At 45.6% G+C, this 60948-nt stretch overlaps 1 protein-coding gene across 1 annotated transcript; it reads left to right on the top strand.

The window, feature by feature from the left end:
* Nucleotides 1–21325: 21325 nt before the first annotated feature.
* On the top strand, nt 21326–47841 carry LIPG (lipase G, endothelial type). Its single transcript, XM_006075237.4, has 10 exons — nt 21326–21776; nt 26900–27081; nt 28727–28906; nt 30820–30931; nt 36299–36520; nt 38297–38539; nt 39414–39534; nt 40476–40694; nt 44325–44429; nt 46617–47841. The coding sequence occupies exons 1-10, from the start codon at nt 21341–21343 to the stop codon at nt 46636–46638; spliced, it is 1842 nt and encodes a 613-aa protein (XP_006075299.4). The 5' UTR covers nt 21326–21340; the 3' UTR covers nt 46639–47841.
* Nucleotides 47842–60948: the final 13107 nt, after the last annotated feature.

Here is a 60948-nt window from a genome sequence, read left to right as displayed (position 1 = left end):
CTCCAGTACTCTTGCCTGGAGAATTCCATGGACAGAGGAGCCTGGTGGGCTACAGTCCATGAGGTCGCAAAGAGTCAGACACGGCTGAGAGACTAACACTTTCATTTTGCTTTTTTCAGTGACCTAATTGGTTCTTAATACAAGAGAGAGGACATTCCATTTCTACTCTGTTGCTGAACTCCTGTGGGCACTCTGGATTTTTCATTCAGCACTCTGCAGCTGGTTGTTTTCTGTGTGTGTGTGTGTGTGTGTGTGTGTGTGTACCTACTTGTGCTTATGTACATCAGGTGGTTTGATGTGAGGTTTTTGTCGCCCAAATCATCCTATTGCAATTATTTCATCAAACTCAAATCTTCTGGCGCTGCCTCACGTGTCGGTAAATAAGTACATGCTTGAGTTGTAAATTGTTGTGTCCTGAGGATTTGGTTAGTCAAAACATGTGTCACAAAGGAACTGGACCTTTACATTATCAATTTTTTAATGAAATCATTTAAGAAGACAGCGATGCGCAGAAAGATAGAATTGACCTCCATATAGCCTGTTCACTTGATTGAACAAATGTGATAGTTTGCCTTATTTATTCAGAATTCTCTCCTTTATTCTTTTATCTTTGTGCTAGGTCTTTGCTGTTGCATGGGCTTTTCTCTAGTTGCAGAGAGTGGGGGCTACTTGCTAGCTGCGGTGCCCAGGCTTCTCACTGCGGGGCCTTCTCTTGTTGCAGAGCACGGGCTCCTGGGCACGCGGGCTTCGGTAGCTGCAGCACGTGGGCTCAGTAGTTGCGGCTCTCGGTCCTCGAGCTGCTTAGAATGTGGGATCTTCCTGATTCAGGGATCAAACCAGCATCTGTGTGTTGGCAGGCGGGTTCTTTACCACTGAGCAAGCAGGAAAGCCCAGAATTCTCTCCTTTTGTAAGAAATAAAATATTGAAGCTGAGACTCAGCCCTTCTTGCTTCCTTCCTTCAGGTTAATCACTCACCTGAAATTGCATGTTTTTATACTTTTATTAACAGTATATATATGAATGTGGCTATAAACAATGTTATAGTGTTTCATTTTAAGATTTACTAAGTCATACTGTAGATAAAATTTGCAGCCTTTGTTTTTTACATAAGCTTAATCTGTGAATTAATTCACATAAGCTTAATCAATGAAATTCTCACTGATTCATTTTCAATTTTATAGAGTATTTAATAGTATGATTTGGTACAACTTGTTTATCCATTTTCCTACTGGACATTGGAGTTGTCCTTTTTCCTGCCTTGCTTTCGCTCTTGTAAGTAAGGCTGCAGTGAAACTCCATGGACTTGCTTCCTTCCTTGTGGGAAGGTCCTGATCCTGGAGGTCAATCTCAGAAATAGGGTGTGGAACTTCATCTTGTAGGTGAGAATAAAGGGTATTTTAGTTGTTGGTTTTGTTAAAAAGTTATGCAAAGTAGACATGCATAAAATTTACAATTTTAACCATTTTTCAGTGTAGTTCAGTGGCATTATATACACTGCTGTGCAACCCTCACCTCCATCCATCTCCAGAACTTTCGCATCTTCCCAAAAGGAAACTCTGACCCCATCAAACAATAATTCCCCTCTCATCCCTCTGCCAGCCCCTTGTGCTTGTTCTAAGGATAGGAAGTCACCATTATCACTCTCTTGTTTGTTCTGTGAAAGTTTATTACATACCTTTCATGTTTAACACATATAAATAGGTGCATAAAATTTAGTTTCTGTCACAAGAAATCTTCAACCTAGTCAAAGACGGACATGGGAACGATAATTTGGAACAAGTGATAGAATCCAAGTGCTGAGAGAGTCCAGGCGCAGAGCAATGAAATCAAGGGCAAGTGTGAGATGACATGGGGGGAAGCAGGAGACAAGAAAGTCTTTAGAAAGGAAAGAATTTTCAAGCTGAACCTGGAGGTGTAAAATAAGATTTTCCCAGGCAAACAATAGTGGCGGTGTAATGAATTTATGAAAGTACCTTCAAAGCCCAAGCCAATGAAATATATCTGTATTGGTAGGGCTAACCGGCTTAAGACAAACTGCTGGTCCTGTGAAGCAGGAGGAATTTAATGCTCTTGTGTCTCCTGCATTGCCAGATAAGCTCTCTACCACTAGCACCACATGGGAAGTCCAAAACTAATATGGATACTGTTCTTCCTGAAAGTCTAACCTGCTAACAGCAGGGACTATCATAAGCCCCCAAAGGAGCAGTTTTCCCTGGCAGATCAGCCAGCCATGTGGTGGCCAATTGATTACACTGGGCCCCTTTCATAAAGAAGGGGAGAATGTCTTGTTCCCAATGGAATAAATAGTATTCTGAATGTGGATTTGCCTTCTCCATTCTCGACACGTGGCACCATCACCATCTATGAATTTATAGGATGCTTCATACACTTGATGTATCCCTAAAGGAGATCAGTCCTGGGTGTTTTTTGGAAGGACTGATGCTAAAGCTGAAACTCCAATACTTTGGCCACCTCATGTGAAGAGTTGACTCATTGGAAAGGACTCTGATGCTGGGAGGGATTGGGGGCAGAAGGAGAAGGGGATGACAGAGGATGAGATGGCTGGATGGCATCACCAACTCGATGGACAAGAGTTTGGGTGAACTCCGGGAATTGGTGATGGACAGGGAGGCCTGGCGTGCTGCAATTCATGGGGTCGCAAAGAGTCAGACATGACTGAGTGACTGAACTGAACTGAACTGAACTGAACTGATATAACCTTACTTCTGACCAAGGAACTGATTTCAAGAACTAACAATGGACTCAAGCCCATGGACATCACTGTTCTTACCACGTGGCCCCCTTTGGCCTGAATGATGGAATAGAAGACTTAGATACAGTGCTAATTGGGATTAACAACCTGAAATGCTGAGGTTTCAGCCTACAGGATGTAGACTATGCTTTGAATTGGTAACCAAGACAGGGTGCTGCTTTATCCCACAGGTGGAACATAGGGTCTAGAAATCAAGGGATAGACTGGGAGTGGCTCCACTAATGTTGACACTTAACCCATTCACAGAATTATTGCCTGCAGTTCTTGCATCTTTGGGATCTGTGGCTATGGAGGTCTTAGTTCCCAAGAGAGGAATGGTTCTTCCACTGGGAGACTCTGTAATGATTCCACTGAACTGGAAGACAAGAGTGCCACTTGCTTATGCATACTGCAGGCGTGACTGACCCCAATTCCTGAGGAAATTTGGTTACTGTCATTTCACTGGGACAAAGAGGACTATGTCTAGAACCATGGGTGTTCTTTGGTGGTGTCTCTTAGGACTTCCATGTCCAATGATAGAAGTTAATGTAAAAATACAGCCACTAAGAAAGACAGTAGATATAAGGGTCATCTGAGTTAAATTCACCCATTCCAGTCCATTTTAGTTTGCTGATTCCTAAAATGTCAACGTTCACTCTTGCCATTTCCTGTTTGACCACTTCCAATTTGCCTTGATTCATGGACCTAATATTCCAGGTTCCTATGCAATATTGCTCTTTACAGCATCAGAACTTGCTTCTATTACTAGTCTCATCCACAACTGGATGTTGTTTTTGCTTTGGCTCTGTCTTTTCATTCTTTCTGGAGTGATTTCTCCACTGATCTCCAGTAGCATATTGGGCACCTACCGACCTGGGGAGTTCATCTTTAAGTGTCCTATCTTTTTGCCTTTTCATACTATTCATGGGGTTCTCAAGGCAAGAATACTGAAGTGGTTTGCCATTCCCTTCACCAGTGGACCACATTTTGTCAGAACTCTCCACCAAGACCCATCCGTCTTGGGTGCTGTGGTTCACGGGGTCTCGAAGAGTCAGACATGACTGAGCGACTGAACTGAACTGAAGAAAAGCAGGCCCACTAAGGATTCAGACTTCTCAGGAATGAAGGTTTGGGTCTTGGTACCAAGTAAAGAATGCAAGCAGTTAAGATAGTGGCTGAGGACCGATGGAACGTGAAATGGGGAACAGGCCGAAGAAAGTCATAAATACTTATTATAGCCTTGTGACTAGTTGTAGAAACGAGGACGGTAATGGTTATATATTTTTTCCCTTATTTATTCACTCATTATTCACTGGTTTTCCCAGTAGTCATGTATGGATGTGAGAGTTGGACCATAAAGAAAGCTGAGTGCTGAAGAATTGATGTTTTTGAACTGTGGTGTTGGAGAAGACTCTTGAGAGTCCCTTGGACTGCAAGGAGATCCAACCAGTCAATCCTAAAGGAAATCAGTCCTGAATATTCATTGGAGGGACTGATGCTGAAGCTGAAGCTCCAATACTTTGGCCACCTGATGCGAAGAACTGACTCATTGGAAACGACCCTGATGCTGGGAAAGATTGAAGGCAGGAGGAGAAGGGAATGATACAGGATGAGGTGGTTGGATGGCATCATATGGACATGCGCTTGAGCAAGCTCCAGGAGTTAGTGATGGACAGGGAGGCCTGGCATGCTGCAGTCCATGGGGTCGCAAAGAGTTGGACATGACTGAGTGACCGAACAACAACAAAGGGGGTGACTACAGGAACATAGCAGAGCAACACTTAACTTAGCCTGAGAGAGATCTGTAAGGAAGGCTTCTCGGAGGAGGTGGCCTTTGAGCTGAATCTCCAAACAAGAGCAGGAATTGACTTTCCCATTGAGGTAAGGTTGTACTAGGCACGTTTGGAGCAGGAAACTAGATCTTCTGCTAGAGAGCTTATGCTATCTTTAGAGTGGGATTTGTTGTAAAGACATACACAGGCAGGAATCGTACACACAGAAGAATCCTGGGACAGCTGGGCCTCTGGGTCTAAGATCTATAACAGTGGTTGTAATGTGCACCAGAGTCATCTGAAGGGCTGGTGAAAACGCAGATCACTGGGCCCCACCTCGAGTTTTTGGTTCTGTTGGACTGGGGCTGGGCCAAGAACGTGCATTTCTAACGAGCTGTCAGAGGGTGCTGATGTTGCTGGTCTGAGGACCACACTTCCTCACCTCCTGTCTAAGGCAGGTCTGGCAACCTCAGGAGCAGCGTTCGTGGACCTTAGCTTCATCTTTCAAGGATTGTTCCCCACAATCTCCTGATGCTCCGTGCATCTTTTCTTTATCTCATGGCTGGCTTCGGCCCCTCTGCCATTCCGATTCAGTGAATCTCTTTGGCTTCCCTATTAGGCTCCTACTCAATTCTTTGGCAGTTCCCAGGTCAGATGCTTAAAGGAGAGGGGCTTACTTAATTGGTGAGGCTTGTTCCTGGATGGGCGTAGTTTGGGGTTCTAGGTTGCCAGCCCAGCAAGGGGCTTTGTTTGGCCCAGATTCCCCAGGGAAGCCCCGAGGAACCTCTCCTGCCTGCTCTCCCAGACATCTCAAAAGAGGAGCCTCTGTTTCTTCTCTCTTCCTCTTTTTCTGTTCTGCACTCACTGTGTCCCCTGAAGAGTTCTGTTTCCATGGCTCTACTGAAACCTCTTTCCTGAGGACTTTCCGTGGCTACTGCTCTCCAAGCCCAAGGCCTCTTTTCAGTCCTTAACATTTACTTTCTTTTGTTTTATTTTCATTTATTTAGCTTTGAATAAAGTATTTATACACTTTGAAATTCAAAAGGTTCAAAAAAGCTATGGGGTGAAAAACAAACAAACAAAACCCCCCTGAAGAAGTGATCTCCACTCTGTCCCATAGCCATTCAAATGTCCTTCCTAGAGGCAACTAATGTTTCTAGTTTTTTTCCTAAATCCTTCCAGAAATATTCTACAAATATATAAGCATGGGACTTCCCTGGTGGTCCACTGGTTAAAAATCTGCCTGCCAATGCAGGGGACATGGATTCGATCCCTGGTCTGGGAAGATTCTATATGCCGAGAAGCAGCTAAGCCTGACAGCCGGAGCTACCGAGTGATGCAGCCACTGAAGCCTCAGCACCCTAGAGCCTGTGCGCTGCAGCAAGAGAAGCCCGCACACCACAACGAGAGTAGTTAGTGCTTGCTTGTCACAACTAGAAAAAACACTCACACAACAACAAAGACGCGGAGCAGACAAAAAGTGCAAATAAAATAAACTTAAAAATATATAAACATGTACATGTATTTTTTTGCTTTTTAAACAAAATGATAGCATACTTTGCACAGTCTTCTTTGTTTTATTTATTTTTATTGAAGGATACTTGCTTTACAGAATTTTGCTATTTTCTGTCAAACCTCAATATGAATGCATACTCTTCTATATCTTGCTTTTTCACTTAAATTTATAAATTGAAGATTGCATCATATAATGACATTAAGTGCTTCCTTATTCTTTTATACAGCTGCATATCATTCGACCATAGCTGTGATTTATGGTTCTCTGTTGACGGATTTTACAATATGTTGCTGTTAGAAACATGTTGCAGTCAATTATGCTGTGGGTAATGACTTTGTACAGCAAAACGAAGGATCCGTTTCTTGAAGTGGGTAGGATAATTCCAAATATTGGCAGTTGTGATTGTCATAGGATGGATTCCCCAGAAAATGGACTCTGAAGCAGGATTTTGTGAGCAGGTGGCTTATTAGGGAAATGCTCCTGGGATCTTACCCGTGAGCGTCCAGGGCAGCAGGAGTGGGCAGAGGCGGGAGGTGAACTGTGATGCCATAGAGGTGCCACAATCTGTGCCGCAGAGCTGTGTTGAACCAGGGCAAAGGGAACCTGGCCTTTGTACTCCACAGTTGACCGGACATTATATATACAGGCTGCCCTGAAGGAAGGGAGAGTGACTTTGGGCAGGCAATTCCCTTAAGCCAAGAGTAACTCCCAGGGAGAGACTCAGTTGCCAATCCTCACTAGTTGACATTCGCATCGTCTCTAGGGGGATGCCTGCCTTGGACCTGAAGGGGGCATTTGAGTGATGAACCATGACATCCACTATGGTCTACCCTTGAGGGAGTTGGCTCCTTTTGGTTTACAATGTAAATTCACCTCATCAGGAAAAAATGTCTCTAGAATTCTAGTTGGTGTTTTCCTGGCAAGGAGAGCTTCATGGAGGAGGTGATTTCTGACTTAGACTTTTAAGGATAAATAAGAATTTACCGAGTGGACAAGACAAAGGGTTTGGAAAGAGACCTCAGACAACATTTCCTCAGTGGTTCTTGCTGAGGGTGTGGGTTAAAATCACTTAAGGACTTTTTGCAAGCTGGGATCTCAGGTTGCTTTTCCCAGCCCCAAACTGTGTTTTCCAAATTGTGCTCACCCTGGTGCATTTCAAGAAGGGATAAAACATTCTTATTTATTTATTCATTTATTTATTTGGCTGCTTAGGGCTTAGTTGCTGCATGCAGGATCTAGTTCCCTGACCAGGGCTTGAACCTGGGATCCCTGTTTTGGTAGATCCTAGACCACCAGGCAAGTCCCCAGAATAAATAAAACATTCTTAACTGAAAGGGAATAACTTTCTCTCAATTTGCAGGAAAAAAATTGATGTACACAGTATTATCAAATTCAAGTGCTTTCCCATAATTTAAAAAACTTTATTTTGGGTTAATTTTTACCTTACAGAAAAGCTGTAACAATAGTCCAGAGCCTTTCCTATCCCTTGCCCAGCTTCTCCTAATGTTGACATCCTACGTGAACACAGTACAGCTATCAAAACTAAGGGCTTGACACTGGTACAATACTCTTAACCAAACTACAGCCTTTAATTTCAATTTTACCATTTTAAAAAGTTTTATTTTGAGCTTATTTTAGGCTTACAGAAAAGGCATAATTTTCTTAAAAAAGTTTTTGTGCTTCCTACTACTTGAGTGCTTCCAACAGATGAAAGACCACAAATAAGCAACAAAGGAGTAGTAATGGAAAAACTCGGAACTGGCCAGTATTGCTTCTAAAGCTGGGTTTTCACCTTTATCTGTAATTGTTTTTTCACTTTGTTTTATAGTGCATAAACCTAATTAAACCAACATTTTAAAGCAACACACTTATTAAACAAGCAGTTTTATGTGAGATCATAGCTTATGTGATAGAATGAAATATTTTAAAATTTAATGCTCTTCAGCAAAAAGCATCATGACTTTGAGGTGCTTTCTCACCTGAGCAAGTCTGAACACTGTCGCACTCTATGCCTTCCATCTGTTTCGAGATGCAAGACAAAGTAGAGGTGCTTGTTGATTTAGGGGGAGAGAAATCCAAACTCTTGGCTTTCCAAACCGTGCTCTTTCAGCTAGTTACTGCTGGAACTCTGGTGGACTTAGACCTCCGTTACTATTAGGTATTGGGATGAATACTGTGTCTTTTATTGGAATCATTCTTCCATCTCTAATATTTAGTTCCTTTCTAGAGTAGTAATGTAGTTTATTTATATTATCATATTTTAATTATTCGTATTATATGCATGCTCATGGTGAAAAATTCAAACTGTATGGAAAAGCGTAAAATAAAGAGTTAAAGTCTTCCTTTATGCCTTCCAGTCAATCTACATGACAGTTCTCCAAGAGGAGGGCCATCTCCTGGGGGATTTTGGAAAACTCTGGCAGTGTTTAGGATTGTTCAGATGATTAGAAGGTATTACTGGAACTTGGTGGGGGAGGGGACCAAGAATGCTTGTATTCCTACAAAAAAAAAAGGTTATATCCAACACTAACTTAATCCTGGTGGATGTTCATATAAGTAAATAATACTATTTACAATGATCTAAGTCTAGACTACAGATATTCTTAATAGTTGTGTGGGTTGTATATTGTTTAACCTAACAGATACTATTCACATCATAGAAATCATAGATTTTAATATTTATTAAAAGCTTTTTTTGATGTGGACCATTTTTAAGGTTTTTATTGAATTTGTTACAATATTATTCTTGTTATATATTTTGGTTTTTTGGCCTCCAGCCATGTGGGATCTTAACTCCGGATCAGAGGATCAGAGATTGAACTGGCATCCCATGCATTGGAAGTCGAAGTCTTAATTACTGGACCACCAAGGAAGTTCCCGATTTTAATATTTATTATGCCATTTTTCTGGAAGACAGCGATGAACTGTCTTGTCCTAACAAAATTAGCATAGTTATAGTTCTTCACAAAAGTAAAGTATCTTGAGGAAGGAAATCCTTTTTCTAATTTGCACGAAGGTGACATATTAAATTTTTTTTGGATAAAATTTTATTAAAAATCTAGAAAGTGAGTTCTTGTATATGATGCTTTCTAACACAGATTAAATTATCTCTTTAAAAATTAATTAATTAATTAATTTGTGGTGGTACTAGGTCTTCATTACTGCACTCGAGCTTTCTCTAGTTGTGAAGATCAGGGACTACTATTCGTGGTGGTGCACAGGTTTCTCACTGTGGTGGCTTCTCTTGTTGCAGAGCAAGGGTTCTAGGTACGCGGGCTTCAGTAGTTGTGGCTTGCAGGTCCTACAGCAGGGCTCAGTAATTGTGCACAGGCTTTAGTTGCTCTTGGCATGCAGAATCTTTCCAGACCAGAGATCGAACTTGTGTCCCCTGCATTGGCAGACAGGTTCGTATCCACTGTTGCTGCTGCTAAGTCACTTCAGTCGTGTCTGACTCTGTGTGACCCCATAGACGGCAGCCCACCTGGCTCCCCTGTCCCTGGGATTCTCCAGGCAAGAACACTAGAGTGGGTTGCATTTCCTTCTCCAATGCATGAAAGTGAAAAGTGAAAGTGAAGTCGCTCAGTCGTGTCCAACTCCTAGGGACCCCATGGGCTGCAGCCTACCAGGCTCCAAGGGATTTTCCAGGCAAGAGTACCGGAGTGGGGTGCCATTGCCTTCTCTGTCATATCTACTGTACCACCAAGGAAATCCTTAAATTGTCTTTTGAGTTTGTCTGAAGTCTTTTTTTTTCCTCAAGCTGCAGACAGGTTTTTATTTTATTTTATTTATTTATTTTTGACATTAAAAAAAATTGAAGAATAGTTGATTTGTGCTAATTTCTGCTGTACAGCAAAGTGACTCAGTTTATACACATATATACATTTTTAAAATATTCTCTTTCATTATGGTTTGTCCCAGGAGATTGGATATAGTTCCCTGTGCTATACAGTAGGGCTTTGTTGTTTATCCATTCTAAATGTAATGGTCTGCATCTACTAACCCCAAGCTCCCATTCATCCCTTTCGCTCTCCCCGTCCCTCTTGGTAACCACAAGTCTGGTTCTTTACGTCTGAGTCTGTTTCTGTTATGTAGATAAGTTTGTTTTGAGTTTGAGTTTGTTTGAAGTCTTTTTTTTTTTAATTTTGTGTAGTCAAGATTATTTTGTTTTTCTTTTATCTATCATGCTTATATGCTACTTAAAGAACCCTTCCCATGGCATTGGAAGAGTAGAGATTTTTTGCACAGTAATTATGTAATCACCCTTGTTATTGGATTATCTTATTTTTAATTTCTTCAAACATCTGTTGAAGTAACTTTTTTTTTCCACCTTTGATGTATAAATGTGGTGAATTATAGATTTCCTTGCATTTATGTTCATGGATTTCCTTGAATTGAGCCATATTTACATTGAATGTACTTCAGTTGGTCATGATATATTTTCCTTTTAATGCACTGTTGAGTTTTATTTGGCAATATTTACTGAAAATATTTGAACTGAGATTGGTTTCTAGTTTTCTTTCTCTCTTTCGCATTTCAGTTTTTGTCAGATTTGGTATCAATGTTACTCTGACTTTGTAGAAAACATTTTGAAGCCTTAATTTTTCTCTCTGGCTCTGAAAAAGTTTAAAAGCCTTCAGAATTTGATAATGCATTTATTCAACAAGTATTTGTTAAGTCCTGGAACTGGGAATATAGAAATGGTTAAAATACACAAAAATCCCTTTCATCCTGGTGGGATGTAAACAAGTAAGTAGCCAAGATATATAACATGTCAGATGGTGGGAAGTGTTATGGAGAAAAACAGCAGGGGGAAAAAAACCAGGGGAAGGAGACGTGCTGGGAGGAGCTTTGAATTTTTAAGTGGGTGTCAGGGAAGCCCCAGTGACATGTGAACAAAAGTCTGAAGGAGGTGGGAGGGTGAGCTCTGACAATATCTGGGGATCAGAAGGGGTAAGAGCAAAAACAGAAGCTATGAGGTGGGAATATGCCGGGTATGTTGAAAGAACAGTCAGAATGCCAGGATGAGGAGGGGGTGAGCTGGGGGAGTAGTCTGCATTACTGTCCAAGAGGTCAAGAGAACTTGCAGAACCTCACACATTACTATATGAACTAATCTTATTTTTTTTTTTTTAAAGCCATGCCACAAGGCATACAGGATCTTAGTTCTCCTACCAGGAATTGAACCTGCCCTCTCTGCAGTGGAAGTATGGAGTTCCAATCACTGGGCCGCCAGGAAAGTCCCTGTAAGAACTAATCTTTACAGTAAATGATTTGAGGCTTCATAGGAGTATATTCGGAGAAGGCAATGGCACCCCACTCCAGTACTCCTCTGCCTGGAAAATCCCATGGACAGAGGAGCCTGGTAGGCTGCAGTCCATGGGGTCACTAAGAGTCAGACACAACTGAGCAACTTCACTTTCACTTTTCACTTTCGTGCATTGGAGAAGGAAATGGCAACCCACTCCAGTATTCTTGCTTAAAGACTCCCAGGGACAGGGGAGCCTGGTGGGCTGCCGTCTATGGGGTCGCACAGAGTCGGATACGACTGAAGCAACTTAGCAGCAGCAGCAGCAGGAGTGTATTACAGGTGGTTTATTTCTGGTGACAGATGATGGTGGTTTGGACCATGGTGGGAGCAATGGTGATGGTAGGTGGTCAGATTCAGGATGAATCTTTTTTATTTTTCCTCTATTTTTCATTTAAATAAATATATATTTTTAAAAATTTGCAATATTGTGTTGGTTTCTGCCACATAACAATGCAAATCAGCCATAATTACACATACATCTCCTCCCTCGCTAGCTTCCCTCCCTTCCCCCCATCCCATCCTTCCTGGTCATCTCAGAACGCCAGACTGCTCCCTGTGTTACACAGCAACTTCTCATTCTCACCAGCCACAGATGAATCTGGAAGGTGAAGTCACGGGAATTTGTTGGATATTGATTGTGGAATAAGGAAAAAGGGAGCAAAGCGGACTCTAGTTTTTGACCTGAGTGACTGGAAGGATTAGTTTGCCATTTATTGAGATTTGGAAGACAGAGGCAAGGGTATATGTGGGGGGAAGATCAGAGATTCAGTTCTCAACATGGTAGGTTTGAGGTGCCTTTTAGGCCTATAAGTTGATAAACAAGTTTGAAGTATGGAGAGGAGGTTCAGTCTAGAAGAATATACTGGAGAATCATGTATGGATGACTTTGAAGGTGTGAAAGCAGATGTGATTATCAAGGGAGTGATTTTTAGGTATGAAACAGAAGAGGTCCATAGATGAACCTGGGGTTTCTCCAAGTCAGTCAACAAAGGAGACTGAGGAAGAGGGACCAGTGAGTGAGGAGGAAAACCAGATGAGCTCAAGGAGGAGGGAATGACTGTGATGGAGTCAGAGGAGAACCGAGATCCACCTGGCTATGCAGGGTGACCTTGGTGAGAGGTGTTTTGGGGAAGAGGTGGAACTCAAGAGGGAATGGGAGGAGAGGGCTTGGAACCAGGGAGTCCAAAGAAATGTTACGTAAAGGGCAGTAGAGAAATAGGATGACTCTGGAGAGGGAAGTGGAGTCCCTGGAACGTTTTAAGATGGAGAAATTGTAACTTGTGTTTGTATGCTGATGGAAATGATCCATCAGAGAGGGAGGAATTGTTGAAGTGATGGCCATGTATAAGTGAGAAGGGATGGAATCTAGTGTGTGAATGTGTGTGTGTGGGAGCGTGTGTGTGTGCAGGGAGGGGGTTACTTAGAAGCACAGACAGCTCATCTTTGGTAACTGGAAGTGAGGTTGAGGACATGGGTACAGGTGCAAATAGGTGGGTTTCAGCAGTCGGGGCTTGTGGATATACTTTTGAGATTGATTTTATTTTTCTAGTAAAGTGGGAAGCCAGGTCATCAGCTAAGAGTAAGAACAGGAAAGATGTTGGGGGTTTGAGCGGAAAGCAGAAGATGTGAGAGCACCATTTAGGAGGAGGAGTAGGGAGAGTCTAGCACATATGGCCAATTGGTAGGCAGGATTTAAAGGCCACTTGAGCTTAGTCATTACTAATTTAATTTAGCAAGCTTGTGAGTATGTGTTAATAGGTGTAGGCACAGAAATAGGTGAAAAATGAGATGTAACCAAGGGTTTGATAGTTTAAGGAAATTTGCCTGGGGAATCACGTCCATCTGGCATCTTGGGAGTCTGTGCAGATAAGCTTGTTGGTCTCTTCCAATCTTTTCTTGCGGTTATTGGTCTATTTAGATATCCCAAGGTCAGTTCTTTGTAAACATATTTTGCTAGAAAATGGACCTTTTGGAGTCAGGTTTAAAAGTTTTTGTTCTTGTCCCCCCCACCCCCACCCTCCTCCCCCCAGAGCTTTGGACAGGTCCAGAGCATTTAAAAAGGAACTTAGTTTGGTGATCCAGTTCTCCAGTCTGGAAACACTTAAAAAGCTTCTCAGTTTGGCAATGAGCCCCTTTGCCTCGATTCTTCCTCTCTCTGGTCTGCTGTGTGGAAGTGATGGGCGAGGGAAAAGGTAGGGCAGGTGGGACAGCGGGGTCAGCTCAGCTGGCTTACTCTGCCCACTGCCGCCTGTGGTCCTCAGGTCCTTTCCCTGGACGGTGCTGGTCTCCAGGCTGCTCAGAATCCCCAAGCTCTTGGCCGATACCTTAGTGACCATTTAGCTTTTGTATGCAGGGCTAGTTGCAGAAGACATTTTTTTTTTAATTATTAAAAAAATATTTTGCAAAGGTTTGCATTTAATGTGTGGATTTATGTTTTTAAATTGACATATATACACTAGCAAGTGTAAAATAGATAGTTAGTGGGAAGCTGAATTGAGCACAGGAGGCTCAATTCTGTGCTCTGGGAAGACCTAGATGGGTGGGATGGGGTGGGGTGGGAGGAAGGCTCAACAGGCAGGGGATATAAGCACAATGGCACCCCATTCCAGTACTCTTGCCTGGAAAATCCAATGGACGCAGGAGCCTGGTAGGCTGCAGTCCATAGGGTTGCTAAGAGTCGGACATGACTGAGTGACTTCACTTTCTCTTTTCACCTTCATGCATTGGAGAAGGAAATGGCACCCCACTCCAGTGTTCTTGCCTGGAAAATCCCAGGGACAGGGGATCCTGGTGGCTGCCGCGTCTGTGGGGTCGCACAGAGTCGGACACGACTGAAGCGACTTAGCAGCAGCAGCAGCAGCATGGCTGATTCACATTGTTGTACAACAGAAACCAACACAACATTGTAAAACAATTGTATCCCAGAAGGCACGTTTTAATGCTGGGAGTTAAAATAACGTGTGAACTGAACCACCTGGGTTGTTGTTTTTAGGAGGTATGAGTATCCGACTTGACCATCTTTCCTTGGGCCTCAACCTTTGGGTCAATTGGTCACATAGCCCCTTATCATGCTCTCTTTTCCAAAAGAAATGCTTCAGGCCTGACATGGTTCTTAGGTAAATTCCTTTAAACTACCCAAATTCCTAATTAAACTCAATATTTCACCCGCTCTATGCTTGTATAGATGCAGGAGAGAAACATACGATCATGCATAAGCTGCGTATGAATTTGCATGAAAATTTCTTTATTAAGGAGAATTACTCTGCTTCCTTTCGATCAGTGATCCCTAACTTTTTTTGGCACCATGGACTGGTTTCACGGAAGAACGTTTTTTCCACAGACCGAGGATGGGGGTGGGAGAGGTTTCAGGATGATTCAAGCACACTACACTTATTAAGCACTTTATTTCTGCTATTATTGAATCAGGTCCACTTCAGACCATTAGGTACTAGATCCAGGAAGCTGAGGACCCCTGCTTTAGTTGTCTTCTAAGTGGAAGAATTCAAGGGCTTGAAGCTCGAGATTTGTAGAGAAAGGAAACATAAAACAAACCAGAGCTACCTTCAGAACATAGGAGAGCTGCGGCCCTATCGCAGATGAGATTTAAAGTGGGGCTCAATTAACTCTCTCTCTGTAGTGACAGCCCCCAATCCAGTGCTCCTCAACTGTATTCCTGGTGAATTCTGACCCTTCACTAAACTGTTTATGGGGTGAGGGTTCTGTGGTTAATTTAGCAAAAGTTGAATACTTTATCCTTTTCTTGGAGATTCACCTCACACTTCATTTATGTTGTCATTCAACAAATATTTAATGAGTCTTCTATGCACCAAGCTTAATGCTAGGCTCTGGGAGAAAGAATAACAACAGAAACAAATCCAGCTGCTGCTTTCATGGGACTTAATACACTACAGGGAGAGGGACATGAATCAAAGAGCCAAACAAATAATGTCTAATTAAAGACCTGGGTAAGTTTTATAAAAGAAAAGAGCATTATTACAGGAAATATACACCAGGGATCTGAAGAAGGGACCCAATCAGATATCTGAAGTCTGATAAGAGTTAGCATTAAATAGGCCAAAGGTCAAATGTTGATGCTTTAGAATGTTCTGCTGCTGCTGCTGCTAAATTGCTTCAGTCGTGTCCGACTCTGTGCGACCCCGTAGACGGCAGCCCACCAGGCTCCCCCATCCCTGGGATTCTCAAGGCAAGAACACTGGAGAGGGTTGCCATTTCCTTCTCCAATGCATGAAAATGAAAAGTGAAAGTGAAGTCGCTCAGTCGTGTCTGACTCTTAGCGACCCCATAGGCTGCAACCTACCAGGCTCCTCTGCCCATAGGATTTTCCAGGCAAGAGTGCTGGAGTGGGATGCCATCGCCTTCTCCTTTAGAATGGTCACTAGAAATAAAATGTGAGCCACATATGGAATGAAAAATTCTCCAGCACTCATTGAAAAAGTAAAAAGAAAAGGATGAAATTAATTTTATTATTATATTTTACCCAAATCAATGTATCTATAATATTGTCATTTCAGTATTTACTCAACATAAAAAATTATGGGGGGACTTTCCTGATGGTCCAGTGTTTAAGAATCTGCTTTGTCAATGCAGGGGACGTGGGTTCGGTCCCTGGTCTGGGAAGATCCCACAGGCCGTGGAGAAACTACTGAGCCAGAGAGCCAAGACTAGAGGGTCCTTGTGCTGCAACGAGGTCCCTACATGCTGCAACTAAGACCTGAGGCAGCCAAATAAAGCAAATTTTCAAACAAAAGAAAGCTTTAAAAAGAAAATTACAGGGACTTCCTTGGTGGTCCAGTAGTTAAGACTTCGAGTTTTCACTGCAGGGGGCTCTTGTTCAATCCCTGGCCAACTAGATCTAAATTCTAATCCCTAGAACTAAGATCCTACATGAGTTGCAGTGAGGTCAAAAATAAAAAAAGAACAAAATTAAAAATTTTTTTTTGTTGTTCAAGTCTTCACAATCTGGTATGCATTTGACACTTACATCTCAATTTAGCCTTGCCACATTTTGAGTGCTCAAGAGCCTGTGGGTATTGGATTGGACAGACCAGGCAGAGGAGCTAAGACAAGGCCAGGATCGCCAGGAGGCAGGGAGAGGAGAGGAGGGTGGTAAAAGACAGGGTAGTGCGCCTCCCTGGGCCAGTTCATGGAGGGTGTCGCAGGCCAATTGAAGGGTCTTAGTCTCAAACCTGAAGCTACTGAAGGGTTAAAGTGTAGCAAAAGTCCTAAGAAGTCCTGCAGTGAAGAAGCCTGTTTTAACCTGTTTAACTCGGTGTTGCCCTATTTATTCCATGGGACACCTGTTAACATCACAGGCCCACATAGGGAAATGCTCCTCTAGCTTATTCCTTTTGGAGGAAGTGTTGCTTCTGAGAAATACAAGCTTCAGGAGTTGGAGACCTCAGGTCTTTGAATTTACCAAGAGTCAGGCTACTTTAACTCCTGCTTGTTGCCCAGAGCTAAGAGCCAAGCAAGCAGAGGGTGTTACCTCCTTGATGGAGATTTGGCACTCTCTTTCCAAACTTTGTGGTCAACATCACTCAGGGGATCCAAGTACCAGTCAAGAGTTGGGGCTTAAAGCCTTTTTATTCTTTAGAGTTGTCATAAGTCCAAAGAATTGATGTTTTCAACTGTGGTGTTGGAGAAGACTCTTGAGAGTCCCTTGGACTGCAAGGAGATCCAACCAGTCCATCCTAAAGGAGATCAGTCCTGGGTGTTCACTGGAAGGACTGATGCTGAAACTCCAATACTTTGGCCACCTCATGTGAAGAGTTGACTCATTGGAAAAGACCCTGATGCTGGGAAAGATTGAGGGCAGGAGGAGGATGAGATGGTTGGATGGCATCACTGATGGACTGGGTTTGGGTGAACTCTGGGAGTTGGTGATGGACAGGGAGGTCTGGCGTGCTGCGGTTCACGGGATCTCAGAGTAGGACATGACTGAGCGACTGAATTGAACTGAACTGAACTAAGTCCCATCTCAGCCTAATAGTCTTTTCTATTTTTTATTTTATTCTCTGACCTTGGAAAGTAGAGTTTGAGTAAGCTGTGCATTTAACTATATTTTCCATTTCTTTTGTTAGTTTCAGATGTATAGCAAAGTGATATATACACACACATAGGATTCTCAGGTGGCTTAGTGGTAAAGAATCTGCCTGTCAGTGGAGGAGATGCAGGAGACATGGGTTTGACCCCTGGGTCAGGAAGATCCCCTGGAGGAGGAAATGGCATGCACTCCAATATTCTTGCCTGGAAAAGCCCATGGACAGAGGAGCCTGGTGGCCTACAGGTGCTGGTCTCTCATTTTTATTCTGTTACAAATACTTTCTAATTTTCCTTCATATGGCTTCTTAGATACAACCATCCTTTAAAAGTGGACATTTAATTTCCAAATACATGGAGTTTTAAAAATATCTTTGATATTGATTTCTCACTTAAATGCTTTCTTCTCTGCAATCACCCTCTGTGTTTTATTCAGTCTAACTTTACTGAGACCTTAAATGGCTAAGTCAAAGATTTTTCTTGGTAAATGTCACATTGCACTTGAAAATATGTGGGTTATTTTCAAATATCTTTTGATACTGGTTACTAACACAATTCCACAGTGATAAGAGAACAGACTCTGTATGATTTCAATACTTTTAGACCATGAAATTTTTCCACCTTATTTTGTTTCTATTCCTGAATATGTTCCAGTGTCTTTTGATTTATAGTCTATGGGAACTTGAATAAAATTTGTATCCTGCTGTTGTGTGAAAACTGTATAAATCTTACAGTTGAATTGGTTTATAATGCTTTTCAGGTCTACTATATCCCTCTACTTTTCTGTCTGTTCATTCTGTTAATTTCTGAGAGTTTGATATCGAAACTCCAACTAAAAATCTTAATCTATTAAAAATAATTGTAATATATAGTGGAACTATTAAAAAACATACTTTTTAATAGTAATCAGAATTACTGTAATCAAAATATCAGAATATCTGCAGGGCAAAAGAACCAGGCTTGGAAAGTATACTCAGGCAGACTGCATTGCCCAAGTCCCTCTGCAGGCTGGTCTGGGGATGCCTGGGGGTGCCACCATCCCACCCTCTTCCTCCCCCACCCAAAGCAGAGCTGGCTCCTGCTGCCCTGTTGGCAGAATGGAGTGGCTGTTTGCTTCTAGACTCACTGGCTTTCACCTTAGAGTTTGATTGGCTGAGTTTAAACCAGGAACTCTAGCTGCAAGGGAGGCTGGCAAGGTGTGTGTTTGCTTTTCAGCTTCTGAAGTGGAAAGTGGGCTCCTCTTATGAAAGGGAGGTTCATTCCTCTAACCTAGGAAGGTGTCTTCAGATGATAGACTGCCTAGAAAAATGCTCAGAACCTTTGCTAGAGTAACCTGAGACCTTGATACAAAGTTTCTGCTGAAACTCCTCAGGCAGGGTCTTTCTTCATACAGGAGGCTCCCAAGCCCTCCTTGAGGTTCTTCTAGAAAATATTTTGCATATTTTATACATATGTTATTCTTTGCATAAGAGAGTTGATGTTATACTTCACTCTAATGCTGTGATTATAGCTTCATTATGTGCTTTGAAAGTTCTCACATGATATTTTGATATAGAGACACAGGAGGGCACTCTAATAAAATCTAAATGGTTTCATAGCCTTGGCAGTTAAAAAGATGAGAATTGATCTTGTTGAATCTTTTTTTTTCCAGGTAGGATAACCAGCTTTGCAGGAGTACCTAGCTCTTCTAGGGAATCTCATTTGTGACAGAGGTCCCCAAGACACACCCTCCACACTGTCCACTTAAAGTTCTAGGGGCTATGATTTGAGTAACTCAGAATAGAGACGGGGATTTTTGACTCACAGGCTGCCTACTGACTCAACCAGGCAAGAGATGGAGATTTGGCTCCCAAACGTTCCTATTTAGAGGCCAACTGGCTAAATCAAACTAAGAGCAGAAGAGAGAGAACTGGTTATCAGAGACTTGCTTCAGAGCTACAGCCTGTTCCTCTGACTCAATTTTCCCATCTGTAGAATGGAGATGATACCTGACTTATGTCTGTATAGTTTGTCAGTGAAGAAGGGGAGTGTTAAGAAGAGGGGGAAAAGATATCTGGGAGCTCCATTTACTCATGACCAGTGAGGTTTACACTGAAAAATAGAGCCGGCCTGCTTCTTGTTAATGAATTCTAGCACAGGACTGACGAAGTGCGCTTCGGAGCTGGCAACTGGAGTGACTGACGGAACGAGGATAAGTCGGAACAGGACCGGCTGCTCCAGACTGGTTTCCCCACACAGATCTCCCAGGCGGGGGCGCAGACACCGGCGAGGAAGGGGCGCCGGGCTGCTCGGGCGGTTTTCCTCTCTGCGGGCGGGAGCTGGACTGGTTCCAGGCCTCCGCGGGGTTGCTGCTGCTGCTAAGTCGCTTCAGTCGTGTCCGACTCTGTGCGACCCCATAGACGGCAGCCCACGAGGCTCCGCGGTCCCTGGGATTCTCCAGTCAAGAGTACTGGAGTGGGGTGCCATTGCCTTCTCCGCTCCGCGGGGTTACTTGCGGTCAAAGGTGCAGTCTGGCTGGAAGCAGGCGGATGGCGGTGCGCAGCCGGCCGCAGCGCTTTCTCTCTCCTGCCTCCTCCGCGTTCCCGAGGGCTGTGGAGGCGCAGCCGCTCCGGAGTCGTCCTGGCCGCCGGCGGCCGAAGGCCCCGGGCTCAGCCCCCGACCCCTGCCCCAGATGCAGGCTCAGGGGCGCGGTCGCCGCCCTCGGTCCCGGGATTCCGGGAGCGGAGCTGGAGCCGGCACCCGCGGGAGGAGCAGGGACGCGCGCAATGAAGGGAAGAAGAGGAGGGCAAAATGATGACGGAGGGGAAGAAGCTGCTTCATTCCCCTCGATAGCGGGTGGCGCGCCTCCGCCCGACACTTGGCACTGGTTGCGAGTCTGAGATCCCCAAGCCTGGCTCATTGTTTCCTTAAGGGAGTGTCGCCTGGCGTCCCTCTAGCCCTCCAGCCCCAGGTATGAGAGCGCCTACCACGCGGCACCGCACCCAGCGCTGTTTGTGTTATCCTGTGTGTGTGTGTTAGTCGCTCAGTCGTGTCCAACTCCTTGCGACCCCGTGGACTGTAGCCCACCAGGCTCCTCCGTCCATGGGATTCTTCAGGCAAGAATACTGGAGAGGGTTGCCATGCCCTTTTCCAGGGGATCTTTCCAGACCCAGGGATCGAAACCTGGACTCCCACATTGAGGGCAGATTCTTTACCAGCTGAGCCACCAGGGAAGCTCAAATGGTATTATCCTGGATCTTTTAATTTCTGCAACGTCCCTAACCGACAGGAACTGTTACCACCGGTGTACGGGGGAGGAAGGAACGGCTTTGGGGAAGTTGCGTGGCTTGCTCTGAGTTCTGTAGCTAGTGGCGAAGCGAGCACTCAAGAAGGGTCAGAGCGATTCTGACACCCAGGCTAGAGCCCGCAGCCTTTTAACTCGGCAGGGTTATTGTTGGATCACGCCGTCTACACCTGTCACGGGCCTCGCTCGCAGCAGGAAAGGGAGTAAAGAAGGACCACAGGGTGACCAGGTGTCTTTTCTCCATTCGGACCGTTGGTCCGGGGCGAGGAGAGAGCATTGCGCGCGCGCGTGCGCGCGGATGGCTTTGCGCCTTGGAGAGGAGAACCTTCCTTCTCCAGGGATCGCGATCGCGGAGGAGCAGGGCTATCGGGCAACGACTCCCCTGGAGCTGCAGGGGGTGGTAGAGAATCTAGGGTCCGGGAATGGACACTGGGAAAAAGTAGGGTGGTGACAGCGCGGCTGCCCCCGGAGCCGCCTGGGGAGGAAACAAGCCTGCGCTTGCGAAGTGTCCACGCGGTGGGTGTGCGGCGCTTTCATTCAAACTTTGGGGCATTCAAACTTTGGGGAGTCTTTGGTTCTGGCGTCAGCGAAGGTGTGACCAATCAGAGTCCGGGAACGGGAATAAATTATGCAAATCACCATCTGGCGATGGGTCAGATGACTCCCAATACTTTTAAAAAGTACCTCGCCGGGAGCTCACTGGATGACAGTGGCGAGCCCTGGCTTCCTGGGCAGGCGGCACGAGAGAGGGCAGATCTGGTTCTGGTTCAAGACCCTTCACATTCCCCCCACCACCCCGCGGCTGAGTTTAGCCGAGTTTTCATTTTCCACCTTCTCCACCTTCAGCTAAGGCCACCGCTCTCTCTGGTGGAGAGAGGGCTTCCCACTGGGGGTCTTACAGGCTTGGACCGCTGGAAACTTCGAGAGGTGTTTTTTGTCTTTTTAAAAGTCCCATTTTGGAGAAGGGGGTGCGGGGAGGTGGTAAGGATGAGAAACACCATTCTTCAGCTCTGCCTGTGGAGCGCCTATTGTTGCTTTGCCATGAGAGACCCCACACCCCTTGGTCCAGAGGGACGGCTGCAAGGTAACGTGGACTTATTTTATTACCACCCCCGCAACTTCTTTTCTGGGCCAGGTGCCCTCTCTCTTGCCCACCCTTCTTCCTGCAGCATCCTCCTTGCTTTCCGCCTGCGCTGTCCACTCGCTCCTCCTAATTAGTCTTGCAGTTCACTTGTTCCTCGGCGCTTCTGACCAGGGCATCCCAGAGCCGGCCGGCTGCCGGGTGCGCTCGCCCGCGCTCGGTCCGGCTCCACCCCTTTGCCGTTAATATGCACTCTTATCGATGCTGTCCAGTCAGCAGAGTTGGCTGCCAGCAGCTCTTTAACCTTGCCCTCCTCTTTGAACCTGCGGGTTTTCGAGGCAAGAAGGTTGTTAGAAAGAGCTCTGTCATCTGGCGCTCTTCTTTTTAATCTCGGCTAAATGCTTTGAAATTTAAGGTGCCAGGGTAGCTGGCTCTGGTTTGAGGAGCGCTTTCGGGGAGGATTTGGTGGGTAATTTGTGCAGAGAACCCCAGGCTGCCAGCCTCCTCTTCTTCCTCCCCAACAGTCTTTCCAGCCTTTGCTCTTCCTCTGGCTACCTGTCTTCCTTCCAGCTGCCAGCTTTTCTTTTTCAGTCTCTTCTATTGGAGGAAGCATGCCCTGGAGGAGCAAGGGTAGGGTCACCCCACAGGAGTACCAGGTCAATCGGTTAAGCAGAGGAGAGTGGGGAACCCCTGAACCATATCCTATTAGCTCATCTTCTACTATCCTGTTGTTCAGTTCAGTTCAGTTCAGTCGCTCAGTTGTGTCCGACTCTTTGCAACTCAATGAACTGAAGATTGGGTCAAATAATGTTGGTCCAAGTTGCTTATGTATGAGCTGGAGGGTTAATCTGAATGAATGGAAAAATGACTTAACACGTTCCCAACTCTAGTATAGTTGAACCAGAGTAGGTTTCATCTCTAGTTCCTCTCCTGTGAAATGCTAACATTCCTTTCAACTTCTATGTTCTGTGATTCTAAGTATTTGGGGGTTATTTCCTCCATTCAAAGAAGTCTTTATTTGCCAGGAACCCTTCTAGGAGTGGGGCTTCCCAGGTGGCACAGTGGTAAAGAATCTCCCTGCCAATGCAGGAGCCACAGGCGACATGGGTACCATCCCAGATCAGGAAGATCCCCTGGAGGAGGAAATGATAATCCACTCCAATATTCTTGCCTGGAAAACCCCACGGACAGAGGAACCTGGTGGGCTACAGTCCATGGGATCCCAAAGAGTCAGACATAACTGAGCACACAGGCTTTTAGGAGGATACAGCAGTGAACAAAACAGGTGTAAACCCGTACCCCCAGGGATCTTGCATTTCAGTGATGAGAAGACAGCCAGTCAACTACTTAAAACATAGAAATAGTGCTCAGTGTCATGGAGCAAATAAAGGAGAGGAGGAAGGTACAGAAGGCTGGAGGGAGAAGGTGGTGTAGCATTAGTCTGTGACCAGACTTCCCTCACTGAGGAGCTGACTTCTGAGCAAGGAACTGGAGGAGAGGAGAGGATGAGCTTGGGGACATCGGATGAAGAACAATTATGAAGTCCCAGAGGCAGAAGTGACGTGGGCTGGAAGTAGTAGAAATGAGCTAGAGAACTGTGGGGTTAGAGAGAGCCAGGTGCTAAAGTGAACCTTTTATGTTCACCTTATGTGGGTTTATCCACAAGTCAGTGCTGGGAAGCCAGCAGACCCTCTTTGCCTTTTCCCTAGACTTCCCATCTGGTCTTTATGAGTGGCTATCTGGGTGGAAACTGGGAGATTTTGAACGAATTATGTCCATGGTTCAAATTTCTGCCAGTTGGGGCTTTTGTTCATTAATGACAGAGTTCTGCTCATGCGTATTTAGTTGCATTTTCTGGAACTTTATCCTTTTTACATCTGGTACATTGTCCTCCCCCTTGGCCTCTTCACCACCAACCCCTCTACCACTCTAGTCTCTCTTTCCATGACTCCATTTGTTTGTGTTTTTTTTCTTCCTTTTTAACTCTGGGATAATTAAGCTCCTGGTATGGTCATTTGGTCCATTTTCTCTTGATTTCTGGGTGACTGGACAGTTTGTCTAATTTCCTAGCCTGTTATCAGGGGTGGTATCCTAGATGATTAGAACAGGGCTGCTGCTGCTGCTGCTGCTGCTAAATCGCTTCAGTCGTATCCGACTCTGTGCGACCCCATAGATGGCAGCCCACCAGGCTCCTCTGTCCCTGGGATTCTCCAGGCAAGAACATTGGAGTGGGTTTCTCCTCCAAGGGATCTTCTTGACCCTGGGATCGAACCCTTATCTTCTACATTGACTGGTGAGCTCTTTACAATTAGTGCCACCTGGGAAGCCCTAATGATGACAATCAGATCAGATCAGATCAGATCAGTCGCTCAGTCATGTCCGACTCTTTGCTACCCCATGAATTGCAGCACGCCAGGCCTCCCTGTCCATCACCAACTCCCGGAGTTCACTCAGACTCACGTCCATCGAGTCAGTGATGCTATCCAGCCATCTCATCCTCTGTCCTCCCTTCTCCTCCTGCCCCCAATCCCTCCCAGCATCAGAGACTTTTCCAATGAGTCAACTCTTTGCATGAGGTGGCCAAAGTACCGGACTTTCAGCTTTAGCATCATTCCTTCCAAGGAAATCCCAGGGCTGATCTCCTTCAGAATGGACTGGTTGGATCTCCTTGCAGTCCAAGGGACTCTCAAGAGTCTTCTCCAACACCACAGTTCAAAAGCATCAATTCTTCAGCGCTCAGCCTTCTTCACAGTCCAACTCTCACATCCATACATTACCACAGGAAAAACCATAGCCTTGACTAGACGAACCTTTGTTGGCAAAGTAATGTCTCTGCTTTTGAATATGCTATCTAGGTTGGTCATAACCTTCCTTCCAAGGAGTAAGCGTCTTTTAATTTCATGGCTGCAGTCACCATCTGTAGTGATTTTGGAGCCCAGAAAAATAAAGTCTGACACTGTTTCCCCATCTATTTCCCATGAAGTGGTGGGACCGGATACCATGATCTTCGTTTTCTGAATGTTGAGCTTTAAGCCAACTTTTTCACTCTCCTCTTTCATTTTCATCAAGAGGCTTTTGAGTTCCTCTTCACTTTCTGCCATAAGGGTGGTGTCATCTGCATATCTGAGGTTATTGATATTTCTCCCAGCAATCTTGATTCCAGTTTGTGTTTCTTCCAGTCCAGCTTTTCTCATGATGTACTCTGCATATAAGTGAAATAAACAGGGTGACAATATACAGCCTTGACGAACTCCTTTTCCTATTTGGAACCAGTCTGTTGTTCCATGTCCAGTTCTAACTGTTGCTTCCTGACCTGCATACAAATTTCTCAAGAGGCAGGTCAGGTGGTCTGGTATTCCCATCTCTTTCAGAATTTTCCACAGTTTCTTGTGATCCACACAGTCAAAGGCTTTGGCATAGTCAATAAAGCAGAAATAGATGTTTTTCTGGAACTCTCTTGCTTTTTCTATGATCCAGCGGATGTTGGCAATTTGATCTCTGGTTCCTCTGCCTTTTCTAAAACCAACTTGAACATCAGGAAGTTCACGGTTCACATATTGCTGAAGCCTGGCTTGGAGAATTTTGAACATTACTTCACTAGCGTGTGAGATGAGTGCAGTTGTGCGGTAGCTTGAGCATTCTTTGGAATTGCCTTTCTTTGGGATTGGAATGAAAACTGGCCTTTTCCAGTCCTGTGGCCACTGCTGAGTTTTCCAAATTTGCAGTACCTAGTGTTAAAAGGTCTTGGGACCATCAGTAACATGGGCTGTATTTTGAAGTAGGGCCATCTCCTAGATAGTGCTGTGTGTGTGTGTGTACACGGTGGAGCTGAAAGGAGAGGATTTGCTGCTCTTACGAGCATCTCTCTGGCTTCGATAATTTATTTAATAAGGTAAAAAAAGTGTCTGGCACCTGTCTGGTACTGCAAGAAGCACTGAGGGTGCATGAGGTGTTTGGGGTAAGTGCCAGAATTGACATGGGAGCGGTAGGGAAGCCCAGTGTTTAAAAGGTCAAAGTTCTTTACCTCCAATTCCAAAATCTTTCAAAACTGAAAAATTTGTCTGGTAACTTGTTTGGCAGCAAGACCTGGCCTTATCTAACCTGAATTCTTACACAATTGGCATCCAAAACTGACCTGAACCAACAAGATGGTCTTTAAAATCTTTTTCTTTTTCTTTTTTTTCACCCTTGAGTATGAGTAGTCATGTATTTCCTTACAGAAATGTTATTGGTGTGTTTGATGAATGAGGAATGCCCCATACCATGTGTATTATATATATATAATATATATATATATATATAATATATATATATATATAGTGTGTGTGTGTGCGTGTGTGTGTCTATATATATATATATACACACATCATAATACCTGTTTAAAATCTGAAAATTTCTGAATTCTGAAATGCAAGTCTGTGTGAAAGTGTAGTTGCCCAGTCATGTCTGACTCTTTGAGACCCCATGGACTGTAGCCCACCAGGCTCCTCTGTCCATGGGATTTTCCAAGCAAGAATACTGGAAAGGGTTGCCATTTCCTTCTCCAGTAATGCAAGTGGTCCCAAGCATTTCAAGAGAAGACTTGAGGACCCGTTCTCTGAAATTAGTAACTTGAGGGAAGGAAAGAGAGCTCATTTGGATTAGAAAGAAGGAAGAAAGGTAAGGGAGACTTATTTACTTCAGATTCACAGTCATTGATGTGTGTGTTTGTGTGTGTTAGTCACTCAGTCCTGTCTGACTCTTTGCGACCCCATGGACTAGAGCTGGCCAGGCTCCTCTGTCCATTGGATTCTCCAGGCAAGAATATTAGAGTGGGTTGCCATGCCCTCCTCCAGAGGCTTTTCTCAACCCAGGGATGGAACCCTGGTCTCCTGCATTGTGGAGACCCTCTGGGCCACAGTAGGAAGCCCTACAGTAGTTGATACAAGTGACTAATTAACACTTAAATATTGGTGAGGTGTGCCTTTGCAACTCTTCTGTGAGATGAGATGGAAACATTCAGCAGATGTAAAAGCTGAAACCCAGAGGGGTTAAGTAATTTGCTCAAGAGTGAACTAGAACTGGACCCCAGATCTCTCACCACCCAGGCCTGCTAGTTACCTGCACGCTCTGTCCTTTCTCCCCAGATGAGTTCGACAAATCCAGGGTGGTACCGACTGCTGCCAAACCCCCTGTGAGATTTAACCTCCGCACCTCAGAGGACCCAGAGGATGAAGGATGCGATCTCTCCCTTGGCCACAGCCAGCCCTTAGAGGACTGTGGCTTCAACATGACAGCCAAAACCTTTTTCATCATTCACGGATGGACGGTGAGCCCGGGGGGAGGTAGCTTTCCAGCTCTACATGGGATTTGGTCTCCTTTGTTTTGGTCAATTAAAAAGCATACTGGTGCTTCCAGATTCTGCTCTTTCTCCCCCTCTTTTCTTGTGGGCTGCTTGTATTTCAGACAGCTGTGAAGAATGTAACGGGCACTTCGCTGAGGGGGCAATCTGGACTCCAGCAGGGTGGCATTTAATGCTGGCACGCAGCGGGCTTTCAGAAAGTGGCTCTCCTGAGGGCAGTAGCCCAGCTCCACTGGCTCTTAAGGGACCCTCTAATTACACTTAATTACATTGGTCAACCGCTGCCTCATGGGGGCCATCCCTTTGCGAGAGCTCAGCTGAACTGAAGCAAGTCGACTGGCTCAGAGAGTCTGTGAGGAGCCAGCTGGCCTGGCTGGCCGGCCCTGGTTGGCACGGTGCCCTCCTGTTTGCATAGAGATGGTTCCATTTAAAGGCACTGGAGTCTTTCTATGCCCTCGCTGAGCCATTCACATCGAAAAGCCCATAACAAACTTCAACAAAAAAAGGGCTTTAATGCTCGGCCTCAGAAGCTTTGGACCAGCGAGGGATTTATCCATTCATCTAACGGCAGTCTGTAGGAAAATGGCACTGTTAAGTGAGCAGGTTTCTGCCTGGGCTAATTGGGAGGGGACGTTCCTCCCCTTAATGATGAGAAATTCATACCCGTTACATGCTTGCTGGGTCTTTAGGTCTATTACCAACTGTTGGGGTCAGGCCTGGCTAGGGGGTGTTATGTAGGCACCTATGTACCGAATGCAATGGAAGGGATCATTAAGGGCCTGTCTGCCCATCCTCACCTCACAGCCTATGATTAGAATCATGCGTTTGGATCTTTTAAAGGCCCCCCTGTCAAAATGCAAATACAAACTGCTTGCAACTGACGAATGCATTCCAGAAAGTTCTTTTGTAATCTGTTTGGAACTTGGAACAGCAGTTTCCCTTAGAAGCAAGATTGTAAATGGCCTTTGGGTTCCCAGGCCAGGCACAGGAAATCTATTTATCTAATAATGCACTCATGGATAGGTTTACAACTGGACCTAGTCACCATTTACACTTTGTTTCTGTGGGAAAATGTGCTCTGAGTTCTAATTTGGGATTCCAGCAACAGATCTTCCCTCCTCTAGGGTCAAGAGGGATGGCAGAGATGGGTTGTGGGAAGGGGTCATTTGTTAACTCGGCATTTGCCTAAGAGACAGAATCTCCTTGCATCTCTGAGAAAGAAACCAATTCTCCAGGGCAACCCTTCTCAGCTGCTTTTGAATGCTGGACCAGGTCACTTACTTGCCTGACCGTGACAGGGCTAACCTCAGGTCGGCATGGCCACCAGCATGTATCTCCTAGCAGCCCTATTGGTCAGTGGGGCAGCAACACAGGACACCAGCTCGGACATTTTCGATGGGAAAAACTGGAGACATCATCAAGGGCAATGGAAGACACTCGCCCACATAGCAGTCCTGACTGTGGCTGGCCCCGCTCATGGGCAAGTGTTGGCCTGGGGGACCAATGTGAATGTTCCATGGCTGTGGGAGAGGGTCACGGAACTGAATTCCGTATTCACTGGTATTTTTCAAACCCAGAAATTTTTTTTTTTAAAGTCCTGTTTTCTCTGCAGATGAGTGGCATGTTTGAAAACTGGCTGTACAAACTGGTGTCAGCCCTGCAGACAAGAGAGAAAGGAGCCAATGTCGTGGTGGTGGACTGGCTCCCACTGGCTCACCAGCTTTACGTAGATGCGGTCAATAACACAAGGGGTGTGGGACACAGCATCGCACAGATGCTCGACTGGCTTCAGGTAACAATGGGACTGAAGGGAATCATCTCCTTTTCTGAGAAGGATCTTGAATCCGAACCCTTTTAGGAAACAAAGATCAGATTATTACAGTGAACCGAGAATATCTTTGAGATTCAAATTTTTACTGAATTAAGTATCACTTGAAATATTTTGGAAGCTGGAACTTTTAGAAAGCTTTCTAATTATTGATTCATTTCTGGATTTTTCCTGTTACTTTACTTGCAGGAAGAAAATTTGCCATCTGGGTCATTACTTGCTGATGCCTTCAGAAGCTTGTAATCTTTAAAACATTTTTTAAAATTAATTAATTTCGGCTGTGCTGGGTCTTCATCGCTGCACATGCTTTCTCTAGTTGCAGCGAGCAGGGGCCAGTCTCCAGTTGCGGTGCACAGGCTTCTTATTGTGGTGGCTTCTCCTGTGAGGGCTTCCCTGATGGCTCAGTGGTAAAGAATCTGCCTGCAAGGCAGCAGACGTGGGTTCAATCCCTGGGTGGGGAAGATCCCTCTGAGGAAGAAATGACTACCCACTCCAGTTTTATCACCTGGGAAATCCCATGGACAGAGTGTCAGGTTTCAGCAGTTGCAGCACATGGGCTCAGTAGCTGCAGTTCCCAGACTCTAGAGCACAGGCTCAGTAGCTGTGGCACATGGGCTTAGTGGCTCCAAGGCATGCGGGATCTTCCCAGATCAGGGATGGAACCTGTGTCTCCTGCACTGGCAGGTGGATTCTTTACCATTGAGCCACCAGGGAAGCCCCAAAGCGTGTAATCTTAAATACCTACTGATGTCTGCTCTTATTCTGAAGGGTGGCTGGGCTGAGGGTGGGGAGGGTTGGTTCAAACAAATGCAGCCTAATGCCTTGCATAAAACATATGGGGAAAACAGATCTTGAGGTCTTACACTTACTTTTATAGGTTAATGATTTGCCCAGGCTCAGTGGACTTAATGGGAGGCAGGGGTACACTGGCAGAGTGACTCAATTATCTGGGCAATTCTAACCTGACCTTCCTTTAGAAGCCCATAAATCTGATGAATTATGGTAAAATTCTGGTCAGGATTCTCACACAGTCCTCAGTCCTCTGCCTAGGTTGCTTAGTTGAGCTTGGTTCCTGAGCCATGGGGTCAAATCCGCCCTCACCCTCATCACTGAGTGCCTTCCCTGTCAAGGTCTGATGCTTCGACTCTGGGATCCCAGACAGGCTGGCGACGAGGAGGTGGGCAGCTCCTGGGCCTAAGTGAATGGGCAGGGAGCACCCTGCTGCAGACCGTGTCTGGCACTTGGTCTCCAGTGCGTCCGGTGGCTTTGACCTCTGCACTGCTACCCCTCCCCAGCTCAGACACTGCTAGAAACGTGTAGGGGAAGGGCCCTCATAGCTCAGTTGGTAAAGAATCTGCCTGCAGTGCAGGAGACCCCAGTTTGATTCCTGGGTTGGGAAGATCTGATGGAGAAGTGATAGGCTACTCAATCCCGTATTCTTGGGCTTCCCTTGTGGCTCAGCTGTTAATCTGCCTGCAATGTGGGAGACCTGGGTTCGATCCCTGGGTTGTTAAGATCCCCTGGAGAAGGGAAAGGCTACCGACTCCAGTATTCTGGCCTGGAGCATTCCATGGACTGTATAGGCCATGGGGTCACAAAGAGTCTGACACGACTGAACGACTTTCACTTTCACGTTCAGGTATGCAGCTTCTGGTCGCAGCCTACACCCTGTCCCCGGTGCGGGGTGACTGAAGTGCCACCAAGCCCTTTCCACTTCCCTTTTCCTGGCTGTGTCCCATCCATGTTGCCCTGCCAGCACTACCAGCCACCTCGGGGCTCCCTGTCCCCTCCCTGACATGACTGAGTGGTTGAATTCCTGGCCACCTGTGGGCTCAGGACCACGCTCCTCACTTCTTCCCTTCTGTGACTTTCTGCAGGGTAAGGAGGACTTTTCTCTTAGGAATGTTCACTTGATTGGCTACAGCCTCGGAGCTCACGTGGCCGGGTACGCGGGCAACTTCGTGAAAGGCACGGTGGGCAGAATCACGGGTAAGCGTGGCTCCTTCTCTCAGGGCTGCTCCCGGGGCTCCCTCCCAGAGCTCTTGGAAAACAACTTGTGCAGGACTTCAATATATGAAGCAGATGGAAGGATGTTCTGGTTAAAGCTGGGTATCTGTGGTTAGTGTTAAGTTTGTTATTTGAGCCTCCCCCTTCTCGGGAGGAATCTCTGGGTCCCCGAGCACCAGGGAGCATACTTGGAAAACCACTGGTTTAGTGCAAAAGGTGAGGAAGCACCCAGACAACTAAAGAGACTCAAGGGCAGCCCTGTGGTTAAAGCCTGGCCTGCAAGCTTCTGGCGCTCACTTTCAGTCTGCTGTCATGCTCCAGGAGCTCAAGGGAAGGAATGAGTAGTGCGGGTTGTGGTTTGAATTCTGCCTCCGACTTCTATTTCGTTCACCAACAGCCTCTTTCTAGTATTTGGTTGGTGTTACTTATTAGTGATGCTATGCTAAGTCACTTCAGTCGTGTCCGACTCTGTGCGACCCCATAGACAGCAGCCCACCAGGCTCCCCCATCCCTGGGATTCTCCAGGCAAGAACACTGGAGTGGGCTGCCATTTCCTTCTCCAATGCATCAAAGTGAAAAGTGAAAGTGAAGTCGCTCAGTCGTGTCCGACTCTTAGCGACCCCATGGACTGCAGCCTAACAGGCTCCTCCGTCCATGGGATTTTCCAAGCAAAAGTACTGGAGTGGGGTGCCATTGCCTTCTCCAGTTTATTAGTGATAATGACCTGTTTAAAATATGTGGTTAAACTTTGTCCTTAAAGACACCTTTCTGATAGTGGTATCCAGGTTGGCAATAGAAAGTTGAATTTTCCATCTTATTGATTTTTTTTTTTAAAGTGAAAGTGAGTTTATTTAGAGAGATACACACTCTATAGGTAGAATTGGTGATCTTCTGATGTGAGAGTTTGATTTAAATATTTACATCATCTAGTGATTGGGAAAAGTGGGAAGGACTCTTTCCCATTCAGGAGCCCCTGAAACAAACACAGAGCTTCCTCTAGGAAGCTTTCCTCTAGAAAGTCAGAGGCAAATTTGTTGCCCTGAATTTTTGTCATCCTGCCAGCATTCTTTTGCTAATTTTCCCTCCCTGCTTTGCGCACACCTCCAACACGTTAAGGGCCCAACTGGTCACCCAGAAGGAAAGAGTTAATCATTTCCTTCCTGGTAATGTATATTCATTTTGAAACAGGACTCAGGTAGAAGGGAGTCCTTAGCTAAAGAAAGTTGAGTAAAGGTAGAGTTTCAACAAGCCAGCGGGGTAGATTTGAAACTATATAGAGGGACTTCCCTGGTGGTCCAGTGGCTAAGACTGAACCCCATGCAGGGGGCATGGGTTCGATCCCTGGTCAGGGAACCAGATCTTGCATGCTGCAATGAAGACCTGGTGCAGTCACATTTGTGAGGTTTAGTTGCCCTCCTCAAATCATTGTCCCCGGGCTTAAGTCTAATGAGTGCGCGCGCGTGCACACACACACACACACACACACACACATACTCCTTTCGATCCAACTGTTTGATCCAGCATAACTTGGGAGCTTCACTTTTGATTATCAAGTCAGCTGGGCCTGCACTGTCCAACGGGCAGTGTGGACACACGTGACTACTCAGTAACCCCTGGCTGGAGCAAAGCCCATGGGCCTCGAGTGTCTCTGGGTTCTATTGTCTGCGCTCCTCCTCCTCGCCCCCAGGAGAGGCCGGGTATTGCAGAGCCGGGCCGGCTGTGCGCAAAGGCAGCATACACAGCCCCTGCCAGGGCGCCAGGGCCAGTGTCCTTGGCAACGGAGACAGACGGCAGATCCTCCCTCTCCCTGTATCTGAATCTGAAGTGGGATGGGGCTTGTTGGAGCCTTCCGGTTCCTTCCCCCTGCCTGTCTGGGTGGGAGCTGCTGAGATGCGGGCTTCTCGGGCAGAATGCTGATCAGTGCTCTGGGCCATCTGCGGGGAGTGTGGGGGCCAGCTTGTCCAGAACGCGGCCCCTTCTCTGCAGACTCTCTGCGGAGCGGGGCCCCGGGGCAAACATGACAAGAAGGAGTGGCCTCTGTCCAGTTGCCAGGCAGCACCTCAGGGGCGTTTGGCTGACCTGACGCATGTTGCCGTGCGTGTCTGATGGGGGAGGCCTGTGCCTTCTCCTCACCCCTCAGACTTCCCATGGGCCTGGGAACCGGGCGGTCCTGACTGGCAAGAGGACCAGAGATGGCAGCTTGTGTGGAGTCCAGAGGCCAGGGAGGCCGCTGCGCAGAGGCCAGTAGGGGTCCTTAGCCTGGGCCTGCAGAGGGTACCTGAACCCCAGTCTTGCTTAGATCAGAGATCTGTGTACTTGGGGTCTGCTGGAGTTTTACCCTCTTAGGCTTCTGAGGGAATTCCCTGATCCACTAGGGAAGGGGTCATATGTTTCTAATTGTACTTGCATTTCATTACTTATAAAGAAAGAAGCAAGCAGATTTGTTCATTCAAGAACTAAGTGTCCACCCTGCAGGCTGCGGGCTAGATAGACCTAATGTCAAGTACTCAGTGTGCGACCGGTACTTTGTGCCATCTGTAAGCATACAGCATCCAGGCCAAAGAATTCTTTGGGCTTCATTTTACAGATGGAGACTAGGACTCAGGGCTTAAATCACGGGCCCGGTATTTAACACCCTGATAGCAGAGCTGGGTCCAGACCCAGGCCGTTGGACCTGCACCTCACCACTGGGCCATGCTGCTGGTCTCCTGCTGGGAGGGAAACAGGAGCTGTGACGGTTTCCTGCCAGGCCAGGAGGCAGAGGCTTTCCTGGCTGTTATGTGTGTGCACAAGAGTGTGTGTGCATATGCATGCAGGTGTGTATTCCGTTTGCTGGACAGGACACCTTTGGGGGAGTCTGACTGAATGGAAGGAGGGGTGCTTCTCCATGCTCTCTTTCTGGACTGGATGCATTCACCCTCTCCTTCCTAGTTAAATAAATTGTGCAAATTTCCTGTGGGGTTTGTGGGCCTTGGCTACGTATCAGGCAGGGTCAGCCTGGGGAGGTGAAGGCTCAGCCTGCCAGCCAGCCGGCCTTTCGAGAAGCCCTGTCAGCCAGCGACATTCCTCTGGCCCAGCTTGGTTTCCATGGCGCTGACTGTCTGGTGGAGACTTTTGTTCACTGATGCAAGAGCCCCCCTCTTATTGGCTGCAAAGCAAAATGCTTCTCTTCCTTTTTTTTCTTCAGGGCACATGGTGAGAGGCAGGGAGAGGCCACCTGTGTCAGTACTGGGTCTGCTCAGTTGCTAAAAAGAGTCATCGAGGGCCTCTCAGGGAGGCCACTGCTTTTGTGCCGTCTTTCTTTTAGGTCCTGTGCTAGAGGGGAGCCCCCAGGCAGCCTGGGCTCTCTTTCTGCCTCTGTCATTCATACATTTTTCTAAACTGCTCTTGGAAACTATGTAGAGTTTCAGTTATTACCAGTTCTAATGAGTAGTGAGTTCCACAGGTTTGCTCTCCACTCTGAACAACAGCTCTGCCTTTCTTTTCTCCTAAAATCACCCTCCACAAGCCTCACTACATGCGTCCCGGTTCCAGTGCGCTGGGGTCTGGGGAACAGGGTTCTCTTACCCATCTCCTGCTTTCACAGCTCTATTCTTGCTCGTTTTCCTCCCTACCTTGCTGTTTCTAGATCCAGGCTTCTGAGCCTCAGCACTGTTCACGTTTGGGGCCAGACAGTGCTTGTGTGGGAGCTGACCTGTGTATTATAGGGTGTTTATCGGCATCCTTGGCCTGTACTCACTAGATGCCAGCAGCTTCTTCTCGCCCTTTTCTCAATTGTGACAACCAAAGATGCCTCCAGACATGGCCAAATGTTGCCAGGGGTCCCCTTGGGAGCAAAACCCCTCCCAGTTGAGAACCATTGTTCTAGACTAAACAAACCTTTCCCAATGGCACACAATCTTTTCTTCGCTTTCTCTAGGTCCTCTCTCTCTCTCTCTCTCTCTGTGTATAGGGCAAACAAAGAACCTTCTAGCTGGGATGAATTCCGCTCCCATAATTACTTGGTAATAGTAGCTAGTGTTTACACTGACAAGCACTTAATCTCTTAATATCGCACATGAACTATATGAATTAAGACATTCAGATTTCATTTTCTAGATAGTACTGAAGCACGGGAGAAGTTTTTTTCCAAAATCTGGTCCACAGACCACTTAGTTTTAGGATCACCTGGGGAATAAGCCTTTCTTTCTGGTTCTACACCAGGATCACCTGGGGAATAAGCCTTTCTTTCTGGTTCCACACCAGACCTACCAATCAGAATCTCTTGGAGGTCAGGGAATCTGCATTTTATGCTTTGCAAATTCTATTTTGGAATAGGTTTTATACTCATGTGCGTATGTGCTAAGTCACCTCAATCATGTCTGACTCTTTGCAACCCTACAGACTGTGGCCGCCAGGCTCCTCTGTCATTGGCACTCTCCAGGCAAGAATACTGGAGTGGGTTGCTGTGCCCTCCTCCAGGAGATCTTCCGAACCCAGGGATCGAACCCACGTCTCTTACATCTCCTGCATTGGCATAGCACCACCTGGGAAACCCTTTATAGTCATGTGGTTCCCAGATATTATAAAAGACGGTGAAATTGTCTCTGTTGTTGCCACTGTCTTCATGGTTACCTGCCCTACTCTCTCTCCCAACACACATACACACAGGAAATCTGGGACTTGTGTGTCCTTCCAGAGTTTTTCATAGTTACACAGTGGAACCTGAATTTGTAAGAAGCTCCCCATGGATATTTGTGCTGTTTTAAATGTGAGAACCAGGGCTCTCTGCAGTGTTGCTTGTTTGTTTGATACAGAAGGGTTGCAGGCAAAGGGTTTTCTGCTTGTGCCTGCAGAAGAGAGGAATTCTGGAAGCCTGCAGATGCTCAGTATTTCTGGTGCGCCGACTCTTGCCATTCCACTCCTGGGCCTGACTCATAACTAACAGAAGAGGAAGAAGAAGTCCAGATGCAGATAGCTCAGTTTGGGGAGACTGAGTCTTCCCTCTCGAAGATATAGGTAGTTCGGTTATTCTGTCAAACTTTGGCTAAGATCAAGGCTGTGGAAGGCTCCCAGTGGCAGAGTAAATGGGAGGAATGGCTTAGTTTCAGCCAGCCCAAGTTCTTTCTAGAACTGCTTCAGTTCCGACAGTCTGTGGCTCCTTGGATCCACATGTCGGTTGAACCTCATGACCAGTTTATTGAGTCAGGTGGAGTCTTGAGAAGAAAGCCAGCATTCCTATACAGCAGCCACCACACCGTGCAGGATTCCCACAGTGTGGACGTCTTCATTCTGCGCTTGCAGACTCAGCTGTCCACTGGGTCTCAGCGCCCCTGACACGGCCCATCTTGGCTCCCCCTTCTGCTGTAGGTTTGGATCCTGCTGGGCCCTTGTTTGAAGGGGTGGACATCCACAAGAGGCTGTCCCCTGACGACGCAGACTTTGTGGATGTCCTGCACACCTACACGCGCTCCTTTGGCTTGAGCATCGGCATTCAGATGCCAGTGGGTCACATCGACATCTACCCCAACGGGGGTGACTTCCAGCCAGGCTGTGGACTCAATGATGTTTTGGGGTCGATTGCATATGGAAGTAAGTTCCTTATTTTTTCTTTTGACTCAATTATTGCATCTCCTCCTGAATCAGCCTGAGCTATTATTGTTCCCAACAATATTCATTTCGTTATTCCCACTTCTCCCCACAGTGGCCCCTCAACACTGTTTATCCTACAGTTCATCATCCTGCAGCAGTCTTCCTGTGGTCTCTGGTCTGCTGTCTTATGCTTTGAGGTCATAGTTATTATTGTTATTCTTTTTATAGCAGAAGGAATACATTTTTGTTGGGAAAAAAATCAAGCATTATAGAATTGCCTAAAGCAAGAAGTAAAAATACCCCCTCATTTCCCACACCCACTCTTATTTTTATTCTCCAGAGGTAGCCAATATAGATATTTTGTGTGTATCCTTCCAGGCCTTTTGCTTTGAAGATTTATTTGTGTGTGTGTGTGTGCGCGCACGTGCACACGTGTGGTACTTTTCAAAATAACATTGTCCTGCAGCTTTGTTTTTTCAGTCCTAATATACATTGTGGACGTTCTTAGACATCAGAGTACATAGATCTATTTACCTTTTTCCTTTTTAAAGGTTGTATAATATTCTTTAGCATGGATGCACCGTAATTTAATTTTTTGTAACATTTTAAAGAAGTAAAATCAAGACACTTCCTCACTCACTAACAAGTCTGCCTTCCTGAATGCCTAAGCCTATTCCCAGCAGTCTTGGGCAAAACTGAATTTGCTGCTGAAACTGATGGGCTGGGTTTCTCATTTGCTCACTGCCTTGCATCCTCAGTCTTTTAGGATTTCTAAGTCTTGACCCCAGTTGGCTCTCTCTACTCTGATGCTCTGCTCTTTGTATGCCCCACTCTGTCACTCAGTCTTAGGTTGCCCTCTCCCAGGGTGTTGTGTAACATCCAAGGGGTCCTGCGGGGCTTGGGAGTTTATGCAAGGAGAGTGCAGCCCTGCCTCAAGTGATCAGATGATGGCATTTTTTAAGTCTAGTGATGTTAATAAGGAAGGAAAGGGGAAGTGTTACCAAATGTTTCTGAAGGTCCCAGGATTTACTAGAACTATTGGCTTTAGCCTCTGGTTTCAAGAAATAATAATTACTCTGGGTCAGAAAAATTCAAATTATGCTCCTAACTTTGTAACCAATTGGCTCTGTGACCCTGAGCAAATGACTTCAGCTTTAAGGGCCTGTGGGTCATCATCTCTAATTGAAAGAACTAGAATGAGGTTGGCAAACATTTTCTTAGAGAGTCAGTTAGTAAGTATCTTCAGCTTTGCAAGCCATCAGTCTCTTTGTTTCAAAACTCTGCTCCGCTGCCATAGCATGGTACAAGTAGCCAGAGACAACAGGCAAATGAACGAGTGTGGCTGTGTTCCAATAAGACTTTACTACAAATGGACCAGCCTGCAAGGTGTAGTTTGCTGATCCCTGGACTAGATGATGTTTAGCATCAGATCCATTTCCAGTATTTTGTGACCACACAGTTCTGTCAGGACTTAGTGACTCCTCCTGCACAACTGATCTCCATCACCCTGTTTAGTGCTTGTCCTGCGTACTCCCTTGCTCTTTATTGCTTTGTGTGTATTGGTGCGGTCTTCCTACCTGGAGGGCAAGCAGTTCAGTGGCAGGACTAGCTTTCAGTTCTAAAGAGAGCACAGCATGTGTTAAGAATGACACAAACAAGCATACGAATAGTGACATGAAAAATAGTGATAACTGATGTGTGAGTCCTTACTGATGGAGCAGGCAAATCACCGAGGAGCAGCTCTGTCCTGACGGTCTCCGTCTCCTTCTCTCCCAGCCATTGCAGAGGTGCTGAAATGTGAGCATGAGCGGGCAGTACATCTTTTTGTCGACTCCCTGGTGAATCAGGACAAGCCGAGCTTTGCGTTCCAGTGCACAGACTCCAACCGCTTCAAAAAGGGAATCTGTCTCAGTTGCAGGAAGAACCGTTGTAATAGCATCGGCTACAATGCCAAGAAAACAAGGAACAAGAGGAACAGCAAAATGTACCTAAAAACCCGGGCGGGCATGCCTTTCAGAGGTAACCTTCATCCCTGCCCACCTTGCCCTGAAAAAGGACCTTTTCCTACTTCCAAATACCATGCTGTATAACAGGCACATTCCTGCAGTTTGATCACATCATTGCAAACCAGATTATATTGTGCACGCCCTAGGAAAGTTAAATATTTGAAAGTAAATGATGGGGGCTTCTTTGGTGTTGTGAATTATCACTCTATGATCGCAATATCAATAACTTAAAAATTCTATCTTGCATTTAGCTTTTCATATTTGTTTTCTCATTTGATTATCAAAATGATCAGAGATACGCCCAACAGGGAATTGAAATGATATCTTACATTTTTATAACATGTTATAAAACCAAAAGTTTTGTGGGTATTATATTACATATAAGGAAATTGAGGTTCAAGAGGTTAATACCTTGTTCCTTTATTCAAGGTCACATAGCTCAAAAGTATTGAGGTCAGAGTCCCCCAAAGTTCTCCCAAACTCCAAGTTCAGGTCTCCTTCTTCCTTTTATTAAAATTTTTAATTGGAGAGATAATTGTTTTACCATATGTGTCAGTGAATCAGCTATAAGTATATATATATGTATATACTTATATACTTGAATATTCTATTCAAGGCAGGATATACTTATATATCTCCCTCTTGAGCCTCCCTCCAGCCCCCTCCATCCCACCCCTCCAGGTCATCACAGAGGGCTCCTTCTTCTATACTGCAGTGACCTCTTAGGCCACTGGAGAGAATGAAGTCAGAGGGAGGTTAGAGGTTGGGCTGGACCAAAAGGATGTCAGTCCCTAAAAACTCACTGTGGTGGTTGACTCACTTTGGGTCAGGGTGTCCTAAGATGACGAGCGAGGCTCACAAATGTCTTTGTTCTGCTATCTCTGAAGTTTACCATTATCAGATGAAAATCCATGTCTTCAGCTACAAAAACATGGGAGAAACAGAGCCCACCTTTTATATCACCCTTTATGGCACCAACGCAGACTCCCAGGTTCTGCCTTTGGAAATGTAAGTCATGGGTTTTCTTTGCTGGGTGCAGGACAGAGAACAAGTCGGAGAGAGTGCACAGGGGCATGTGAGCACTTGCAGGGGAGCGAGTCTGCATGCCGGGGAGGTGCTGGGTGGTTCCTCCCTCCTGCTTCACACTCTCCTGGGAGCCCTGGGCTCACAACATTTCTGGGAGGGAAGCTCCTGGGATGAATCAGCAGTGTGAGAATCTGCTGGATCAGCTGGGCAGAAACTGCTGTTTCATTCAGACAACACCTGATTCCCGAGGCTTTAGGAAATTTGGAACCTGAAACATGTCATCCGTGGCCCGTTTCCCATTATCTGTGGGAGGGGCACATGGTAATCAGTGTGGACCTGTTGAGCACTTGTAAGGTGCAAAGTGCCCTGCTGAGTAATGCTGGGATTGCCAAGGAATGCAATCAGAGTACTTGCTCTCAAGGCTGGGGGCTGAGCAGGGGGTCCAGACTTGTGTGCACACACTCATGCACACAGATGGGGAGAGGCAGGCTCCCCTAGGTGCTGAGTGAGAGGGGCAGACAGGAGGGGCTGGGAGTTCCGGAGGCGGGGAGATGGATGCCCATGGGCTGAGGGGATGAGATGTCACTGAATGGGGATGTGACTTCTTTGCACTTTTCTCGTTTCTGTTCTTTCCTGGTCCTGTCCCCTCACAAGGAAGTCGCCTACATGGTGAGATGCTCAGGTTCCTGACCACTGGATAGGAAGCTGGGGTGCTGTGCGTGGTGTTAGCTCTCTGCTCGTGTGGAGCACAGCTGAGCTTCCATGCCGGTCCTGCTGCTGGGACGTGGAGCGTGTAGCAAGAGGGGCTCTTGCGCATTTCTCTCCCATCCGTGAGGGGCAAGGGCTGTCACTGCGTCACCTCACACGCTGCTGCAGTCTCCAGGTGGTAGGGGATGGAGACCAGCTTTCCTCTCCCTTTACAGGGTGGAGCAGATCGGGCTGAATGCCACCAACACCTTCCTGGTCTACACCGAGGAGGACTTGGGAGACCTCCTGAAGATCAAACTCACATGGGAGGGCAAGTCTCAGTCCTGGTACAACCTGTGGAAGGAGCTTCGCAGCTACCTGACTCAGTCCCATGGCTCCAAGCAGGAGCTGCATATCAGACGCATCCGGGTCAAGTCTGGGGAAACCCAGCAGAGGTAAGTTCCTCATGACCCTTTTCCTGTCCCGTGTCCATGGTCAGCAGAGGGCGTGTGCCTCTTCAAATCCTTTCCTTGGCTCAGTGCGTGTGCCAAGGGTGTGCTAAGCCGCTTCAGTTGTGTCTGACTCTTTGTGACCCTATGGGCCGTAGCCTACCAGGCTCCTCTGTCCATGGCATTCTCCGGGCAAGAATACTGGAGGGGGTTGTCATCTCCTCCTGCAAGCATGCACCTTCCATCTTTTCCTATCCAAAGCACGTGGGCAAAACCACAAATGCTTTGCAAGGAAGACTGAATCCCAGATCAATTTGTGCAGCTTGTGCCCTGGTCACAGGCCCTGGGCTGAGAGGGGTGGGCAAGTGGAGGCTGGAACCCAGCCCTTGTTCCATTTGCCAATTCCTGTGCTGGCCTGGAGGAAGGGGGCTTCTCCTGGACAGGGCGCTTTAGGAGAGCTGCCTTGTTTTGTTTTAATATTGGTTAATATGCCCTGGTACGAGTTCAATTACTTTTTTTCTGGCTGCACGAGGTAGCATGTGGGATCTTAGTTTCCCAACCAGGGATCAAACCCCTGCCCTTGCAGTGGAAGCACAGATTCTTAATCACTGGACCAGGAGTGCTGTTTGTTAATCTGTTTGCTCCGGGGTCTGTACAAACAGAAGTTGCATGAGGTCTGTGGGGGTCCTAGCTTCCCTGACATCTATCTTCAGAGCATTCTACCCCTCCTTGGGAAGCTCTGACTCCGGGACGTGGGTGGGGCCCTAACATCAAGGAACAGAGATTCCTCTGTGCTATGGCAGCTGGTAGTTTCCCCATGTCTGTTAACCAAGCCTAACATGAGAAATCCACGCCTAAATCAGCCCCTGAAACATGCCTTGACTCTCTGAGCAGCTTCTGGCTAAGTGGGAGCCAGGAAACCTGGAGGACATTTGTCAAGAGAGGAGGGTTTCCTTGGCCAGACCCTTCAGCCAGCTTCTGGGAGGTCACTGCCAGCCTTGGGTCAATGGGAAGCAGGCTCTACATTCTGTACCTCTTCTGGTGTTTTCTCCAGTACAGTTCTTCAAGTGTCTCGTTTCCATCCGTCACCTACATTGCATCTTGGTCATGCAGGGGTGGAGGGAGTCACTCATCTGAGTGATTCTGGTCTAGAGACCTGGGCACTGGGGTGTGGTAGGGGTGGGTGCCCGCTGAGAGGAACTATTCACACAAAGGCTGTGGTCTAGATAATCGTTTGTCTTTCTCCGTCTCTTGATGCTTGAAACTGCAGCCTGTGCCGATGTGTGGCAGCTGAAAGGTGATCATTTTTTATTTTTGGTACTTTCTTTTTTGGCCACATTGCACAGCATGCGGGATGTTAGTTCCTCCACCAAGGATTGAACCTGTGCCCCATGTAGTAGAAACGTGGAGTCTTAACCCCTGGACCATCAGGGAAGTCCTGAAAGATGGAAGCAAATCTAATAAACCACCGAGCCTTAACAAATGTGAACCATTTTCCATATTGGTTTCAGATATGAGATTTTAAAAAGTAAAACATTACAGATGAATCAGAAGCCCCTCTGCTGCCTGACTCCTGCCCTTTCAAACCAACTGTACTAATCTTCCAACATTAACACGTGTTAGTGTTTCCCTCTTCATGATGTTTATACTTTCCCTACTTCTGCTTATATCCATGCACAACCTGTAGAATTGTTTTGCATGAGTTTACATGAGTGGATATTCCTTTCAAAGTTGCTTTTCTCCATTCAACATAGTTTATGAAATTTATACAACACATATCGATCCCATCTATTCATGTTTAGGCTTCCCAGGTAGCTCAGTGGTAAAGAATCTGCCTGCCAAGGCAGGAGCTGCAGGAGACACGGGTTTGATCCCTGGGTTGGGAAGATCCCCTGGAGAAGGAAAGGGTAACCTATTCCGGTATTCTTGTCTAAAAAATCTCATGGACAGAGGAGCCTGGCAGCCTACAGTCCATGGGGTCGCCAAGAGTCAAACATGACTGAGGGACTGAGCATCATTCATGTTTAACTCCTGTATGCAAGCCATCATTGAACAAACAATGGTTTCACCATTGTTCTGCTGAATATTTACGTTGTTGTTACTTTCTTGCAGTCATAAGTAGTGCTGAGGTGACCATCCTGGGATGTTTTCCTTGTGCACATGTGTCAGGGCTTCCTGTGCTTAGTTAGTCATGTCTAACTCTGCGACTCCAGGGACTATAGCCCTCCAGACTCCTCTGTCCATGGGGATTCTTCAGGCAAGAATACCGGAATGGGTTACCCTTTCCTTCTCCAGGGGATTTTCCCAACCCAGGGATCAAACCCGTGTCTCCTGCAGCTCCTGCCTTGGCGTGGGTAGCCTTTCCCTTCTCCAGTGGATCGTCCCAACCCAGGGATCAAACCCAGGTCTCCTGCATAGCAGGGAGATTCTTAACTGTCTAAGCCACCAGGGAAGCCCAAGAATACTGGAGAGGGTAGCCTATCCCTCCTCCAGGGGATCTTCCTGGCTCAGGAATCAAACCTGGGTATCCTGCATTGTAGGCGGATTCTTTACAAGCTGAGCTACCTGGGAAGCCCATGGGCTTCTTGGGGGCATGTTAAATCACTGGGTTATAGTATATGTATTTACCAACTGGACTGGATATTAATCCCTTTCCAAAGTCCTTGGACTAATTTTTCATCTCAGTCAATGAGTAAAAGTTCTCTTTTTCCCCCTCCTTTGGTGGATATTCTTGCCATTCCTTTGGGTGTGACTTGGTCACTTGCTGCTGTTTTTATTTGTATTTTCTGATTGAGTGTAATGGGTGTTTATGGGCTGTTTGGGTTTCCTGGTAAAAGTTTGGAAGACTGTTCAGAATGTGACTTTTGTCCTACTGGTAAGTATCATGGTCAGATTTACAGGCCATGGGGTCACGCTGACCACACATCACCAAGGCTGGTGGGCTGGAAGTTGGGCTGTACGTTATAGCTGAAATAGTTTTAAGACTACTGATTCTTCCTGTGATCTTTGTTGTCTACTTCCTGAATCTTTTCTATTGACTCACAGCTGAGTTCCAGTTATGCTTGTCAGTGGGTATTTCTGGACACCATGCTGGAGGGACCTTGAGTTCCTTCACTCAAGGAGTTTATAGTCCCCTACTGATACGGGAATCCACAGCTATTCAAGGCACGATATAATGTGTTAAATGAGATAACACCTTTGCTATTAACTCTGTGCCATAGGAAGTAATGACAGTAACAAAAATGACATTTATACAAGGATGTGCCAATTCATTAAACTGGGAAGTCATCAGAGGGTTAGCTTAGTAAGGTCTCGAGCAGTCAGGGAGGCTTCAGAGAGGCTATGTCTTGGAAGGCAGGTGGCCATTTGGACAGACAGAGGGAAGAAGGTGGAAGGGGTGTGATTAAAGGCTGCATGAGCCGAATCATGGGAGACATCAAAGTGAGACCCTTTTGGTGTGCTTGTAGCAGCGGTGGGGAGTTTTGAAGGGTCTTGAGTCAGGATGCGCGAGATGAAAGCTACTCTTTTCTTCTTACTCCATCTGCCTTGGATCCAGAAAGCACCGTATAGCTGATGCACAGCTGTGTCCCTACCCCTGGAGTTTTGGCTACATCAGTGGTTTCTTTTTCCTTCTAGATTGACTTTTTGTGCAGAAGATCTTGAGAACACCCTTATATCGCCTGGCCAAGAGCTCTGGTTTCACAAGTGTCTGGATGGCTGGAGAATGAAAAATGAAACCAGGTAAGCAGGATGTGCTCAGTGGTTCATGCAGTGCCTGTTGACGGGCCCCCAGGCTGGACATGCATCTGGGCACTTGGGACATAGAAGCCAACAAAAGCAGATGATGTCCCTTCCTTTATGAGGCCGACCTTCTGCTCGAAGGGCATATATGAATCAGTGTGACAGGATGTTGGATACTGTGAATGTCCCTTTGCCTCTTGTTCTGCTTCACCCTGTGGGTGTCAACAGCCATGGTCCTGCTGGAATGAGGTCTTTCAGTGACTAAGTCCCCAAGCTTGGTACCCAATGTTCCCATCTTAGATTGAATTTCTGTGTAGTGACCGGGGCTGTGGGAAGTTCCAGGGCTCCTGGTTGCCTTCTGGGCAGCAGGGTGGAGTGGGGAGTTAGGTGGAGTAAGGGAGAAGCACAAGGCTTGCTCCCCTTTTAAGATTTTCTGGGACCCAGGTTGGTGTGAGTGGATTTAAGTAGGCAACCCTCCCCCTTTCTCTTTTCTGGCCGTGAGGCATATGGGATCTTAGTTTCCCAACCAGGGATCAAGCCTGTGACCCCTGCATTGGAAGCATGGAGTTCTAATCACTGGACCACCAGGGAAGTCCAACTTTTTCCTTTTCTGAGAAGCAAGAATGTTCAATGTGCACATCGCTGAATCAGACAAAGGGGTCATCTTGCTTCGGTGTCCCTCTTGCCCCGTGCTGGAGTCTCATCATTTCAGAATTGAGGAAGGCTGATCCTGTAGTATGAAGCAGCGGGTCCATTCAGAAGGGGCCTCAGTCACACACCCTCTGAGCCTAAATGCCTGCTGAGCAGGAGGGAGACCCCCACCCCTGCCCCCAGGTCCCAACCCCTGGTCCAGTCAGAGGTACTAAATAACAATGCTACCCAGCATGTACATGCGCCCACCCTGCGTTTGTGCTTCCATACAGCATCTCATTTACTTTGATCAAGTCCATGATGCTGGTGCTGTTAACCTTGTGGACAGCTGGGGGACCTGAGACTCAGGGAGGTTAGGTCACTCTTTTCAAGTCCCTCAGTTGGTGACAACAGAGTGAGAATTTGAAGCAGTTGGTTTACTCGAAAGCCTGTGTTCTTTCTTGAGCGTGGAGGTTCCACTTGCTCAGATGAGTCACCTCGCCTTGATCTTGGTATCAATTATCAAGCAGCTGCACCCATGCTGGGTTGCCCCTGTGATTAGCTGTCTGCCAGCCCTGAGGGTTGAGCTACATCCTGGCTGCTCTGTCTTCTGTTCAGAAGCATCAACGTGACCCGACACTTGGAGATCACAGCACTTGTGGCATCCTGAAAACTGCTCATTTAATTAAGAGACTCAGTCTAGAGTAGGCTTACAAGATTTTCTGCTATGATAATAATTTTAATTCTTCATGTCTATATTTAAATTTATACCTTTCCAAGTGCTTCCACACATTTTAATTTCACTGATTCTTGGAACAGCCATGTAAATTGCACACCCAGGAAGGATTGCTATTCTGACATACTTTTTTTCCCACTCCAGAACTTCCTAACAGTTGAGAATGCCATAATTCTCTTAAAATATCTCTTTGAGAAAACAAGTTGTCCTTTCCTTTGCCCTCAAAGGAATAGAAAACAACAGGATCCCCAGTAATAAATTAGCACCAGGAAGTGGTGACATCTCTGGACTTGTGTTACACCTTCAGTAGTCTCTCTCCAGCTACGAATGCTGTTCATCTGTTCACAAAAAAGGAGACTGAGGCTCCGAGAGGCTCCATCGTGCGTTAGTGTAGCTGAGATTTAGAACCTAGATCTCTTGACTCTGTCCACTTCCTGTCATGCTGCAGGCTCTCCTGTGTTTTTAGAGCAAAGCAAAGAGGACTTGGTGGTTTTCCCTGCGGTTGCGTGTGTGTGCGTGTGTGCGCGCGTGCATATACGTGCATGCTGAAGGTGATTATTTTGCTAAATATGCAGGTGTCAGCACTGAGGTGTAGGGAGCGAGGAACGCAGAGTAGGCCCTGATGTGGTGTTTCTCAAATTGATTCTGTGGCTTTTTGGGGGAGGGGGAGGAAAGAGCACTCAGGATTCTCTCCATTTGTTCTGAAAGGGAAGAAGGTAAAACAGGCAGAGAGGAGTGGAATAAAGCTTGGTCTTGTGGTAAGCAGAGGTGCATAGCCGCAAAGCCAACTAACAACTCCGCCCCCACGTGGTTCCTTTCAGTCCAACCATGGAGCATCTCTGAGGGTGCCTGCAGGGCCCCCCACCCACCCGACTTCCAAGCCCGTGGAGGGACGTTACAGCGGAGGAGCCACCTGATGGGAGGACCCGGCTTGACCCTGTCCCTGGAGCACTGGGAAGAGCCCGCTCGCGGGGCGGCTCTGTGCCTCCCGCGAAGGCTGGGACTTCTCGCCAGAGGGGAGCGCCACCGCCATGCCTGCTGACCCCACTGCTGCTCTAGGACTGCCCTCCCTCCAGGTCCTTGAGCAAAGGGCCGCCGCCCGACCTCTGCGCCCACCAGGCTGGTTTCTCAGTGACAGCATGAGCCTGTGCTTCACCTGACAAGGGTCATGGGCTCTGAGCGCCTCTATGTGGAAGGCTGTCCACTGCCTGGCCTCACCTGACTTGAGTGAGAGGTCTTTCTGCTGGGAGCAGGCTGGTGTCAGGACCTGGGACCTTGTTCACCCAGGGAGGGGAGAGTAGGTCTGGGAGGTGCAGAAACTCTAACTCTTGTGGTTCAGTGGGTAACTGGTAATATGTCCCAGTTATATTTTACTCCGTCCTGCTCCCCAACTTCCTCTCTAAAGCACATATCATTGGCTTTCTTATTTTTTTCATTGCTCATTTTTTGATTGGACAAATACTTGCTAAGCACTGACAGTTGGCAGGTGGCAGTAGACAGGTGAGGTGGAGAAGGAAATGGCAACCCACTTCAGTGTTCTTGCCTTGAGAATCTCAGGGACAGGGAAGCCTGGTGGGCTGCCATCTATGGGGTCACACAGAGTCAGACACGACTGAAGGAACTTAGTAGGAGTAGACACCTTAGTAAATTTCTGCAGACCCTCTCCTCATTTGAAGCCTAATGGGTTTGGGATGTCTAGACTCCCTTCCAGTTTAGATGATCCATGGCTATGCACAAGGGACACTGAGGGGCTATAGGATGTAAGAGTTGGATGTAAGACCCTGAGGCTTCAAGTGGTTTCTACCTATTTCTTCGTAGTTGACATGCATCCTCCTTCAGAGTGACATCTTTGATCATCAGCAGTGTCATACGTCTTGGGGACAGAATGGTGACCAATTGCTGGATATGATTGGCAAAATCTCTTCTGTGTAGGAAGATGGGAGGGGATTCCAGCACACAGCAGATGCCAAGATGTAATTAATGCCATCCTTGTTCCTTCTTGAATTATCTTGTTCAAATACCAGTGCCCTTTCTGTGCTGAACTTCGAAAAGCCCCCACTTCTAGATCTTGATTTGAATGAATATACATGATATCTGAGGAACCCTTTTGTAATTTTCAAAAGATTTGAACATGCATCCCTTATTTAGAGACTCATAACAGAAGGTGAGCAGGGCAGCCACTATTATCTCTTTGTTACAAAACCAAGGCTTAGTGAGGTTCAGCCACAGGCCTAGAATTATATATCAGGTTGGTAGTGGAGCCAGGTGAGGACCCAGACTTCCTGGAGCCAAAGCCCATGGTATGTACATCTCTACAACTTCACCAGTTCTCCTACAGCCATTCCCCACCAACATGCCCTAGACGTGACAAACAAGGAAGGTTTTTCAGAGCCATCCATGAAACCCTAAACCCTTTTATTAATATAGAACTGGGAGGACAATTGTGCTAAGGGGTTAGGATTCTTATGGATGAATATTGTTTGGAAGGAGTTGTGATGGCAGGTGGGGTTGGGGGAAGAGCTATTTTCTCTGTACTTAGGTTTATAAGTGTTAGTGTTAGCTGTTCAGTCGTGTCCAACTCTTTGTGACCCCACGGACTGTAGCCCACCAGGCTCCTCTGTCCACGGGATTCTCCAGGCAAGAATACTGGAGTGAGTTGCCATGCCCTTCTCCAGGGGATCTTCCCAACCCAGGGACTGAACCTGGATCTTCTGCATTGCAGGTGGATTCGTTGCTGTCTTAGCCACCAGGGTCAGGAAGATCTCTGGAGAAGGGAATAGCTACCCATTCCAGTATTCTTGCCTGGAGAATTCCATGGACAGAAGAGTCTGTAGGGCTACAGTCCATGGAATCACAAAGAGCTGGACATGACTGAGGGATGAACACTAGGTTTTAAAGGACATTGTTTTCATTTGTCTTGTGCCAAGGTTGTATCATTGTTCAATGCTGAACTTCTGAAGACATAACCAGTCAAAGACCTCAGTTCAAAGTATTTTCTCAATCCAGTTGTGTGCTTTCCTGTCGCTTCTGTGACTGCTTTCTAGACAAAGTAAAGTTTGTGTTATGACTGTGCATCCTGATCACTTTCTGCTCCTGCATTTGTAATGGAAGCCTTGAGAATGGAATCCTCAGTGGGTCCTGTATTTATACATTTGGCTAGAAGCCTTATTTGTATATAATGATGCTTTTTTAAATGCTTAGAATGCTATTTATTTCTCAAGTGTATATAATGTATAAAAACAAATGTATGGTTAGTTTTTACTTTATGATTAACCATTTTCAAGATTAAAAATTTTAATAGTAAAATAATAAAAATCTACAAAATTCTTCGTGGTCTAGCATCTCAGGTCTTAAAATTTGAAAGAATTATGGCTGCTTAAGCCTAGAGTTTAACAAAAAAGTTACTTTAATGTAAGATATGTTCTCTGTTTGAATATAATTGTTGGTAAGAAGTGGACAGCAACTCCTTTCACTAAGGAACAAGAAGAGAAGTTACATGAATCGCAGTAGAAAGTCCAGGTGGTTCAGTGGTAAAGAATCCACCTAGCAATGCAGAAGACACAAGAGAGGCAGGTTTGTTCCCTGGGCTGGGAAGGTCCCCTGGAGGAAAAAATGGCAACCCACTCAAGTGTTCTTGCCTGGAAAATTCCATGGACAGAGGAGCCTGGAGGGCTACAGTCCGTGGGGTCACAAAGAGTCAGAAATGACTGAGCACGCACGCACAGATGCACAGACAGAAAGTCCTGAAGGTGGATGTTTGGAAGAATGGGGCAGACCTTGGGGAATGTTGGTGAGGACACAGGTTTGGTCTCAGGAGATCTAGCGAACAGTGACTTAAACCAGATAGAAGATGAATCCTATATTATGTTAAAGTCCCCAGGTGGTACTGAGGTTGTGTTCCCTAAAGCCAGGCTCTTAGTTTTTGCTGTGACATTCATAGGATGTTCTCCCCACCACACAGTCCAAAGTGCCCCCCGTTAGGTCCACTTCTAATCCCTGGGAAGTCAGAAAGGGAAGACATATTCCCTTTTAGTAGCATCATTGAGGAGTTGCCCACATTCTTTGGCCAGAAAACAGTCAGATGATCACACCAGAAGCTAGGAAATACTGTCCTCTTCTTTTCTAAAGATTTATATACCTGGCTGTGCCAGGCACTAGTTGCTGCACGTGGGATTTTCAGGCTTCATTGTGCTGTGAAGCTTTTTCAGTTGTGGTAGGAGAACTCTATGTTGCAGCATGTCGGATCTAGTTCCCTGACCAAGGGTCGAACCTGACTCCCCTGCGTTAGGAGCACGGAATCTTAGTCACTGGACCACCAGAGAAGTCCCAGGAGAATAATGTTTTGATTCAGGGTGCCTAGCTGAAAATGCAATTACTATTTAAAAAATGGAAATGGATATTGCCAACTGTTCGTTGGGAATTCATTTTTATTCCCTTTAAGTCATCCTTTAAATTATTCCATCTTGTAGTCAATTTTTAGTCAACTAGACCTAATTTATCACTATGAAGTTGATGGAGTACATACATTTGACTTTATTTCTAGTCTTAAATGTTAAAACATTTAAAATGAGAAGCCTCCTCCCTGCAAGGGGTCTTCGTGATGGTGGGAGGTGTCTGCTCTTCATTTCCCCCCAAGACATTCTGAAATGCTAGTCCTTAATCGTGGATGCAGGGGAAGGGTTAGCTCAGAGAGTAAGAAATATGTTCTTAGCCTCGTTCAGGGAACAGAAGAAAGGGCTGAAACCTTCCTTCTGACTAACAAAAGGAACTTTTTGAAATTGCCCAAAGGTAGAGGTGTAGCCTGGGTGTCTCCCTTGTGCCTTGTCTGACTAAGGGGCTCAGTGCCGCCCCTCTACAAATTGGAGTCAGGGAACTTTCACGGGGCTTTCTTTGACTCTACAAATGGAAGCCCCGAACTCCTGGGAAAGATGGATGTCAAGCAGGTACTAGAATAGCCCTTGTTACCAAATGTGGTTTTCTTAGTTTCCGCCTCTGTTTTCAGAGTTACCCTGGGCCCTTGGCCATGTTAGTTCTAGGAGGGCTGAGATTTTTATCTGGCTAGTTTACTGTTGCCATCCTAGATCCTAGAATAGTGTCTAGAACATTTAAGGCGTTCAGTAGGTATCTATATAATGAATAAAATTAGGTACGAGAAATCAGCTGTTTAAACAGGCAGTAGGGGAATTGGGGAAAGACCAATCAATCTGGAGTCAGCAATACGGGCATGCCACTCAGGATTATGTGAGCTCTAGGCTAAACACAATCTTTCTGAACCTCTATTTACTCTTCAGAGACAAACAGATAATACCTTTAGGGTTGTTGTGATTATTAAATATATACAGTAAAAAGTTTTCTGTGTTTTGTAAACATTTGAATTGGGAAAGGACAAAGACAGAAAGAAAATTCTTTTTTATGTAAATGTGGAAATTTATATATAATAAAGGCGCTCCATTAATCATTGGTCAGGGAATGGATGGTTCCCAGGATACATGATGCCTGGGAAAGTAGACTCAACTAAAGGAGAAACATAAGATTAGATCCCTATCTCACATCATTTGCAAAGATTAATTCCATTTGGATGAAATCTATAAATAGAAGAAGGGACTGGTGGTCCAGTGGCTAAGACTCAGCACTCCCAGTGCAGGCGGCCCAGGTTCGATCCCTGGTCAGTGAACTTCAGCACAGCTGAAGAGCCACCATGCGCACCTAAGGCCCAGCACAGCCAAATACATAAATAAATATTTAAAAAAAAAACACAAAAGAAAGGTATGCTAATAGATGCTAAGAAAAATCAATTTGAAATTTGGGTAAAACCTGAGAAAATTTTTTTAAATGTCATAATTGGGACTATAAGAAATAAATATTTTGAGTAGATCAACAAATATTAAAGAAATTGAAAAGCTAATAAAAGATTCTCCTTTGCCTCACATACTCAAAAATCTTCCAAGTCATAGAGGTTTTCCTGGGACACTCTGAGGTCATTTGGGTGGACCCTAATTCAATATGACTAGTGTCCTTAGTCAGGGATGCTTGCATACAGAGAAAAGACCATGTAAGGACAGAGACAGAGAGTAGTCATCCACAAGCCAAGGAGAGGCATCACCAAACCTGCCAACACCTTGATCTTAGACTTTCAGGCTCCAGAATTGTGAGAAAATAAATTGTTTAAGCAACGACCTAGAATCTCAATGTCAATGTCAATGGCTTAGAATGATTTTAGGCATGAGCAGAGCAATTTCCAACTTGCTGTGCAAACTGTTTCAATGTTTTTTTTTTCCCCCTCAAGGCAAGTTTCTTAGAAATGTTGTCAGGTTTGCAGGGCAGGTCAGGTCATGCAGAGGCTGAATGCAAGTGCCGTAGCTGCTGGAGAGAAATGAGGGGGTCCTGGAGGGGTCGGGACTGAGGCCCCCTCCCCACCTCCAACAGTAGGTGCGGGGGTGAGACAGAGCACACAGTCTGGTCAGATCTGCCTTGTCTAAGAGAAGAGAGTCGTTGTTAAAAGAACAATGTAAATTGTGCTATATTGCACAATGCTATAAGGGTTATAATGCAGAAGGAAATGGCAATCCACTTCAATATTCTTGCTTGGAGAATCCCATGGGCAGAGGAGCCTGGCAAGCTACAGTCCACGGGGTTGCAAGAGTCGGACAGAACTTAGGGACTAAACAACAACAACCAGGGTTATAAGCGCTTCCTTGGTGACTCAGTGGTAAAGACTCCACCTGCCAATGCAGGAGATGCAGGCCACTTGGGTTTGATTCTTGGGTCGGGAAGATCCCCTGGTGGAGGACATGGCAACCCACTCCAGTTTTCTTGTCTGGAAAATCCCATGGACAGAGCAGTCTGGTTGGCTATACAGTCCATGGGGTTGCAAAGAGTCAAATGTGAATGAGCATGAGTATGAGCATAAAGTTTATACTTCTAGGCAGTCTGTAATTTATGAATAAACATTCATTTTTAAATTGAATGTTGAGAATGTTCAAGCTTTCCTCCATAGAAACAGTGCTAGAAACTATAGCTGTATTCCTAGTGTTGCTAGACCACAGGCCCCATCGAGCTGAAACAAGATAGTAATGGAACGCACTTGGGTTCTGAGTCAGGATGCCGGAAGGAGGGGGAAAAGAAGACCAGCTCTTTCAAGGTCAACCCTAGTTCAAGTATTGAACTAGATAAAGTTTGTTAGGAAGTTCGAATAGGAGCTGACTGCAACTCAGTTGGTAAATAATCTCCCTGCAATGCAGGAGACCCGGCTTTGATTCCTGGGTCAGGAAGATCCCCTAGAGGAGGAAATGGCAACCCACTCCAGTATTCTTGCCTGGAGAATCCCATGGAAAGAGGAGCCTGGCAGGCTACAGTCCATGGGATCGCAAGAGTCGGACGTGACTTAGCGACTAAACCAATCACCACCGAAGTTTGTCAGACTCTGACGTTTCTTTTTTATGTCTCTTGCTTTCTTCACTGTAAATTGTGACAGTATTTTTCTTGTTGCAATAAAGTTTAATGATCACTTTTTATTTTTTCTTTCATTTTATTTATTTTTTAAAACTTTATTTTAATTGGAGGATAACTGCTTTAAAATATTGTGCTGATTTCTGCCACGCATCAATGTAAATCAGCTGTAGGTATACATATGTTCCTCCCTTGGAACCTACCCCGTATCTTCACCACCCTCCTACTCCAACCTTCTCCTCTAGGTTGTCACAGAACACTGGATAATGATCACATTTTAAATGACTGAAATTTCCATGTAATGGGTGGACCATCCTCTTTTACTTAGCATTTTATTGCGGCTGAGATTCACATTCCTTTTCTGCTCTCTTTCCCCCTCCTCTGTCTCCTGTTACAAGTTCTCTGGTTGCTCCAAGCACTTCCCCTCCCATATCCCTCAGACATTCCCTTTTCCAAACTGCCTTGACTTTCTTTCTCCAGGATCTGGTTTATTCAGAATAGCTGACATCCTCAAGGGCTTCATGGGAAGCTTTGAACTGAACTCAGTCCTGCTCATGTATATCAATGGCTAATAGACCTCTAACCAGTACAGAACTATTGCCATTGTTAAAAAAAAAAAGATGCTTGTTAGTTCAAATTAATCTTTGCACTGAAGCAGCTGAGCACATCAAAAGGAAAGTTTCCTGTTAGCATAGGAGAACATTGAGTCAAGGTGCTCACCTAACAGATAGGCTAGTCTTTGGGAATCTTTCTCTAACCACCCCCCTAAAATACTGCCGGGTTTCCACAGCTGATTTCATTCCTCCACTCCTGATGCTGTAGATGCTCTGAGCACCAGTATTTCTTTTCTGTCCCCGTCCTTCCCAGTGGTTTCCACGGTGGCAGTAGGTGCCTGGAGAGAAGAAAGGTGCCAAAGTTGTCTTTTCTAACTGTGGGTTTATCTAGCAATTGGGAATAGTCTCTCCTTAAAAAGAAGCTTATTAAGAAAATAAAAGGAATGATAGTAAAACAAATATAAATGAGGGTTCAAGTCATTTGTTTTCCTAATATCTGTGGTTAGTGATACCGTGCAAACTTGACTTTCCCTACATCATATCAGTGCATCTTTGTGCTGTGGTGGGAAAGGGCCGCTGGAAGAGTCTGGAATCGAGGACAGGTCTAAGCAGGCAAGGCTTCGGTCCAGCAAGGAGCAGAGTTATCTGGACCAGCATTAATTATCTCAGCCCAAAGGAATTCACATTTAACTTTGTTTATACTTTCCCGGGAGATGTGTGATCCTAGTCAGATGCCACATAGGAACTTAAAAGCGTTGAGGCCAGGAGCAGAGGGTGGGATAATCTCCCTGGAATGGAGAAGCTAAGAGTGCACTTAAAAGCAAGCATGTCTTTGCTTCTGCCCTGGTCATTCTCCCGGGACAACTTCAGTGGGATTAGTTGCGAGGCCCGCGCCTCAACCAGTCACTGCGAAGGCGCGCATTCCATCGCGACCTCAACCCATTTTCTTTGTTCGGTCAGAGCTCTCAGCCCTCCTGGGGGTCCTGTGTCCTTTCTAGACAAGCACATCTGTTCTTTCTGACTAGGTTGCCCCAAACTTTTTACATCGGATTCTTTTTGGCTGATCAAAAGACAACCCCATTTACACACTACTATAAATAAAATAGATAACTAATAAGGACCTACTGTATAGCACAGGGGAGAAGGCAATGGCATTCCACTCCAGTACTTTTGCCTGGAAAATCCCATGGACGGAGGAGCCTGGTGGGCTGCAGTCCATGGGGTCGCTAGAGTTGGACATGACTGAGCGACTTCACTTTCACTTTTCACTTTCATGCATTGGAGAAGGAAATGGCAACCCACTCCAGTGTTCTTGCCTGGAGAATCCCAGGGACGGGGAAGTCTGGTGGGCTGCCGTCTCTGGGGTCGCACAGAGTCGGACACGACTGAAGTGACTTAGCAGCAGCAGCAGCAGTATAGCACAGGGAACTCTACTCAATGCTTTGTAATGGCCTCTATAGGAAAAGAATTTAAAAGGTGGATATATATATATACACGCACAACTGATTCACTTTGCTGTATAGTGGAAAATAACATAACATTGTAAATCAACTATACTCTAATAAAAATTAGTTAAGAAAAAGAAACCCTCGGCGATGTGGCTTCACAAGCCCTGCAGTTCATTTTCTTGGTGACCCAACAGCACTACTCCTATCTTTCCCTCCCTCAAGGCAAGCTTCTTTATTATGTGCAGGAAAAATAGTGCCTGAACTAGCATACATAGGCTGGATAAACGACAAGTTCCTACCATATAGAGCAGAGAACAATATTCAGTATCTGAGTTATATACTATAATGGAAAATGAGTATGTATAACTGAGTCCCTTTGCTGTTCAACAGAAATTAAACCCAACATTGTAAATCAACTAAATGTCAATACAATTTTAAAAAATCACATTGATTTTTAAACCGAAGAATTAAAGATTAGTTAGAAGAATACAAGGGAAAAAAGTTGCCTGCCAGATCCACCAAGGATGCTTCAGCCATCCAGCCAGTGGTGCGCCCTGAGGGGTCTCACAGTGGGAAATACAGGATACTGGCCCTAGATAAGTAAGGTTCATATTGAAGGAATGATTTCAATGAGCCCAGGCTCTTGGATCTTCTCATACCCAGAAAAGAGCTAAACTCATTAACTTGAGATGTCTGGTTTGACTTTTGTTTTAATTTTAAAAAGTAATTTATTTTTTTAGCTTTCGGTTGTGCTGGGTCTTTGGTGCTGTGCGTGGGCTTTCTCTAGTTGCGGTGCTCAGGCTTCTCATTGTGGTGACTTCTGTTGTTAGACAGCACGGGCCCCAGAGCATTCAGGCCTCAGTCGTCGTGGTGCGCTGACTTAGTTGCCCGGTGACATACGGAGTCTTTCTGGACCAGGGATCGAGCTTGTGTCCCCTGCATTGGCAGGGAGATTCTCAACCACTGGACCACCAGGGAAGCCCTAGCTTTCTTTAAATTAACAGTAATCTTTTGATGCTTGTTGCAGAACTCTTGTATATCCTGGCTCCTCTCGGCTCTTTGGAGCAGTCCCTCTGAAAAATCTAAGAAGCTGTCTACTGGCCGAAGTCCTCAGTTTTGTCTGCCAAATAAAACATAATTCTCAACTTTTAGGTTGTGCATTTTTTAAAGTCAACTATTAGTACATCTCCTTCCCAGCCTCCTCCTCCCACCCCTCGTCCTTCACCACTTCTTCATTAAACACTTTTACACATTAAGTTTTAAGGGACACACCAGACATGGAACTTGTGTAAATCACGTAATTTGATGCTTTTCTATGTGAAGCCATCATGAAACTGTGACCTCATCACCACAATCAAGGTAATGAACATGGCAATCCCTTCCAGAATCTTCCTCATGCCCCTTGGCAATCCTTTCCCATGCCCTCTCTTCAGTCAATCACTGACCTGCTTTCTTTAGACTATCTTGTAAGTGGAATGTTGGTAGAGTAAGTTCTCCTGTTCACCTTCTCTCATGCAGCATAATTATTTTGAGATATATCCATGTTTCTGTATGCATTAGAAGTCTCTTCCTTATTTTTTAAAAACAGCTTTATTTTTAAAAATAGCTTTAATAGAGCTACAATTTACATATAATAAAGTGTACCCTTTGAAGATATACAATTAGATGGCTATTAATTGTACTAAGGGAGTTAAAAAGCTGGTTTATAACTCAACATTCAAAAAATTAAGATCATGGCATCTGGTCCCATCACTTCATAGCAAATAGATGGGGAAACAATGGAAATAGTGACAGACTTTATTTTCTTGGGATCCAAAATCACTGCAGACGGTAACTGCAGCCATGAAATTAAAAGATGCTTGCTCCTTGGAAGAAAAGTTATGACAAACCTAGACAGCATATTAAAAAGTAGACATTACTTTGCTGACAAAGGTCCATCTAGTCAAAGCTATGATTTTTCCAGTAGTCATGTATGGATGTGAGGGTTGGACCATAGGGAAGGCTGAATGCCAAAGAATTGATGCTTTTGAACTGTGGTGTTTGAGAATACTCTTGAGAGTCCCTTGGACAGCACGGAGATCAAATCAGTCAATCCTAAAGGGAAGTCAATCCAAATATTCATTGGAAGGACTGATGCTGAAGCTGAAGCTCCAATACTTTGGCCACCTGATGCGAAGAGCCTGCTGCTGCTACTGCTAAGTCACTTCAGTCGTGTCCGACTCTGCGTGACCCCACAGACAGCAGCCCACCAGGCTCCCCCGTCCCTGGGATTCTCCAGGCAAGAACACTGGAGTGGGTTGCCATTTCCTTCTCCAATGCATGTAAGTGAAAAGTGAAAGTGAAGTTACTCAGTAGAGTCTGACTCTTAGAGACCCCATGGACTGCAGCCCACCAGGCTCCTCCATCCATGGGATTTTCCAGGCAGAAGAGTACTGGAGTGGGGTGCCATTGCCTTCTCCGGTGAAGAGCCTACTCATTGGAAAAGACCCTGACGCTGGGAAAGATCGAAGGAGGCAGGAGAAGAAGCGGATAACAGAGGACGCGATGGTTGGATGGCATCTCTGATTCAACTGAAATGAGTTTGAGCAAGCTCTGGGAGATGGCGAAAGACAGGGAAGTCTGGTGCGCGCAGTCCTTGGGGTTGTAAAGAGTCAGACGTGACTGAGTAACTGAACAACAGCAACAACAAGGGAGGCCTGCTACCATCACCATAACCTAATTTTAGAACGTTTTCTTCAACCCTCAAAGAAACCTTGTACCCATTACTAGTCACTCCCTTTTTTCCACCCTCTCTATACAACCCTGGGCAACCAGTAGTCTACTTTCTGTCTCTGTAGGCTGCCAATGTGAATGTCATAATGTGGATGTAGTATGTGGTCTTTGTGCTTGGCTCTTTCACATAATGTCTTGAGGTTGACAGGTTGTAGCATGTATCACTACTTCCTTCTAATGGCTAAATAAATTCCATCACTTTTTACCCATTCATCAGTTGACAGACAATAGGTTATTTTAACATTTGGGGCTATTACAAATAATGGTGCTGTGAACATTCACAAAGAAGTTTCTGTATGGTTACAGTTGACCCTTGAACAAGGTGGAGGTTAATCCAAGTATAACTCATAGTCAGCCATCCCTGTCCTCAGTTCCTCTGAACCCATGGACTTGACCAACCATGGAATAGTCCCTTCCTTTTTATTGCTGAGTAGTACCTCACTGTGTGGATGTACTACCATCTGTGTATCCATGCACCTTTTCATGGACTTGGAGCTGTTTCACAGATAAAGCTGCCATGAACATTTGTGTACTGATCTTTGGAAGGATATCTGCTTCCACTTTTCTTGGGTTTGTATCTAGAAGTGAAATGGCTGATAATATGACAGATGCATGTTCAGCCTTTTAAGCAACTGCCAAACTGTTTTCCAAAGGAGTTGTAGCATTTTGCATTCCCAGCAGTAATGTATGAGAATTCTGTGTCATCAATACTTATTATGATCAGTATTTTGATTTTCAGTCACTAACAAGTGTGTGGTGGAATCTTGTGTTTTAATTTGCATTGGCTTAATGACTAATAATGTTGAGCATTTTTTCATATGGTCATTTGCTATTCAAATTATGTGTTAAAATCTTTTCTCCATTTTGGGAGAAGTTATTTGTTTTCTTATTACTGAGTTGGGTATTCTTTATGTACTTTGGATATAAAATACAAGAATATGATCTACAAATCTTTTCTCCCAGGCTATGGTTTGTCTTTTCATTCTCCTAACAGTGTCTTTTGAAGAGCAGATGCTTAAAACTTTGATGAAATATAATTTATCATTTTTTAAAATGGATGTTAGTTTTAGTATCCTCTGTAAGAAATATTAACTAACCCAAGGTTACAAAGATTTTCTCTTACGTCATCTCTGGAAGCTTTATAATTTTAGGCTTTATATTTAGGTTTAGAGATATTAAAAAAATCTTTTTTTGTACATAGTGTGATTTATTGATCAAAGTTCTTATTCCCCCCCACAGATATTTAAGTTTTCCTTTAACATTCATTGAAAAGACTATCCTTTCTCCACAGAATTTCCTTAGCTCCTTTGTCAAAAATCCATTTTTTGTAACAAATGTGAGGCTTTTTTTTCTAGACTGTGTTTCACCGATCTATTGGTCTATTTTGATTTCAGTAACACTATTCCTTGATTACTGTAGCTTTATGACAAGTCTTGAAACTGGGCATTGATAGCGTTCCAATTTTGATTCTTTCTGAAACTGTTTTAGTCATCCTAGGTTATTTGCATTTTCATCTGAATGTCAATTTCTACAAAAATCTGCTGAGATAGGAATTGCATTGTATTTATATTAATAGATCTGTTTGAGGATAACTGATTTCTTAACATTGGATTTTTCAACCCATCTTCATTAGTTCTTCATTTAAATTGTAACATTTTTATGTTAAGTTAGGTATTTTACAGCTTAGTTTTCTGCTGACAAAATTACTTCTTCAGGGAGCTATGGCTTGCTCTTTCCAAATATATAAAACTTATTTTTGGATAGAACCATTTTAAGCAAACACAATTACTTACTTACAATGGCATTTTTATTTTTAAACTTAAAAATGTGAACATTAAAAAATACCACCCAGATGGTCTGGTGGAGTGTGGAGGCCACCCAGAAGCCCTCTCTGGAACTGAGGCACTCATCCTACTGGTTGCTGGGAGCCTTGGCAGTTGAGGGCTCTCGCTGGTGCCTCTCTCCAGGAATTACCCTCAGTCGAGCAAGATACTTACAGTCGCAGCCCCTCCCTAGAGGCAGTCCACAAACTGGCCTCCTTGCCTAAGGACAGGACCACTCTGGAGGGATGGAGGAGCTACACAGCCCCTGGTGGGGTCAGCTGGGCTGTTGTGACGTCATAGTTCAACTCCTCCCCTGCCCAGTAGAAGTCTTGCCCTCAAACCTCCGTCTCAGACAGTCTGTCTCCCAGGGAATCCAAGTGAAAACAAATGAGAATTTCCTAATCAGCATGCAACTAATGCAAGAGCTTAAAGGAGTGGAGACACAGACGCAGGGTCAGCTCATGGGGCCCAGAGGCGAGATGTGGCGAAAACAGGAAGCCAGTCATCACTGGTCCCGCATGACGCTTGGCTTCGGGTCAAAGTCATGTCCCTCAATCAGAGGGGTTTCTTCTTCACAGGTCACCCTGGCTTTGGGAGGAGGAGAAAGCACCTGGCAGGCTTCTGCCTCCTCACTGTGGCAGGTACATGGTTAACACATGTGAGAGAGATGGCAAGCAGACTCTGAAGTTCAAAGTCAGTGGCTGGTCCTGGGCCTCTCAGCAAGTGGATGAACTTGAACTTAAACTTAGGGCTACAGACACTGTGCTTTTTCCTTTCCTTAAAACAGTGCTAGAAGAACTTACCTTCCAGAAGACGCCTATGAGTCTGTTCTCTGTGTAAATCTGGATGTTAACCTATTACGAGGTGGGGACCACCTGCTTTCTTTGAAGGAACATCATTTCAAGACTTTCTCATAAAAGAACAAACAATGAAGAGACAAGCTCTATGGTGTGCAGGTGAGGAGGAGATTGGCAGTCACCAAAATTTCCAAACTTGCCCAGCTGACTTGCTGTGGGATACCGGAAATATGCACATACCTAAAGAATGTCCTGGAGATGTTTTACCAGCAGAACCACCTCGTGAGGTGGGACAGGATGCTCCCTGAGG

Source organism: Bubalus bubalis, chromosome 22, assembly GCF_019923935.1.
Source record: "Bubalus bubalis isolate 160015118507 breed Murrah chromosome 22, NDDB_SH_1, whole genome shotgun sequence".
NCBI classification, from domain to species: Eukaryota; Metazoa; Chordata; class Mammalia; order Artiodactyla; family Bovidae; genus Bubalus; species Bubalus bubalis.
Note: the sequence above shows the minus strand (reverse complement) of the source record. Positions and strands in the feature narration are given on the sequence as shown.

Coding starts and splice junctions, on each gene's coding strand:
- LIPG (XM_006075237.4), top strand. CDS start 21,341: ATGGGTCAGATGACTCCCAATACTTTTAAAAAGTACCTCGCCGGGAGC. Junction 28,907..30,819: donor AGATGCTCGACTGGCTTCAG/GTAACAATGGGA, acceptor GACTTTCTGCAG/GGTAAGGAGGACTTTTCTCT. Junction 30,932..36,298: donor CACGGTGGGCAGAATCACGG/GTAAGCGTGGCT, acceptor CTTCTGCTGTAG/GTTTGGATCCTGCTGGGCCC.